General features: G+C 35.5%; 4 protein-coding genes and 2 pseudogenes across 7 annotated transcripts; 4 read left to right on the top strand and 2 right to left on the bottom strand.

Annotated features, from left to right (window-relative positions):
- Nucleotides 1–5,560: 5,560 nt before the first annotated feature.
- Nucleotides 5,561–6,415, top strand: LOC143547051 (protein P21 pseudogene; annotated as a pseudogene).
- A 2,917-nt stretch (nucleotides 6,416–9,332) lies between these two features.
- On the top strand, nucleotides 9,333–11,842 carry LOC143547064 (beta-xylosidase/alpha-L-arabinofuranosidase 1-like). The gene is made up of 4 exons (XM_077038575.1): nucleotides 9,333–9,857; nucleotides 9,954–10,572; nucleotides 10,652–11,062; nucleotides 11,136–11,842. The coding sequence occupies exons 1-4, from the start codon at nucleotides 9,594–9,596 to the stop codon at nucleotides 11,708–11,710; spliced, it is 1,869 nt and encodes a 622-aa protein (XP_076894690.1). The 5' UTR covers nucleotides 9,333–9,593; the 3' UTR covers nucleotides 11,711–11,842.
- Nucleotides 11,843–11,937: 95 nt separating this feature from the next.
- On the bottom strand, nucleotides 11,938–14,087 carry LOC143547052 (bZIP transcription factor 68-like). Of its 2 annotated transcripts, XM_077038568.1 has the most exons (11): nucleotides 13,979–14,087; nucleotides 13,795–13,851; nucleotides 13,600–13,674; nucleotides 13,409–13,495; nucleotides 13,262–13,324; nucleotides 13,002–13,168; nucleotides 12,860–12,914; nucleotides 12,571–12,783; nucleotides 12,385–12,462; nucleotides 12,129–12,254; nucleotides 11,938–12,049 (listed from the first exon to the last, which is right to left on the bottom strand). In XM_077038568.1, the coding sequence occupies exons 1-11, from the start codon at nucleotides 14,048–14,050 to the stop codon at nucleotides 11,951–11,953; spliced, it is 1,092 nt and encodes a 363-aa protein (XP_076894683.1). In that variant the 5' UTR covers nucleotides 14,051–14,087; the 3' UTR covers nucleotides 11,938–11,950. The 2 variants fall into 2 exon arrangements, with proteins under 2 accessions (XP_076894683.1, XP_076894682.1); XM_077038567.1 differs by having other exon boundaries at nucleotides 11,938–12,254.
- A 16,641-nt stretch (nucleotides 14,088–30,728) lies between these two features.
- LOC143547080 (protein IWS1 homolog 1-like) lies at nucleotides 30,729–33,059 on the top strand (annotated as a pseudogene). The gene is made up of 9 exons (XR_013137709.1): nucleotides 30,729–30,977; nucleotides 31,088–31,376; nucleotides 31,480–31,609; nucleotides 31,706–31,764; nucleotides 31,868–31,949; nucleotides 32,028–32,122; nucleotides 32,208–32,273; nucleotides 32,363–32,508; nucleotides 32,611–33,059. The product of XR_013137709.1 is annotated as a protein IWS1 homolog 1-like (transcript).
- A 1,020-nt stretch (nucleotides 33,060–34,079) lies between these two features.
- LOC143547065 (cyclin-T1-3-like) lies at nucleotides 34,080–39,547 on the top strand. 2 transcript variants are annotated; one of them, XM_077038576.1, is made up of 7 exons: nucleotides 34,080–34,164; nucleotides 35,578–35,912; nucleotides 37,161–37,242; nucleotides 37,372–37,506; nucleotides 37,635–37,810; nucleotides 37,888–38,039; nucleotides 38,591–39,547. In XM_077038576.1, the coding sequence occupies exons 2-7, from the start codon at nucleotides 35,683–35,685 to the stop codon at nucleotides 39,373–39,375; spliced, it is 1,560 nt and encodes a 519-aa protein (XP_076894691.1). In that variant the 5' UTR covers nucleotides 34,080–34,164; nucleotides 35,578–35,682; the 3' UTR covers nucleotides 39,376–39,547. The 2 variants fall into 2 exon arrangements, with proteins under 2 accessions (XP_076894691.1, XP_076894692.1); XM_077038577.1 differs by lacking the exon at nucleotides 34,080–34,164 and having other exon boundaries at nucleotides 35,479–35,912.
- A 150-nt stretch (nucleotides 39,548–39,697) lies between these two features.
- LOC143547053 (myb family transcription factor PHL11-like) lies at nucleotides 39,698–42,731 on the bottom strand. Its single transcript, XM_077038569.1, has 6 exons — nucleotides 41,704–42,731; nucleotides 41,093–41,169; nucleotides 40,755–40,818; nucleotides 40,582–40,660; nucleotides 40,392–40,461; nucleotides 39,698–40,309 (listed from the first exon to the last, which is right to left on the bottom strand). The coding sequence occupies exons 1-6, from the start codon at nucleotides 41,867–41,869 to the stop codon at nucleotides 40,010–40,012; spliced, it is 756 nt and encodes a 251-aa protein (XP_076894684.1). The 5' UTR covers nucleotides 41,870–42,731; the 3' UTR covers nucleotides 39,698–40,009.
- Nucleotides 42,732–72,089: the final 29,358 nt, after the last annotated feature.

A 72,089-nucleotide genomic window follows, 5' to 3' on the forward strand; every position in this document is an offset into this window, starting at 1 on the left:
ACACGGAAAGCAACGTGATCAGCTAGTCACAGCTGGCCACTGTTATTACCTGTTAGCCTTGCTATCCTTGTACTAAATAGTTCCTTGAGTGATGATGTTTGTGTTGTCCCTTTAAGAGTACTGATGGCTGGAGCTGGAGAAGTTGTGGGAACTGGGGGTCGCACCGGACGTCGTGGCAGGCCTCGTCTTGTCCGGCAACCCTCGGTAGAAGAAGCTTCCCACACCGAAGATGAAGGAAGCGCAGCTGGAGGAGACCAGAACAACAACGAGGAAGTTCAACTTAGCCCTGCAGTTCAAGCAGCCATTGTTCAGGCTGTAGTTGCTGCTGTGAAAAACCTGAATCCCGAAGAATCTGCTGGAAGCCGTGAACGAACTGCTGAAGGGGCGGGTGGTGATGGTAGGAAGGATGAGGAAGGTGAAAGAGGGGCCTCGAGTGGGGATAAGTCTGTGAAAGTCGATGATAGGAGAGGAGGACAAGGTGGGTGCAGCTATAAGTCCTTCAAAGGATGCGACCCGCCAAAGCTGACCGGGTTGGGAGACGCAATCGCTACTCTCCAATGGATAACCGCTATGGACAAGGTTATCCGCATTAGCGAATGCCGTCCCGACCAAGCAGTGGGTTATGCCACACAGTCATTTGAAGATGAGGCCATGTACTGGTGGGAAACTGTCGAACAAAGGAAGACCCGAGAGGAGATTAAAGCCATGAGGTGGGATGACCTTAAGGAATTAGTGATGAAAAGGTTCTGTGCTGACGCCGAGGTTGAAAGGGCGGAGATGAAGTTCCTAAACTTGAAAGCTGGGACCTTGACACATCGTGAGTATACTACTGAATTCAACCGCATGTCTATGTTGGTACCTGACATGGTGAACACTGAGGCTAAGAGAATCAAGTGTTACGTGAGGGGATTACCACAGAGAGTCCGCATGTTAGTCAGGACAAGCAAACCTGTCACCTTTGAATCTGCGGTCGAGTTGGCGGAGATGGTCTATGATGATCTAGCGGCGGATGATGTGGGAGTGGAAGATGAGGAAAAAGGGAAAGGAACTAAAAGAGCTGGGGATATCGTGGAGCATGCAGGGAGAAGGACACAGAAGATGGCAGGGAATGGAGCATGTAAGGTGTGTGGAAAGATGCACTTGGGGAAATGCAAGGCTGGTCCAAACCAGTGCTACCGATGTGGGAGGAAGGGGCACCTCTCCCGTGAATGCACCGAGGACCAGAAGTGTTACAGGTGTGGTAAGTCAGGTCACATAGCTAGGGAGTGTGGAGAAGCCGTAGCAGTGAGGGAAGGAAGAGGAAACGCGTGAAAGGATAGTCTATTAACTGCTAAGGAGGTAGCAGGAAAGTAAGTGGCATGTCACAGTTGTTTTATGTTTAGTAGTTAAAGAGTGTTTTATGTTACATTTGAACCAATGTTTGTTTAGCAAGCTTGAATGATTTCCTTTTATGTTATGAGGTACTTGTGACTTGTGCTTTTGTATGAACGATCTATGAATTTAACTTGAATGCATGTGGGTTATAATAAATAGTTGTGTGATGGTAAAGCGTCGCCTTAGGAGTTAGCGTTATTATATAAAACAAGGTTCCTCGGGAAGGCGATACAAGACTTGGTACATCGAGGGCTTCATGGACAAGCTACCGTAATAGCTAAAACACATGATCACCGCTCGATGACTACAAGTCAGGAGTAAGAGGGATAACTCAGAAAGCGAAGGCGATTCAATAAAGTGTGTAAATATAAGAAGTTTTCCTTTTATAGGGAATAAGTTAGGTTTCGGGGACGAAACCTCTTTAAGGAGGGAAGACTTGTAACATCCCGAAATTTCAAGATAATATTAATTATATTACTTAATAATAGAGGGAAAGTTTACTCGGGTTATCAGGAAATAAATAAAAGAATAGGAGTTGGTATGGGTCGGGCTAGTGTCGGGTAATGGATGCGGGTTGTGGACTTGGATTATTTGAGATGGGTTAAATGAGAATGGGATTTAAGGGATATAAATATCCCCTAAACCCAAAATATCTTCATTCTCACCCTACACCCTAAAACTCCTAACACACACATACACACACATCCTAACCGATCAAGATTCGGAGCCGAGACCCGAGGTTTTGTTGATAGATCTGCGTTGGTAAGGTAAGAACATATCCAATAAAGCTAATATTACTGTAAATGGTTAGGATTGGATGGGTTAACCGGACCCGAAACCCGAACTGCCCAAATCGGACCCCTAAAACGTCGATTTTAGGCCGATTTGATGGTTGGGATTTGTAGGCGCCGATCATACGATTCCGTGGGTACCAAAATCGAGTTATTTGGCTAAGAAACGAAGGATTTATGGGCAAACAGATCTGCAGCGCGATAACTTCGCCTGCAAGATTAAGTTCGCCTGATGAACTTCGCCTTCAAGCGTAACTTCGCCTTCAAGCGTAAGTTCGCCTAAGGATAACTTCGCCTGAAGCCAAGTTCGCCTAAGGTTTAACTTCGCCTGAAGCCAAGTTCGCCTAAGGATAACTTCGCCTGAAGCCAAGTTCGCCTAAGGTTTAACTTCGCCTGAAGCCAAGTTCGCCTAAGGTTTAACTTCGCCTGAAGCCAAGTTCGCCTAAGGATAACTTCGCCTGAAGCCAAGTTCGCCTAAGGTTTAACTTCGCCTGAAGCCAAGTTCGCCTAAGGTTTAACTTCGCCTGAAGTGAAGTTCGTTTAGAAAATAAATTATAAAGCGATGAGTTAAAGTAAGCTAATACTAGGCCACCAGATTAGATCAGACGAGTATTGATACGTGTAACTTGTACAGTCGGCCGAGCTCAGTTAAGGAAGGGATTTACAGCTATCAGAAAAAGAAGCAGAATTCAGGTGAGTTTCTAGCCCCATCTATGTGTTATGTTTTCGGGGCTGTGTGCATACTCAATATGTTTGTTAATACCCTTATCCTAAGAGATAAGTGTATGCCTTATGTGGATAATGTGAAATGTATGAATGATTGCTTGATGGTACGTGAACGATCTTCGGATATTGCACGTACTGTCAGGTTGTAACGCTAAGTTAAGGTAAGTATGATATGTATGCTTATGTATGAATGATTGCTTGATGGTACGTGAACGATCTTCGGATATTGCACGTACCGTCAGGTTGTAACGCTATGTATAAGGTAAGTATGTTATGTATGTTTATGTGTATGAACATGATAGAGATAGTAGAAGAAAGAAATGATAAGGTATGGTTGTATGGTTACGAAAGGGGTACCGAGCCCGAATAATACTCGAGGTATGATGTATGGTTGTATGGTTACGAAAAGGGTACCGAGCCCTAATAATACTCGATGTGAAGTGTGAATACACTTACTTTAAGTGGTAAGTGTATGCTATAGATGTTATATGAGGTATATATTTATAATGCTTGTCGGTACGTGAACGATCTTCGGATATTGCACGTATCGCCAAGGATAGTGATTGCCAAGTGGTTGATAGTGGGTATGAATGTTGTGATGTGACTTGTTCACTACGTAAATACTAAACTAATATGAGTGTGACCAAGGCAGGTTGAGGTAGAGTGTGTTAGAAGTAGCAGGAGTCTAGTAAGGGGTGTTAGTGGCATAGCGTGAGTGCGTGATAGGGAAAGCCTATACGTGCCTTCGTTATTAAGTGGCATAGCGTGAGTGCGTGATAGGGAAAGCCTATACGTGCCTTCGTTATTAAGTGGCATAGCGTGAGTGCGTGATAAGGAAAGCCTATGCGTGCCTTCGTTATTAAGTGGCATAGCGTGAGTGCGTGATAGGGAAAGCCTATGCGTGCCTTCGTTATTAAGTGGCATAGCGTGAGTGCGTGATAGGGAAAGCCTATGCGTGCCTTCGTTATTAAGTGGCATAGCGTGAGTGCGTGATAGGGAAAGCCTATGCGTGCCTTCGTTATTAAGTGGCATAGCGTGAGTGCGTGATAGGGAAAGCCTATGCGTGCCTTCGTTATTAAGTGGCATAGCGTGAGTGCGTGATAGGGAAAGCCTATGCGTGCCTTCGTTATTAAGTGGCATAGCGTGAGTGCGTGATAGGGAAAGCCTATACGTGCCTTCGTTATTAAGTGGCATAGCGTGAGTGCGTGATAGGGAAAGCCTATACGTGCCTTTGTAATTAAGTGGCTAAGCTGTAGGGGTAATTAAGTGGTTAAGCAGTGGCATGTTAGACAGTGGACTATGTGTCTTCGGATACGTATATATATATTGTATGAAGTGGTTGTATGATCAGCTGCTTGATTAACTAGAACTCACTCAGCGTAGCTGACTTTTAGTATGCACGCAGGTGAGCTGATTATAGAGTTAGCATGAGGATGACACACGGCATGGATTGAACGGCTGGCATCTGAAGAAATAAGTAAAGATGTTTTAAATCTAAAGTTTTGTGTTATGGTATCAAAGAAAAGATTTAATGTTTTGTAACAAATGATTGATGTTTTATATTCCGTGAAAAGTTTTAATAAACTCTGATTTGAAGAACTGTGTTTATGAGTAAATCCGACGCTAAAGTAGGGTCACCGGGTTAGGGACCTTACAGGACGTTTCGGGTCAAGTCAACGTGACCGACCCAAACGTGATCCGGATAGAGTTACATCGGGGGTAACGAGATAAAAGCCTACTTAAAGGTTAATTAGGCCTGACACATAAAATCTTTATATGGACAGAGTTATGGACTGGACTTGTTTGATTGGGCTCAAGCCCAAGATGATTAATTATTAAACCCTATATTAATTACCTATAAATACATGCTATTTATCGATTTATGAAAACCAAGTTAAAAACATCAAAGCCCTAGCAGCTAGGAGATATCCGGCGCCGAATTCCGGCCAAGCCGTTTTTCCGGCGAGCCTATTCCGGCCGTCGCATACACACCTTAGCCATCCCCGGTCCTCCTTCAACCATTATAGGCAATACCGCAGCTCCGTTCAAACCCCAGTGCTGTCAAAACCCACATCACCGGTTTTCCGGCGGACCTGCAACTCCGGCAGACCCATTTAACCGGTGACCTGAGGTTGCTGCAAGCTGCCGTCTTGGTTCTCTGCCGTCCGCCGTCCCTTGTAGCTGTTGGATCTGAGTTGTTCAGCCCCCTGCCGCCGTCCTTACACACTGCCGGAATCCGCCACCGCCGCCGCAGGCCGCCGCCGCTGCCGGATTTCCAGTTGGTTGTTGATTGTGTCCTTTCTAGCACTCTCGTTAATTCCTCGGTGTCGTCCCGGTTTCATACCGAGGTATATCGAATACCTTTTATCTATGGTTGTTTATTTGTACTCGTATTGTTGTAATCGGATCCGGGTTTTGGGTTTTCGGTTATGGTTCGTTTTATATCGTTTTACTTTCCGCTGCGGTTTTTATAACTTGTTCATATCCTTTGATTTATTAATATGGATTAATAAATATTGAAACGATATATTAACTTTCAAAGTTTTGTTTATAAGCTTGATTATTAATATAGATTAATAATTAAAGAAACGACATAAATAACTAAAACGGGTCTAAATGGTTTGTCCGTTTTCGTTCCGAACCACCGTTGAAACCTAACAGCTTTAACTGGGCCTATATAAACCAGGTTTAGTCTCACTTAGCTCTCACCCAAAACCACAATGACCACCTTTACCATATCCACTTTCCTTCTATTTCCTCTTCTTCTTCTTCCCTTCACCAATGCAGCCGTTTTCACTATCCGAAACAACTGTCCATATACCGTTTGGGCAGGTGCAGTGCCTGGTGGCGGGCGACGGCTTAGCCCAGGTCAAACCTGGAATTTACCCGTCGCAGCTGGCACAGCAGGAGCCCGTATATGGCCCCGAACCGGTTGCAACTTTGATGGTTCTGGACGAGGCAGGTGTCAGACCGGTGACTGCAACGGTCTCCTCCAATGTCAAAACTATGGTACACCACCCAACACATTGGCTGAGTATGCCTTGAATCAATACAACAATCTTGATTTCTTTGACATATCTCTTGTGGACGGATTCAATGTGCCGATGGTATTTAAGCCCAACTCGGGTGGGTGCAGCCGTGGTATCTCGTGTACTTCGGATATCAACGGCCAGTGCCCAAGCCAGCTGCGGACTTCTGGTGGGTGCAATAACCCGTGCACCGTGTACAAAAGTGATCAATATTGTTGTAACTCTGGAAATTGTGGACCAACTGATTTTTCAAGGTATTTCAAGACGAGGTGCCCTGATGCTTATAGTTATCCTAAGGATGATCAAACGAGCACATTCACGTGCCCTGGTGGAACCAACTACGATGTTATATTCTGCCCTTGAAGACACTTGATTATCGAATCAAATTAAAAGGGTGTTTGAAGTATATATAATAACCTAAATAAATGCAGTAATGGAATAAGTTAAGGTTTGTTACTGCAATACATGAACTTAGTATTGCACTAATGACCTTATTTGCCTTCTAATATAATGTAAAAGTGTCTATTTCTGATATAATGCAATGGTGTTGTTATAATGAAGCGTGTTTAAATAATATACTCAACAAGTATATAAGCTGCAACCTACGATAAAACCGACAAATATGTTATCCTGTTCGATTAGGGCCTTGCATTTCTAATACGCGACCGCAACCTATAATACATCTCTCATGACATGCAAGCCTTTCTCATATTTATCTGGTCTAAATTGGCATCCGTAAAGATTCTTCTATTATCACTATTAGAAAAATGAGTATCACTCACTACGCATCTTCGCTAATTACTGGCGCAGCAGATCAACGATGCATATAAAAAAAATTAATTGTCATGGTAACTAACAATAGCGTCTGTCAAAAATTTGTCGGTGATCCCTTGGTAGTAAATCCTACACCATGTATACCTACAGACTATCGATGGATCGCCGACATGGTGAAAGTTGTTTGTTTTGTGGTGTACTTTGGCTGTTTAAAGTGAGTTATTTTACATATTGTAATACGAACTCATTATCACAAACTTTCTAAGATCAAGAAGCTATTATTTATGCATGGGTGTAGAGCTGATCCAAGAGTTGGCACGTTCTTATTTAACCAATTGGATAAGGAGAAACATGGTAGAAAAGGTCCAAAGTTCAAACGATCGGCATAACTTGAGAGTTACAAAGCCCATAACCAAGAAAAGTCTTGACAAGCCGGATCATGTAGCAAACAATTAGCGACTTAAATGTTAAAACAATCTCGGTATTAGAGGATAAAGGTATTGATGTTTCCTTCTTTACAATGTCCTTAAGTTATGTTCATTTAAAGTGGAATCAAATTTGGGGAGTGTAGAATAGTGGATAGGTGGTTTTTGGTAGCTTAGATTTAACTTTCGGGTTCTATAAAGTCGAGTGATCTTAAAATTGGGTAGATTTCTTGCGGTTGAGGCCAACAACAAAAGGGGTACTTGAATTAAGCGATCATTTTGACTACGTGGTGGATTATCTGCCCCCAAAAAACATTCTTATATTTAGGGGTGATCATAAGCGGCATGAAACAATGTTCAATAGTATATTTAGTTACTCTTACTTACAATGGATTACTAATAGAAGTTCTCGTTTATTGGGAGTTGAGTCAAAAGTGGTTGAAAAACCGTATGTTATTAACTTGTTAGTTGTTCTCCTGTCTAGTTTAATGTTAGCCAAACTTTTTAATAAAATTTTTTAAGTAATTCAAAAATTATATGGATCGCAGTCTAGCACTAGTACGTTATGTATAACTAGTGGGATTCAAATGTGTGTTGCGGTCGGGAATTGGTGCACGAGGGATTTGGTAGATGTGAATAGTGTACTTTGCGTAGAGCTAGGGGTAGGGGTGATTATCGGATCAAATAATGTAATATTTGGTTTAATCGGTTCAGATTTTCAGAAACTGGAAACTTTAGAACTCTATCTGAAAGCCGATCTGAATCTATCTGAATTCAATCACAACAATTCCAACAACCTGAACACTCTCAAATGAAGAAGTTGGACACGACGTCGTTCTAAAACCCAACCGGAAGACGATGAATTTAAAATGTTGAATCATACAATCAAAGAAAAGAAAAAGACGAAAGTAGACACAAAAAAGAAGACGATAAATTGTCCATTCAAAGAAAAAAAACGAAAAAGTGGGCACAAAAAGAAGACGATGAATTGTCTAGTAAGAAGTCTTGTATACCGTGGAGGTTGGTAGAGAGGAGGCTTTAGTACACACTCAAGTGATATATTGGAAGATCCAAAGACATTTAAACTTTTTCCATAGCTTAATTTAAAACGTACGTTATTTGTTTTGGATCAATTTACAGTGATGTGTTCTTGTTTACTTTCCCTGGTAACCCGGTAAGAGAAACGAATATGGTGTTTTATAACTTATGATGTGCTGGTGTTTTAATAAAGGGTCAGTCATCAAATCAACCATATTATGTATTGGATAAAATAAAATCATAAATAATTTAAAAATGATATATGTATATATTAATTTCCAATAAATTATGAAACTACTTTATTTTTTTGTATGAATTATGAAAAAAAAAATATGGAGTTCGAAATAGCAATTATTAAGTGACATTTTACAAAGAAAAAGAAAATTTAAAAATTTGAAATCAAGTCCAACTAACTAGTTGAATTGTATACTGTTTGAAGGGACTCGAGTGCTCGAAGAGACTGGTTATATATATGGCCGATTCCGGCTCCGAGTGTACATGCGCCACTATGTAGTAATAGTTGTATCTTGTATTAGATTGTATAATTTCACTTTTGAGCAAGGATTTCCATAAGTTTATGTCAAGTAATATATGCTTTTAAAGTTAAATGGTTCCATAATTTATAAAATGATTATAAAAATGTGTTCATTTGATTGTTGTGACATGGTTGTTAGGAGTTTTTACTGGTTTCTGCCAATTTTACGTACACATGTTCTTGGTAAAGATCACAGATCATGTATTGTGTGTGTTTATAAATGAATTTAACTACTAAATTTTGGTATTTAGTTAGTATTAATTACACTTTAGTCTTCAAAGTTAACCATCCATCCCTTTTCATCCTCTTCAACTCATCATACCCATGGCAGCCATTGCTCTTCTTCTCTCCATTTTCTTGTCGTGTCAGACCGTCGTTTTCACCCAAAGCATAGCCCTTTTCGCTTGCAATACCGACAGCGATCCAAGCTTGAAGAACTACACATTTTGTGATTCTTCATTGGATGCCAAAACAAGGGTACTGTTAATTAAGTTTATTATCTATTCTATATAATTTTTATTTATCATTTATCTTTAAGCTTGTTTGTCAGTTATTATTCTATTTCTAGTATAAATATTAAAATAGTTATTCAGTTATTCAGCACATAGAAAATATTATTCGTCAACTATTTCAGGTAGACGATTTGATTAAGAGGCTAACATTAGAGGAAAAGGTAGGCAATTTAGTGAACGACGCTAGTGGCATCGACCGTCTAGGGATACCCGGATACAAGTGGTGGTCGGAAGCGTTACACGGTGTTTCTAGCGTGGGACCCGCAACTCATTTCTCTAATTTGGTCCCAGGGGCCACCAGCTTCCCACAAGTCATCCTAACCGCGGCCTCGTTCAATAAAACTTTGTTTAAAGACATTGGAAAAGCAGTGTCGACCGAAGCTAGAGCAATGTACAATGTGGGGCTAGCGGGATTAACATATTGGTCACCTAATGTAAATATTTTTCGTGACCCGAGGTGGGGCCGAGGGCAAGAAACCCCGGGAGAAGACCCGGTTTTAACGAGTAAATATGCTGTGAATTATGTTCAAGGTTTACAAGAAAGAGATGACGGAGATAAAGATAGGCTGAAAGTTGCGGCTGCTTGTAAACATTACACTGCTTATGATGTAGATAATTGGGAAGGCATCGATCGATTTCATTTCGATGCTAAGGTACTTTAATTCTTGCTTATGACATTTAATTATGTAAACCATAATTATTGTGTTATGATGACAATAATATAGGAATTTTGTTTTGGTATTGTTAAGGTAACAAAGCAAGATATGGAGGATACATATCAACCACCATTCAAGAGTTGTGTTTTGGATGGGAATGTTGCAAGTGTGATGTGTTCTTATAACGAGGTTAATGGCAAGCCGACATGTGGCGATCCGGATCTTTTGAAGCGGGTGGTTCGAGGGGAGTGGAAGTTAAACGGGTACATAAGCTCAGACTGTGATTCGTTAGACACCATGTTCAACTACCAGCACTGGGCCGAGACTCCAGAACAAGTGGCCACGGATGCTTTAAACGCTGGTTTGGACCTTAATTGTGGGAATTGGTTAAGAGACTACACAATGGGTGCGGTTCATGGTGGGCTAGTGGAAGAGTCGGTGGTTGATAGGGCGGTTTCAAACAACTTTGCAACACTTATGAGGCTCGGGTTCTTTGATGGTGACCCAAGTATGCAAATGTATGGGAAACTCGGTCCGGAAGACGTGTGCACCCCAGCTCACCAGGAGCTAGCCCGTGAAGCCGCTAGACAAGGAATCGTGTTGCTTAAAAACGTTTTACGCTCATTACCACTCTCGTCAACTGGAATCAAGTCTCTAGCGGTTATTGGGCCCAATGCTAATGCCACAACAACCATGATTGGAAATTACGCAGGTATAACGTGCATTTTAGAACCAATAATATGTTGAAAATGTGAGAATATTGACGAGATTAAAACATTGATTTTACTCAGGGATTCCATGCAAATATACAACTCCTTTACAGGGTCTATCGGACTCAGTTAAGACGGTTTATCACACGGGCTGTGTCGACACCAAGTGTACTGATGCACAGCTTCACGAAGCACGGGAAGTGGCAGCTGGTGCAGACGCGGTGGTTCTAGTAATGGGTACTGATCTATCCGTTGAAGCTGAGAGTCTAGATAGAACCAGTATAAGTCTTCCCGGTCAACAAAACCGCCTTATTTCAGAGATTGCATCCGTATCTAAAGGACCCGTGATTCTCGTTATTATGTCGGGAGGTGGAATGGATATTCAGTTTGCAAAGGAAAATCCTAAGATCAGTAGCATTTTGTGGGTCGGATTCCCAGGGGAAGCTGGTGGGGCTGCGTTAGCTGACGTTATTTTCGGACGATATAATCCGGGTAAGATATAAAACTTTCATCAAATATAATCCAGCTTTTCTTCTTAATAATGAGGTTTCTAACGTGTTTAAAGGTGGAAGACTACCTATGACATGGTATCCACAGTTCTTTGCAGAAGCAGTGAACATGACCAACATGAACATGAGACCGAACCTAGCTACGGGCCACCCTGGTTACACCTATCGGTTCTATAGAGGCACAACGGTTTACCCGTTTGGATACGGGCTAAGCTATTCCATGTTCGTTCAGTGGATGGTTAGAGCGCCAAAGTTGGTAAAACTTTCTCTAAACGAAGAACAAGTTTGCCATCCTCCTGACTGTGATTCGATTCAGGTAGGAGACGATATTTGTAAGAATATGGGGTTTGAAGTCGTGATCGGGGTGAGAAACATCGGGGATATTGGTGGGAGTTACAGTGTGTTGTTTTATTCGTATCCACCTCGATGGATCCCGGATGTGCCTCAAATGGAACTGATCGATTTTGAGAAGGTGGTTTTGGCTCCACAAGAGGTGACAATGGTTCGATTCCAAGTGGACGGTTGTAAACATTTGAGTGTTGTTGATGAAAATGGTAAGAGGAAGGTGGCTTTGGGGGAACATGTTCTTCAGTTTGGAGATGTTAGGCATTATTTATATCTTGAGACATGATATGATATGTTGTTTTGGTTCAGTAAATAAGAAACTGAACACAATCAATTCAGACAATGGACAGTTATAATTAATATAATCTGATTTAAATATCCTGCCACAAATAAGAATTTAAAGGAAAATATGGGAGGGTTGACATCAATGGCTATTCTACTCATACTACCATTACCGTTTACCAAAATTTGATTCGTTTCAGTTAGGTTAATCCCATGGGAAAATATGGGAAGAGTGAGACCGTCATTAACTACTCTGCATAAACTCGGTTTGCCCGTTTTGATGATTTTCATTTCCCGTTTCTTGCTTTGTTTCTGCCTGCCCAGAAACTTCCTCTAGCCTCTCCTGCAAAATACATCATCAGAGTTACCAAAATACCCCTGCAAAAATACATTATCAGAATTACCAGATTACCCCTGGATACCTTAAGGGCAGCATGTTCAGCAAGCAGCTGCTCATAATCGGCCTGAATACGACTCACTTCGGTTTTTAGAGACGCGTTTTCTTCGATCAAAGTCTCGGCTCGTTGAGCTAGCTCGTCACATTCTGCCTAACTCCCACGTAACATTAATAAAAGAAAAAATTGAGATTAATCCTAACTTTTTTTTTGAAAGACGATTAACACCAACTAAAGTCAACATTTTCCTTTGGCCAATTTTTTAAACTTTCTTAAATCTTACCTGTTTGCGCAATCTGGATCTGCGAGCAGATTCCCTATTGGCCTGCTTCCTTCTCTGCCTTTTTAACTCTCTTTCATCCTGAAATTAAATCATTAATCAATCGCATAGAACAGAGTATTTAAGAAGAAATTATTAATAGAGTCGTATATAAATCAAATTAATAAAACAAATCAAATGAATTTACACCTGTAGCCAGCGATGTGCCTGCAAGTTCTCCCGTGACACAACAGCAGCAACCATATGTAAGTTAGTAGTGGGACCCGCTGCTGACATTGGCACAATCATCATTGTTTGATTTACCAGTCCTCCATTCTGATAACCATTTACGGTTAGATTCCCATTTTGAGATGCTTCCCCTTCCATAGGATCTTGCCTGGATCCTGATTTCATTTGTGAGTTCTGATACAAAAAATAAACCAATAATATTATTGGTGGTTCAGGAAAATGGTATAAACGCGTTTACAAGAATACCTACATTTTCAGAATTTGCATCGCTTCCGTCACTGGAACCGTCACTTCCACTCTCACCACTGCAAATCCAACATCATTAAAGCTCATAAACTTTACATCGAGTGACAATTCTCCAAAATAACCATATCATATTTATTAATCTAGACCTTTTAGCATAAGATCCATTAGCAGATACACCTGCTTTGCCGGACTCATTGTTCTTGCCTGTAATCATATTCAAACTTCCAAGACTACCCTTTGACCTTTTAATAGGAAGCTTTTCCTTACCCTCAGGCGACTTACCATTTACTTCCATACTGCCAGGTGTATTAACCTGCACGCAACCAAATCCAAAACTCATTCGCAGCATAATAACATCTTTTCACAGAAAACATAAAAGCAAACTAGCTGAGTCAAGTGAACTCACAGAAGCAGCCTCGGTAACACCATTCGCAGAGGGCATTGCATATGGACTAAAAGGATATGATCCCTGATTACATTCGCATAATATTAACATCAATGTTTCTTTATAGAATTAAAAAACAAAAAAAATACAAAATAATATCAAAAATACCGGAGGCATAGATGGATGGGCATACAAGCCACCATGAGGATACATAACATATGGATGAGGCGCAGTACCATAAGGCGGCATAAGATGCTGCAAGTACAAATGCATATTAACATACGCAGAATGCTTACTCACGGTTCGCTTATATAAATTAACTGTACATAACAAAATCAGTTATTCAAGAAACCTAGTACCTGAACTCCCCACATGTACGGAGGCGGTTGAGGACTAGATGCTAAGTACCCATGTGGAGGCATAGAAGAATAAGCCTATTCAATATGTAAATAAAACACTTAACTAAATTCACTCAAGCACCACACATTGCACAATATCATATGCTGCAAATTGACTATAAGCTTAAAAGTGCTAATAGATATAAAATATGAAACCTGAAAACCGGCCCAATCTGGCGGGACCGCTCCTGTGGCGTCACCGGAGGGCTGCTCCTGATCAAAGTAAACATAATGTACAAATAAATATGGTAAGGAATGCAAGCAAGTATGTATAACAGAAACAGTTTAATAGCATTTATATTTATATATAAAAATATATAAATAGAACGAATAAATTCACCTCAGAATTCGAAACTTCCTTTACGGAGTCATTCGCCTCGGTGGCAGGTGTATCAATCTCCTCACTTTCCATTATTCAAACCAACCACGGTAACTTTAATTATATATCAAATACCTAAACAATAATAAGTATATATCAAATTATCAATACTACATTATACATGCATTACATTAATAAGTTAGGTAAGCATTTTATCTTGGATTCACGGCTTACCTTGAACCAGTGAGGTTAATTGAATAATAAAAAAGTTGCAATAATAATAATAATAATAATTAATGTTAAACTTGAAACCCTAAAGAGGGGTAATTTGGGGGGAAAAGAAAAGAATAATATAGGTGGAAAGTTGGAATTGGTGAGTGTATTGGTAACCCTGACCGGTGGAGCTTGGTTGGTGGTTGATGGTTGCCAAGGAAGACGAAGTGTGTAACTTTAGCTTGCGCTGACGTATGTATTGTGACGAAAAAAATTAAGTGTGTAGGATCCGATGTGGAACCAATGGGGCCTTGTTAGTCAACCCTAGAGGCCCAACTATGCTCAGATGGGGTTTTTCAAATACCTAGTTTCATATATGAAACCGGGTTTGGATATGATGAGCATTGGAAATCGTGTATTGACAATACTCAGGTCGGGTTGGGTCCATGTATTGTCTCTAAAAACCATACCTTATGTATCAGGTTCAGGTCGGGCATAGAACCGGGTATTTTAATACCTTATTCCCGGGTATTAAAAAACCCTATTTTCGGGGTTTTTCCGGATATAGATTGGATTTTTTTAATGGGTTGCACTTTTTATGAGTATTTTTCAGAGAGTTTTCAGGTATAGATCGGGTATTTGAAAAACCAAGTTTCAGGTATTGAAAAAACCAAGTTCCTGGTATGAACACCGGTTCCGGTTTTCGGGTATTACCGGGTACAAATTGGGTCTGGTTCGGATGCAGGTTTTGGTACTGAAATGCATATCCTATCTGTATCATACGGGTAGGGTTGGGCACGATTTCGGGTATAAAAAAACAGGTTCCAGTTTTTTTTTAGGTCTGGTTCCAAATTTGGATTTTTTGTGCACCTCTAGACAGGGGTGAGCAAGTTAGCCACCATAACCATTAACTGAACCATAACCGCCATAACCGAACCAATTTTAACAAATAACCGACATAACCGATGGGTCGATTTAATTAATTTCAAAAACCGTCAAACGCGGGTCGGTTTTAGGCAAAGATAAATCCAAACCCGCTATAACCGAACTGCCTTTTAAAGTTAAATTTTGCAAATGAACTTTTGTAAGGATTTATTTACCACTTATTGTAGTTATTATGGTTAATAGTTACATTGTCTAGTATTCTCATCAGTGATTGAAAAGAAGCATGTGATGATTATCTCTCTTTTAACACCTCAATTTTATTTGTTATAGTTTAAGTGTATTGTTTAAATAAATTATTAAATATATGATTATATGATCTCATTGATTACTCTAATTATTTTAGTATGCAACTGATTGTATATATATTGTTTGTAACATCACGTAAATTTCGGGTCAAAAATGTCAATTTCCAAAATCAAGGGACCAATTCTGCCAATTTTTAACCTACAAGGACTAAAAGTGTAAATTCTGATTTCCTGGCCTATCGCGGTACGCGATGGGCCAAAGGAGACACCCATCGCGTACCGCGATACGGTGGTCTGACACGCGTGACACGTGGCACACGGTGGCAACGCCTGCCGCCACGTGGCAACACGTCCGCCACGTGTCGCCACGTGGCTCGGCGCCTGCCACGTGTTGACACGTGGCAGGTCTAGGGGATGAGTTCGCAGGCCTACGTCGCGGTACGCGACGGGCTAGCCAGGGGACCCATCGCGTACCGCGATGGGGTCCGATTTCAGCCCTATAAATAGCAGCCTCCGGATCTTCATAATCTCACACCAATTTTCACACATATACTCTCTCTCTAGCTTTCTCTCACTACCTCGAAATACGTGCCATCGATCCGTCTCGATAAACGTGCTCCGAAACCTCGTTTTCCGTGCCCGTTACCTCGATTTCCGTGCCACTCCCCGACATTCCGAACAAGAAGGAAGTGTTGTCCAACGACCCGGTGATCTCTTCGAAGTGCGTGCCAAAGGTGTCTCAAGAAACGTTTAAAGTGTGGAAAGGAGTGTTGATCAAGTGAACGTTAAGAAGCGAGTAGCGTCGAAGTGCTGCCCGAGTGTGAAGGGTATTAATAAAGCCAAGCAAGGTAGGCATAATGCCCGACCAAAATAATAATAAAATATTATAACGGCTTAATGCCCTAAAGTTGGAATTATACTCGATGATTATAAAAGAGAGAAAATATAAAACAAAGAAAATAAAGAAAAGAAAGATGAAAATATATATGTGAATATATATATATATATATATATATATATATATGATTATTCTTTGTTGTAAAATATATTATTTAAGTGTAATGAGTATACTTAAATAATAAAGAAATTACGTTTCTTAAAGAAATAGAAACGTCGGGTTTTTAAATATAAACTAAAGGTTTATAAAGAATACTTTATAAGTAAAGGTTTTAAAGTAAAAGAAATAATGAACTAAAGGTTCATCGAGATGATAAGACTAAAGGTCTTAAGCCGGATCGTGTATCCGACTAATAAATGTTATACTCGTACTATATGTGCGAGATAGCAAAGGAAAGACTAACGGACGGTGTTGGAAGCCGATCCCATTGAAAAGGTGAATACGCCCCACTTTTACAAACTTGTTTTCAAACAAATAAACGTGTTATGTGTAAAACTTTACATGAGGCTACGTGTCTCTAAAAACATTATAAATAAGAGTATAAGCCAGCCCTCAGGCTATGGTATACGTTTGTCTGGATCCTCACATATGTGGAACGCGGTGGGCACATCGCACCACGCTTGGTCACGACCTCCAGCCACGATGGGCCGGACCTAAGTTACGTCCGAGTGGGGTATGGCCATGTGTATATTTATGGTACCTAAGTTATGTCATAAACGTTGTGGTGTTTCGCTGAGGTGACCTAGTGCAGAGACTCAAGTTTATGATGATTGTTTTAACTTGATTATTCCTAAGCCAAGATGGGCCGAGACTTACGTGGTCTCGAGGGGTAATTAAGTAAAGAAAATATTTTAGCGTCAGCATATTCACCAGCATTCGTTGCTGACGTATTTTATTTAACATTTTGCAGGTAATCAGGAATAGAGCTTGCAAGACGAAGAAGCTCAAGAATCCGATGGCTCGGATAATTTTGTGTAAATATAAAGTATGGTGGTTTTGTAAAACATATAAACAAGTAAACTTAAAACGAGACTTTCGTCTCGTCTTTTGTATTGTAAATATTTATAATATCGATCCTTTGTTTTTATAAAATCTTCCGCTAAAACCCGTAACTCTGATTTATTTACAAATATGGTACCAACTATGGATCATACCCTAGGCCTAGAATGGAGGTGTGACATTGTTATTTTATTGTAATATAACTATCGTAAATGTATGTTGATCGTTTGGTTTCTATCTAATCTTGTTGGATTATGTCATGTTGTTTTAATATTTATTATTATATTTTTTTGGTCACGGTTAACCGACCGATAACCGATCCGTCATGACCTTTATAACCAATTAACCGAAACCACCACAACGGATCGGTAATGGTCATGGTTATCTATTAACCGACATAACGGTTATGGTTATGGGTTTGACCCAAAACCGCTCCAAACCGATCCATGCACACCCCTACATTTAAATACATATCAATAGATCATGTAAAAAAGTTGATTGTGTATTTTATAATTATGATCACTAGTTCGCTACAATGTTGTCAATAAAATCAATGTGTTTACATCTGTATGATCAACAAGGGTGTGATTATGTATGTATTTATGTATGCATGTTTTTATGCATATAAATATATCAATAAAGTCTATATGATTAATGAGGATGTGTATGCTTGTATGTATGCTTGTTTTTTATTGTCAAACTGTGTGCATATGTATGATTGTATGTATGCATAATTAGTATGTATAGTTGGATGTATGTAAAATTAGATGCATTTGTTTGACTTTGAATAACAACAGTAAACTAACTAGTCAAGTGCTTGTGGTCAAGTGCTTGTAATGTGTGTATGTATTTATGCAGAGGCAGTCTTTTTACATGTGTAATATTGTGCGTGTATTTGTGTATGTATGACTTTGTGGTATGTTTATATATGTATGTATTATTGTGTTTGTATGTATATATGTATTATTGTGTTTGTATGTATATGCGTATTAATTTGTGTGTATGTATCTACGTATGTATTACCATGTGTGTATGTATATATGATTGTCAAAATGTGTATGTATGTATGTATGATTGTCAATTTGGATAATCATATACAAACAAAACAATTTAGTTTGGTTAATCTTATACAAAACAATTTATATAATCGAGATTAGGATTGTTTATGTTAAGTAGATTTTAATAAGCAGTTTACAATAAAAGTCAACGAGTCATAGATGGTCAACCAAAGAAAGTTAACATTCCGTTGGCTTAAAATTGTTTCAGGGAAATTTTTAACAAAACGAGGATCCAAATTTCATACCGCAAGGTTGTATAATGTAAATGTATAATAGTCTTTTTACATAAAATCTAACTTTGGGACTAGTGGTTGGACCCAATTGTAAAAAAAAGACCGTATAACTGGACAAAAAAAATAATAAAAAATAAAAACGGGGTTGAAAGCTATGTTTTGGGTCTCACCATAGAAACCAAAATTGTAATTAAGTCTTATTTTTTACTACATTTGAATGTTTTATGCGAAAAAGTGTGTGTATATATATACTAGCTTTTAGCCCCCGTGTTACGGGGGTTTATTTAGGTTTTTGTTTTAATCATTTTACTCTTTTGTTTTTTGTAATTATTTGTTTATATATATATAGAAAAGAGTTCAAATAAAATATATAGAAAAAAGTTCAAATAAAAATAAATAGTTTCCTAAAAATGATAAGAACCAATAGATTTTTGACAAGTGGCATTACAACATATGGTGAAAGAACAATTTTAAGAAATTTTGTCGGTTATAGTGGTGAAAGAATAATTCTAGGAAACTATGACGGTTTTTGGTAATTAAATCTCAACCATTGATTGACATGATCCAATGGCTATGATTTATTCCTAGTCTTCCTAGGAAACTACTTCCTTTTAGTATAACCCTCCCCTCTATATATATATATATATATATATATATAACTATCTATATAATTGTCTACCATAAAATCTTAGGTGTCGCTCTCATGTTGTTCTCCCATTCTCTAAAGCCACCAGATTGCTTGATTGCTAAATGGATGTTTCTCATGCATTTGACCCGAATTCGCGGGTATGGGTCTCACGAAACCCGGAAAATCTTTAAATGGGTTATAACATCTCATTTATTTGTGAAACTCTTTCATAATCAAACAATAATTTCTGCGGGTCAACCCGGATAACCCTTAAACGGGTTATAACATCTCATTTATTTGTGAAATAACCCTTTAATAATCAAAGAATCCACAGGTTATGGGTCTTACCAAACCCTAATAGCCCTCAAATGAGTTATAAGATCTCATATATTGATAAACGATTTCATCATCAAACCCTAATTTAATGTTATTTGCTTTACATGTTCTCCGTTGCTGGTCTATTATCTCCATCGCCGGTTAACTTCTGATACTACTCACTATCGTCAATTACATCAACGTCCCCTCTTTCATTAGATAAATATTTGTGTTCATGTTTGTTTATTTAAAGAAAATCAACATGCTCGTGTTCGTTCATGTTTGTTCGTTAAAAATCTAAAAAACCTACACATCTTAATTGAAAAAACCCAAACGTTAAAAAGTATAATAACAAATTAATATATATGTATTAAATTATAACAAAACTATGTTTAAAAAATAAAATAAATCATCATAAAATAGCAAGACGATTAAAAACAAAACTTTAAATAAACTCTCGTAACACGGGAGGATCAAACTAGTGTGTGTATATATATATATATACTAGGTTATATGCCCGTGTGACACACGGGCTAAAATACAATTTACAAAAAATGAACATGTTTTTATAACATAACATATTTTCAATTTCATTAAATAGAATCCATTATTATGATAATATATTTAAGTTATTTCTTTATGTAAAAGTTAACCTGGATTTCGAAGAGAATAACTTTAATTTTGTATGTTTATTTAGCAACCAATGTACGTTGATATTTCTTTCTCCTTTTAAAATCATCAATACACAATGTTTTAATGTCATGGCGTGAAAACTATTTTTCTTTACGTATGACCAAAATAAGATATCTTAAGACAAAAACACAAAACTTATTTAACTTATGAGAAATTATATTCATGGAACTATCTAGGTAAATGCATTGCCAAAAACTATATATCAAACTTTGTAAAGTCAATTAAACCACACTCATGATAAATTTACCTAAAACCATTTAATTAGATAACTTTTTCTTGAATGATGAATTTATGTTATTTGTGAGACTTAACCCAAGAACTTCAAGGTTGTGTTTAAAGATTTTTGTGTTTGCCAACGGGCCATCAACCGCATTGGTAATTGGCCAACATATTAAGCCTGGAGTTAAAATTACATCTGGATTCTAAAAATAAATGGTATCTTGTCTACTTTGACTAAAAGTACAATATAATTGACTCTCTAAAGTCAAGTCAGAATAATATAGCATTAAAGTTAAGGCTGTATATGTCCATTTGTTAAAATAATGCTCATCTATTATGAGTGCACAATTGCACAATTTACAATCTACATTGTGTATTCTTTCTGATTTTATCTGTGTGGACTCCTGGAAGCCAAGTGATGAATAAAGTCCAAGCTGGAATTGTGTAAAGAACTAAAGATGCATAAAATTATTAGATTGTCATTTAATATTATAAGCATCAGCAAAACGTAAGGATTACCAGGTGGTATGAATTGGATAGTAAATAATCCTCTTCTTGACCGACTCTCCGTCTCTTTCGCTGCAATTAACAATATCACAATATACATTATCAGATATGTTCACATCATCAGCTGCATACATATGTATACATATGGCACACTTAATAAAAGTACATGTTTATATATTCACTTATATACAAATATATACATACACACACGTACATAGGTATACAAGCACTCACAAATATATGTTCAATTGCTTGAAAATAGAGAAGATATGCTACCTGTTATTACCATTCGAAGTTGTTTGAACAACCATATATATACTCCTTTAACTCTAATGTGAACACGACGACCTTCTCGTTCATTATCAAACATATCATGGAAATAATTACACACTGTCATATTAAGAACCAAATGTTATGTTACAAATTTAGAACTATTTACAGTAAAAAGGAAAAGAAAGCATCTTTTGACCAGAAACTTTAACTTTTCATTCTTCTAGCAACATATGTAACAAAAAAGGTGAAAGAATTATTTGAAGCTACCAATCTTGAAATATAACAATATAATCATAACTAAGCCTTACCTGAACATAATGCACACCATTTATTTTAGTTGGTCTAGTGATCAATTCAAAAACAGAACTCCCACTTGATTTCTTAAAAATCTGGAAACCTGCTAGACGATCGGAACATATAAGACCGGAGAAACCTCCAAGCTCCTGATATTACAAGCCAATAAAGCACATCAGCTAAAAAAATATCCCGTAAAATGATTATGCTGCCTAACATAAAAAAGAAATATAGTCGGTCTTATAAAACAGCTTACTTTTTTCTGTTGATACAGTTTGTATGACTCCAAAGCAGGTGTCCCTATACCATGAGACATGAATCCCTTCATCAAATTAGCCCTTACAACCCTTTATCAAATTAACCCTTTTCAAGAAGAATTATTCTTAATTATTAACTATGCATAACCAGATCTTTTCAATTAGTTTTCAATTAAAGCTCTGCTAGAACAGGCCAATAATGTATTACACGGGTTCTCATAAGCATTTTATCAAACACTTGGTTGGCAGTTTGGTTTTGAGGCAAATTCATGTTTTTTTTCTAGCCAAATAACTGAGGTTCCATGGATCAAACATAGATTAACAGTAAATATTCAGAATTTAATTGCATAAAGGTAAAGAAACTGACAGTAAAGACTTGAATTTTAACAGATAAAATTTCAAATTAAAGAGCAAAAAACTCACTTGAACAGTTGAACCATTCATTAATGGCAACTTCAGATGGAGTCAGCATACTTTTAGCAAACGTTCAGTGATCAATTCTTTATATTCGTTTATCTAATAAACAAACAAACATGAACAATATTTTTTGTCATTAAGTTAAACAAACAAATATTAACATAAACTGAAATGAAAAGATGTTGAATTAGAAAATGGTGAACCTCCATTTCTTCTTCCTTAAAAATCCGTATTAAACTTGTCCAAAATAATGATAAGGGTTTTTAACCAAATTTACAACGTTGTAAGTGAACATCCCAAAACCAGTTTGACCATTTTCAGAAGTCAACTCCATCATAAGGTAAATATGAAGTTTCTAGATGATAAACATAGACAGAGAATTCGAACATAAATTAATGGGTGCCTTCATATGCTGCAAGTACAGATAAGTTCTATACAATAATAACAAACATGGAAAATGGTCTCAACTACTCTTGTGTAAGTTGAGGTATTTGTTAGCATGCATCGAGGCTGATCAACTATTAGAAATTAATAATCGACGTGCATCTTCAAACGCTTAAGAGATGCTTCAACAATGCTTTAGTTTTAGAGGCTTATTTTAAATTATAATGAATCTGGTTATTTTCTTTTATCAAAAGTCAAAACTATACCATGATAGATTTGTATTAGCCTGACGAAACTAAAGTAATGATAGATGGATTCAACAAACTAAAAATAATGTTTGAATGATCTGAGCAGAACAGAAAATGTCTAAATATAATACGCATTCAACCAAAATCAACATATAGAAAAGACTCATAATACACACGAATTGAAAAACACTCATAATCTAACAGAGAAAAATAAGTTAAAAAAGGATATATAACATTACATATGGAAAATTAGATCAAGGCTTCTAAGGGCGGCTGAGACTTAAAGTTCCAAAAACACCATATGGTGCCTTAGAATTAGTCAATAGTTTTAGTTTTACAGGGGTATAATTGTCCAACATGTGTTTTAATATAATGCAACCGTCAAAATATCTTGTTAAATAAAACAGGCAGTAGCAATCATCATGCCTATTTTTTAGGTGATTTGAATTTATGGAAACACTAACCAATTCCCTCAATAATTAATCATTAATATCATAAGAAATTTATCAAAATCGTCGACAATGTTGTTTATTAACTCCGATTAATAACACAATATATATAATATCATATGTAATGAAATAATTGAGACTTTAGTATTTTACTTTCAGACAACCAGACATGGGTGTTTCAGTTTCTGGTGATATTAGGTTTCAGACTTGGGTGTCCAAAAAGTGGTCATAATGTGTAAGTTCTAAGCATAATAGTTTAAAACCGATGTTACTTTGAATCAAAATTTTAAATTTTATGTTATTTTCATGGTATATATAGTAGTAAAAGATGATATTATGTGGTATAATGCCATGTCATAGTGTCGAGTTTATTAGTATTATAAAATTAAAAGAACATAAAATTACTTATTTGACATTACCAAATTAATGAAATTTGTTATAGTTTTGGAAGATTGTTAATATGTTAATACTTGAAAATGAAAAGTAGTGATGAAGTTGGTTTTTTCGAAACAATTATCACGATGATCAGTTAACAATTATACCTTAATTATAGGAATAAATATTAATTATTAATTTTACTAAAATTAAATGCAAAACATTGAAATTACCATCATGTCCTTGCCCTTAAAATTGGTTTAATGCCACGTGTCAAGCAATGATTGGTTCTTATCATTCTCAGAAAACTATTTATTCTTATTTAAACCTTTTTCTATATATATATATAGGGGTGGATTAACGTACAATAAGGGCTTATCGTACATTAGGTACGCGACATTCCAGAACGTTTGATTAAAAAACGCGCGGTGGCAATTTCGTAAATAACCCAACAGTAGTTCGCGATCAAAATTCGTTGATTACAAATCAACTCTGATCCAAATTCAGAACTTGTCGCTCAATCTAATCCAATTTCTAAACTCTAATCACAGCTTACAATATGAAATCTCAAAAGTCAAAACCCAAAATTGAAAAGAACGTCACTGAACATTAAAAATCTTCAAATTGATGATTTAATCAATCGAATTGATGTGTAAGAGGTTTAGAATCATCAATCGATTATGAAATTATAGATTAACACACTTAATTGAGCTCTGATTAGGGTTCATGTTTAAACGTTATGCTCAAAGTTTAAACGTTCTGACCAAAATAAACACCAAAATGATGATTTAATCAATCGAATTGATGTGTAGAAGCATTTAGATTCATCAATCAATTATGGAATTGCAGAAATAACGCACTCAATCGAGCTTTGATTAGGGTTCAAAATATTTTGTTTAAACGTTTTGAAACATAACTGAATACCTTTAAACGTTCTGACCAAAAAAGAACATATTTAAACGTTCTAATACATTCAACGAAGCACTGGGTGTTCAAAAACAAATAAACATCTTTAAACATTCTAATACGTTCTAAGAAGTTCAGGTTGTTTAGTTTAGAAGTTCTGGGTGTTCAAAAAAATTTAGAAGTTCTGATAAAAAGTTTAGAAGTTCTAAGAAGTTCTGGCTGTTTAGAAGTTCTAAGAAGTTCTGGCTGTTCAGAAAGTTCTGGCTGTTTAGAAGTTCTAAGAAGTTCTGCCTGTTCAGAACTTTTAAAACTAACAAAAAAAAAAGAAATTAAACACATGTAAACATGAAATTGAACACTGAAATCACTTCATATAATCTCATAATCGTCAAACAATCATCAATCGACTGTTAATTTAATCATTGATTCGACCATATGAACAAAATATGGAACGTCTGCAACTGGGTTTCTTCAAAAACTCAAAATTGATTTATTGAAACTTCAAATTGATGATTAATTGGACCAATTTCAAAGTTTAATTGATCAATTAGTTCAATAATTTCAATTTCAATTGGGCAATTTAATCAACTGACATGTTAGCAACGATCGATGGTTGTGTCGGAAGAAGATGGTGGTCGCGAAGGTGGATGGTGGACGGAATCGTTGAACGGCGATGGTGAAGGTGGACGGAATCGACGGGAGAAGAGGTTGAAAGAGGCCGGCTTGCGTAATTTGGTTATTGAAGATGGAAGCTCCAGACACTCGCGTACCTATTGTACGATAATCGATTTTCGTATTCCATCCTTTACCTATATATATATAGGGAAGGGTTATCCTAAAAATAAATAGTTTCCTAGGAAGACTAAGAATAAATCATAGTCATTGAATCATGTTAATCAATGGTTGAGATTTAAAATTACCAATAACCGACATAGTTTCCTAGAATTACTCTTTTATCATTATAACCGACATAGTTTCCTAAAATTGTTCTTTCACCATCATTTGTAATGTCAAATGTCAATTTTTTGTTGGTTCTTACAATTCTTAGGAAACTCATTATTTTTATTTAAACCTTTTTCTATATATATATATAGTTATACAGTGGCTTTACATAAATTATTAGTTATTAGGTTCTATGTATTTTTGTTTTTCCTTTCCTGTTTCAATATTTTTTTTTATTTATTAATGGTTTTATTCGATAAAAATATAAACACACACATTAACCACCCACCTCTGAGTCTCTTGTAACACCCCGGCCCCTTGCACCACCAATATTGTCCGCTCTGCCCACGAAAAGCTCACGAATTTGTTTTTGGTTGCCCAAAACGCGTTGGTGATGTTTAGAGGCAGGACATTACTTATGAACCAAGGATCTTTCTTGTCCACGGCCGATATGGGATAGCCTAACAGTGGAACGATGTTGTGTTTGCCAAGGGTGGTACATCTCTAACCTCACTAGTCACATGTTAAAAATTCCCTTTTTTTTACCTTTAAACTTTTATAATCTAACTTTTAACTATAAATATTTTAAGAAATCTTTTGGAAACAATAAATATGATTAAGATATATAACTTTAAAAGTGACTTGCTAAATGCATGGTTTAAGTTTAATCAATGCTTAGAGAAATATACAAAACCAATAATTTAGGGAAATATTTCAGAACTAAAAATATTAATTCATGTTTTAAAGAAATGTTAAAATACAAATGGAGACAAAAATGAGAAGTATGAGAAGAATTTTTGGCAAAAAAACCCCTTAAAACTTCAAAAAATTAATAAAAATATCATAAATCAAAATATAAATAAAAAACATAAAAAATATAAAAAAACAAAAATGTTTCCCTCGTCATTCCCGTTTCAAAAAAAGAAAAAGAAAAAAACGCCAAAAAGACACGATACCGAGACAAAAGACACTATGACGAAAATAAACAAAAAACACAATTATAAATAGAAAAGACACAATAGATCGCAAAATATAACATAATATCGAATAAAATATAATACAGTACCGAACAAAATATAACACAATGTTGAATATTATAACACGATATCAAAAAAAGAAAAGACATAATGCCAAGAAAAAAAACACAATCAATGACGAAAATAAACACAAAACACAAATGATTAACAAAAGAAAACACAAATGATTAAAAAAACACAATGATCTTTTTCCCTCAATATTGTGTCTTTTTTTTAAAACGAGAAAGACGGTGAAAACATTTTTTTGTTTTTACTTTTTTCGTGTTTTTATAAAACTTTAAGTTATAATTTTTTTATTAATTTTTTTAGGAGTTTTTTTTGTGTGACTACAAATTCTTTTCAACATTTTCATTTTTATAGAATAACTTCAGCTTATACTTTAATCCTAAAATTATTTTATGAAAACTAAACAAATGGTATATGATATTGCAAATTTGTAGATGATGTCAAACATAAATAAAGGTAGTTGGTTTTAGGGATGAGCAAAATCGGGATCGGTACCGATTGGTATCGGTACCGGTACCGATTTGGTACCGTCGGTACCGAATCGGTACCAAAGTTTTAAGTTTCGGGATCGGTACGGTACCGGTATCGGTATTTCCCGATTTTTTACCTCCGGTACCGGTATAATCCCGGTACCGAACCAAATATTTCGGTACCGGTACTGGTACCAAGAATTAGGGATTTTCGGAATCGGGACAGGTCGGTACCGGTCCGGTACCATGCTCATCCCTAGTTGGTTTGTTTCTAATTAACACGGTATTAAATGACAATGGCATTTGTAGTGATCTTATAATCCGCCCTAATTAAATGACACCAAATGCAACTAGTATTTTTTTTAAAAAAAGCCAACTTTAAATAAAAATGGGGAATACTCATGTAACAAGGGCCCCAAAGTACATCAAAAGAAAGGAAATACAAAAATTACAAGGGGGTGTTTGGTACAGAGAATGGAATTGTAGAAAAATGGAATAGAGAAATGGAATTGCAGAGAAAGGGAATTGGTCTGGAGAATGAGAATTGACTGTTCTGTTTGGTAGTACAGAGATTTCAGTAGAGAAATATAGCTGAGAATCATTTCTCTTGTTTGGTACATAGAAAATAAACAGAGAATTATATCAACTTTATCATTAGCACAAGTATTTTTTTCATAACAAATATTTATTAAAAAATAAAAAACATATAAAAAGATGCATAAATTCCAACCAAAATATGCATTGATCAAACCAATTCACATACAAAACATAGTTTTTAAGCAAAAAACATCAACCATAGTTAAAACCAATTCACATACAAAACATACTTCAACCATACACAACTATCCCATTTTTAATGGTTTCCTCCTAGATAGAGGTGCCTTTACACTGTTTTAATATGAGTATGCTAGTATACAAAATAAAGAAGAGTACAAACAAAAAATAAATCAACACTTGCAGCTACACAAATACTTACCACAAACAAGATTTATGCTTCAAAAAAATAATATCTGTTCTCTTAACAACTGGAAATGCTACTAAAAAATTCTTTGATTCAATACCCTTCTTCAAAGATAAAGGTCTTGGAGCAGAATATGAACCCTTCAAAACCAATAAAATATCAAAGTCATGGATATGTTCTTATTTTCAGCAGCATATGAACCCTTCAAAACCAATAAAATATCAAAGTCATGGATTCATTCATACATTAACTCCTGAGCGTAATAAATGCAAGCAATTACCTGAATCTGGTGGGTTACTAATGCCATCATCCCTTTGTAAAGCACCCTACCATTTATTATGCAGCATCATACATAGCACCTGCAAATGCAGCATCTGACTAACATCAGTTAATCAAATCCACAACTAACCATCTTTCAGATGCTACTCAATAAAACACAATATTCAACCATAATCACCTATCCAATCAAACAAAATTCCACTTTCCCCAAATTCAAATTCACCAAAAATCCAAACAAATACACAAAACTTGTAGCCTTAAGATTATCATGCAGTTATTATTATGTACAAAAGTCTACTTGCCCTAAACTAAACTTTATCTAAATTCCAAACAAATATGCAAAAATTGTAGCCTTAAGATTATCATACCATTATCATGTACATAATTCTACTTGCCCCAAACTCAAATTCACCCAAAATCCAAACAAATACACAAAACTTGTAGCCTTGAGTTGAGCTCATCATACCATTATTATGTACAAAATTCTACGTGCCTTAAATTCAACTTTATCCAAGTTCCATAAATATACAAAACTTGTAACCTTAAGACCATACTATTATTATGTATGAAAGTTAATCCAAATTCCAAACTAATACACAAAGCTTGTAACCTAAGATTATCATACCATTTTACTATTATGTACAAAAGTTTACTTGCCCTAAACTAAACTTTATCTAAATTCCAAACAAATACACAAAACTTGTAGCGTTAGGATTCTCATACCATTTTATTATTATGTACAAAATTCTACTTGCCTTAAACTCAAATTCATTCAAAATTCCATACTAATACACAAAACTTGTAGCCTTAATATTATCATAGTGTTATTATTATGTACATTATTCTACTTTCTCAAAACTCAAACTTATCCAAATTCCAAACAAATACACAAAACGTATAGCCTTAAGACTACCACACCACTATTATTATGTACCAAATTCTACTTGCCCCAAATTCAAGTTTCATCAAAACTCCAAATAAATACACAAATTTTGTAGCCTTGAAATTACCATACCATTATTATTATTACGTGCCCTAAATTCAAATTTTATCCTAATTTCACACCAAATTTAACTTGTGTATGTGGGCTCATCATAACATTATTAATTTATTATTATTATGCACATAATTACAGCAATAAGGCAATGAAAATTTACTCTTGTTCCATCTTAAGCATAGCAACTCATGAATAAAATTGATCATACAGAAGCAATCACAGAGTCATAACTTGACAAATTACGAATCTATGTATACCTATAAAACCTAAAATCTAAGATAAAAAAGTGATACCTGTGTTTGTGTGTAATGCGATGGAACCACCTGGTGAATTAGGGCAATAATAATCAATAGAATAGAATGTAAGGAGGATTAATTAATAAATAATAAAACATACAATAGGGAGGCAGTGGGTTAACTTCTGGAAGCAATCGGCTTCACCGGGAAACGAGTAGCCGTCGACGGGCAATGGCTTGACGGAGAAGGAGTCCGGCGAGGAAATCTCGAGGCGGACGATGAATTTGTGAGTGGGTTTTTGGCACTTGGTTAGGTTCCAGGGTTCTTCGTGGTGTCCTGGTGACTTGCGCTTAAGAGGACGTGAGGCTGAGAAATGAAATCAGAGAAATCCAATTCTCCGCTTTTTGTAGAGAAACAAAATCAGAGAAATGGAAATGGTTTATTTCCATTTCTCACCTCTTTCTTTCATAAACAAACAAGAGAATTCTTTCCAATTCCATTTCTCACCCCTCAATTCCCTCTACCAAACACCCCCAAGGGTTTTAAACTATTTCTGCAACTTATTACAATATTACGCCACCGTTTTCTCAATATTAAGCCTCACCTACTCTCTTGATCCATCTTCAAACGTTGAAAGAGTTTTATAAAATTATTACATTTTATGTCTTCTATATTATTTACAAAGTAATCGACAATACCATTTGGATCAACTCCTCCTTTCTTTTTGTGAACCCCTACTTCTTCGGAATATCCAGAAGCACCACCACCAAAGAAATATCTAATGGGCTCAGAATTTTAACTCATTGCAACACCATGGCATTAGATTATGGTGTGATTAGAAATTAGTCTAAGATACATTTTGAAAAACCCTAAATCCAATAATAAATTTTGTTCCAAATATAAGAGTAAATGAAGGGTCGTGTCAATTTTTCAATATATAAATTAGGAAAGAAGATCAATAAATATTCATGACTATTAACGGAACCACAAAATACCGTTATATAATTTGGATTTTAAAATTTAAAAAATTGATTTGGTATTCACCGCCACCTTAACGCAACCATTACCCAAACCCCTTCCTTCATATATATATATATATATATATATATATATATATATATATATACACACACACCAGTACCACCTATTAGCTTTAGTTTAATCATTCATTCGTCTACAATATTCTACATACAATTCTCTCTTTGTATTAATCTCAAGATCGACTCTTGTGCTAGCTATGGGTTACGACAACGACCTGTAAGTCATGTTCAAGAACCCTTTACGCCGATGGTTTTTAACGAATCCGATTCCAAAGCCAAGACTGGTAGTTATAAAATTAAGTTGATCAAGAAGAGTACCGGTTCAGATAGTGGCGGTGGAAAAAGGAAGAGGCTTTCTGGTGGTGACGGTCCTAAGAAGAGGCCGGGGAAGAAGTTAACCGCCCGGTCCAAGAGGAATAATAATAATAATAAACGGAGCGGCGATACTGCAGAAGTAAAGGAGATGTGGGATGCTGTTGTTGGAGGCAATTTAATGGTATATATATAACATTACATTGATCACATTTATATTGTTTTTATTTCAAATAATTATTAACCATGTAGGTTGTTATTTTATGATGATAACATTGTAAGTTTTTGATGCAGGATGGCAAGGAAGGTACCACCGAAACGGCGGATGATGATAACTTCATAGATGATAGTGGTGTCGATCCAGTAGACCGTTATGTTGAAGAAGAAAAAGATAATGAAATCAATGATCTTTTCAACATGTGCAAGAAAAAGAAGAAAGTGGTATGGAGATTGCACTGCTTATTGAAAAGGTGATGGCTGAACTTGAACTTGTAGCAGAAGAAGATGCAAATCTAAATAGGCAGTCAAAGCCAGCAATTAATAAACTCATCAAGCTTCCTTTTCTAGTTCAAGTACTATCCAAGTAAGTTATATATGTTTTATTTGCATATATAAGTCTTACATGTTTCACTATAATATGCTTATTTAATTTGCTATATATGTATCTCAATTGTTAATTAATACAGGAAACCACTTCAACTTGAGTTCTTGGATCATGGAATTCTAACACTTTTGAGAAAATGGCTTGAAGTCCTTCCTGATGGAAGCTTGCCCAATATTAACATTCGTTCGGCAATATTAAAGATCTTAACCGAGGTATGAAAATATACATAATTTATCTAATTAACGGTTCTTTATCATACGTTTATTTGTTCATGTAATCGAATACTTTTTTTTTATTTTGTCATGCAGTTCCCAATTGATTTAGAGCAGTATGATAGAAGAGATCAGTTGAAGAACAGTGGAATAGGACTAGGTTAGTCTTATTATTATTATTATTATTTATTTATTTTTTTTTCCTTTTTGATACTCATTATCTTTTTTCCTTTACTTAAATATTATTATTGTCTTTAATCAGGCTGTTATGTTCTTGTCAAAATTTGATGAAGAGACTCCAGCCAATAGAAAACTTGCTAGAGAGTTGATTTACAAATGGGTAAGTATACTGTATAAGTACAAAATTTTTCTTATAATGTATTTGATTAACACTAACATTTACATGTAATTAATAAAGAGTCGACCTTTATTTAATATAAGCACAAAATATGAAGACATGAAGAACCTCGAGGATGACAGAATCCCCATTCACCCGCGACCATCAATGAAAAAGTATGCATAAAAATATTGTTCACTAAATCAAATTAATTTATGTTCATTGTTCAAGTTTCCTGATCTGTTTTTTAATACTCACCAGGCCTATGAATAAAGCTATAGGGATGCAGTTTACAGAGTTTGACTTGGATTTGGCTGAATATTCTCAGTAAGTTATTTTATTTCTAATACATATTATAGTTGCTACACATGGCTTGCACTTGTTCCCTGTTTCTGATGATTTGGATGTAACTGCAGAAAAGCAAAGGCTGGAAATTCATATTATGCACCGAGGCTTGAAGCCGTGCCACTAGATTTTATGGTGCACCCGCAATCAAAGATTGATCCGGATGAAGTTAGAGCCAAGGCTACAGGCTGCGCACAATCAGCAGCATCGACTCAAGGTTTATTCTTTATACTGATTCAATAAATTACATCATTAGTAATGACTGTAATATATATTATTATGTGCATAGTGTAATAATATCTTTTGTCTGTGATGACAGCTGAACAAGAAGCTGCAACAGTTAAAAACACAAAAAAGGAAGCAACTTCAAGCTACTAAGCTTAGTGTGGAGGGTCGCGGAATGGTCAAATACCTGTAAACCGAAATCAAGGAGCATGAGTTTCTAGTGTTGGTGCCAAACTGAAGGTTTGTTGCTGCAGACAAGAAGAGAAGACCTATGCGTATTATCAGTCAATTTATGTTGATATTCAATTGTGTATTATGATGAATTGCATTATTTTTTAGTTTTTTTTGAAGTTACAGTGAAGATTTTTTTGTAACATGCATATTGGCACCATATATGAAGCATATATTAATTCTTCCACTATCTTTATTAAAACAAAAGAATGTTGTGCATTTTATTATTAACTTATTTATGTTTTGTGCTGTGGTCACTTAAAGATCCTAGTATAAGTAAGGTGTCAATATCTGAATCTTGAATTGTTTTTTGCTATTTAAATAATGTCTTTCCATATCACTTATAGGTTTCTATGGTTAAGGTTTCTAGTCTTATAATACATGAAATTTAGATCTAGCTAGGAATAGGATTGGTGGATGTATGTGTTAGCCAATTAAAAAAGTGCATGAGAAGAAATGAAGTTGGATCATTAATGCATAACAAAGAACTTATGATATATGATAGTTACATACACTCATTGATAAAAAGTTGTTTTTGGTGTTAGTTAATCATCTTTTCACATAAAGTAAAAATTGTTGAGAAGAAATTAAGTCGGGGACACCATGGCTCTTAGCCCAATCACCTCGGTAGGCTTGAAATATTTAAAAAATGTTTATATCCAATTATCTTTTAAGTATGCGTTTGTTTAACAAAAAAATACAAAGTTTGTTTAACAAAAAAATAAAAAAAATTTGCACAATCCAAATCATAACCCAATAAGCCTATTTAAAAATTTTATTGTTGAAATCTAATAGCAAAAAACCTTTTCACTTAAGGCCCAAATTTTTTCTTGCATTTGGCCCAAAATTTTCAATGATTCTCGGGAACATGTTTGACTTTTACACTTTAAGCTAACTTTCATAATTTTTTTTTTAATAATTTAAACTTCTAAAACACATCAAATTATTTCCGACTACTATTTTGAAAGATTAGTTGTTGATACGTCAATTTAACGTCTTTTATTTGATCCGACAAGCCTAATCTTAAAGTCGGTCAGTTAACATACAAGCAAGTAACATTGTCTTATCGTTTTCCTAATACACATAAACCAAATGACTACTTTAGGCAGCGTCTAAAGGTGTCACACGGGCTATATGAAAAAAAAAGAAAGAAAAACGATTATATGAATCATATGATAGACGAAAATATATATTCATACGAGATACATCCCGTGTAATGTACATGGCTAACAAAGAAATAACGAATTTTGTTTTGTGTGAAAATAAAAATAAAAATAAAAATAAAAATAAAAATAAAAAAGATTGAAAACAAACACTAGCCTTTGCAGACAACCAATCTTAAGGATTAAGGAACACAAAACAGAAGCCGCAGCCTGAAACCAACGACGGGAAGACTGCAATAATACAGTAATCGCCGGTATGTAATTGTATCTTACTTAGTATTATTATCATTATCACTCACTTTGCGTTTTATTTGCCTCTAATTTGCCCTAATATCTTTCCTATAGATAATAGAAACCGTTTCTTTAATTAGGTCACGAACAGAAAATTAATAAACTTTATGTGATTCCAAATTCAATGTTACGGCGTTTAATTTGACAGAAATCACATTATTATCTTCAATTATAAGAACTAGGGTTTTTTTCTTCAATTATTTAAATTTAAATAAATAGTAGTAATTGTAGATGTATTGTTTGTAAATTGATTGGTCGATTGTAAATTGGTAGCATAATTATCATCCTTTTCTTAATGGCCGAGTCTCTTTAACTTTTTATCAGTTGCAGATTAGAAGCACAGTTAGTTGCATTATAGCTGATTACAGTTATATCAGGTTATTAAAATAGAGTTTTGTTTGAAAACTGTTAAGGACATTCCATCCGTCTTTCTTGAAAACGGCTTTGGAGTAGAATATAGGTAATCGTGATTCTTGATTGTGGATGCTTAAGTGCAGTTATATTTACTGGCACCCGTAGTTATCAAAAGCCCTCGCTTCTTGCGCCTAGGCCCATTTTTCAGGCAAGGCTCAATAAATGCGCTTCTAGTTCCTAGGCGAGCGCTTCAGCGTTGTCTATGTTAAGAACATAAGATAAAAGCTGTGCAAAAGAAACGCTTCAGGAGTGCTATTGAAACTTAGATCTAGGAGAGGCCAAAGGCATTATATTGATACATTTTGTTATTCAAGTTTTGGAATTACATTTGAATCTTTACTTTATTAAAACTTTTGGTACTGGTTAGATGGTATTAAATGTTATATAATAGTTTTTGTTTATTTTATTTGAAGAATAGTATGGTTTTTCATATACATAATATATTTTTAATTATTTATATAAGTGTGGTTTTTTTCCTCTGGCACTCGCTTTTTTTGCTCCTTGCGCCTAGGCCCCAAGAAAGGCCTATTCGCCTTGAGTGCACCTAGCGCATTTGATAACTGTGACTGCACTCTGTGCTTGCTCTAAATCTAGTGCATTGGTTAGGCTTTGTCTTCAAACCTGTTTCATTTCTGCATTTTCCAAATATTGATCTTCAATGTGTGTGTATTGCATATCATATCTGGTTTGTTGGAGCTTGTAGGAAGTTACAGATGTCTATTTTGGAGCTTTGATGCTATATGGGCTTAGAATATATTTTTAAGTTAATAAATACTGAAACTTTGAAAGATTCTTAACTTCTTGTAACCATTCTGTTTTGCTTTTACTTTCCTCGTTCTTGTTAAGACACTCATGTTATGCTCGTCTAAACTAGGGAGAATTATGTACATTTGAGAAATTGTTTGTTATATCCTTTCTTGCTTACTGAAATTTGCTAGTAACTTGGTGCACATACAATGTAGATATCGGATCTGTTTAACGTGTCCTGTGAACTAGCCAATTAGGGGAGCATTAGTGGAACTCGGCATTTTAAAAAAAAAAGTTAATAGAGAGAGCAGAAGCTAGCAATGACTGCTTTGTTGTCAAGTGATCCAATGCATTTTGGAATGTACGATGGTGGGCCATATAGACATTCTGATGAAAAGTTGGATGAACATGGTGGCCGGTGGTACTTTTCACGAAAAGAAATTGAAGAAAACTCACCATCTAGACCAGATGGCATCGATTTGAAGAAGGAAACGTATCTACGCAAATCATATTGCACGTTCTTGCAAGACTTGGGTATGAGGCTTAAAGTGTAAGCTTCTTTATTTTTGTTTTTTTCTTTGAAGTTATTATTCTTGTTCATGTGCTTTTCTTTATTTGTTGGGATAATGCAATTTAGTGCTATTGGGTTTATTATATGTATAAAATATACAAAAACAGATCGACAAATGAATCATACAAAAACACAGTTGAATTTCATACCCAAGTAATCATGAACACCAACCATATTCTATTTCTTTTTCATGCTAAAGTTTATAATTATAAATAATCATAGAAATCTGAATTTTAAAACTGCATTTGTAAGTCCAAAAGGTAAATTGTTGGGTTGACTCGATTACTCTCCCACCCACCTTGCTACCTCGGGAATTTATACACTATGATTGAAGTTCTTGATGTGAAACAACACGAGTTGGATCATGAATATTTGGTGATTGCATTTGATTGTTAAGAGTTGGCTAAAATATGTAAATTGAAGGCAAGCAGACGTCAGCTTCATTATATTTTTGGTTACGGGTTTTATCTGTTATTCTGTTTATACCATCCACCTAAGTTTTTTTTCTTGTATCACGGTGGTTGTTTGTTTACTATTACCTTATCTGTCTCTGTTAATAGGATGAGATCCATATGTGTGTTGAAGCTTATGTATACAGTATCTTTATATCAGCCATAATTAGGAGTTTGGTCGGTTTTAGGAGTTTGCAGCTGTTAAGTATTGTTGGTTCATCATATTGACGGATGTAGTTCTGCTTTCTCATATTCTTACCTTCATACTTGTTATCATGATCTTGCAATAACTTTGGACTCTTCATTATTCATTACACAGTATTTTGATACGAGTTTGACGTCTTAGTGTCTCAAAATGCCATTTCAGTCAACTGAAATTAGCAGCTTAGATGTTCTTGCTTGTAATTTTTGTGCGATGCAATGACATATATTACTATCATTTAGTTTACCATGGGCAAATGCTTGGAAATTACAACTAAACTCCAATGTTAATGTTTTACTTCCTTGAGACGAAAAAGTTTCTGTTGAATGAGGATATTGAGAACCATGAAATTTACACTTTATTATCTAATGTCTATATTCTTTCTGAAATCCAAAGAATAGTACTTTTTATAAAGACTCTGTAAATACAAGCTTCAACTGATAATTGCTATGTTTGCCGTCTATGAGGTTTCGATGTTAATATAGTATATACTGCTTTTAATATATACGCCTGTTTTCCTTTATATTGAAAAATAATAGTAATACACAGATTGTGTCGGATATTTTGATGCAGGCCTCAGGTAACCATTGCTACAGCTATAATCTTTTGTCACCGTTTCTTTCTTCGTCAATCACATGCAAAGAATGACAGGAGGGTGAGTTGTACTTGTGCTTCATCTCATATTTTGCTTATGTTATGGAATTTGATAATATATTTGGGATTCTATATGAGGACAATAATAGAATACAATAACCGATTATTTAGTAACATTTTTGGATTGCAGACAATTGCAACTGTCTGCATGTTTCTTGCAGGCAAGGTTGAAGAAACTCCCCGTCCATTGAAAGATGTAATCCTTGTTTCATATGAAATCAATAACAAAAAGGATCCTGAGGCTATACAAAGAATCAAACAGAAGGTATCATTAACTCTACTAAAGTACCTCACTTATTAGCTCTTCAAGGTTCTTTATATGTGCATGCAAACTCACACACAAACACATACTGCTATTTTTCTGTTGGGTCTTATTATATTTTTGTGAAGCAGGAGGTGTATGAACAGCAAAAGGAACTGATATTAATCGGGGAGCGAGTCGTTCTTGCAACTCTTGGTTTCGATTTTAACGTGCACCATCCATATAAACCACTAGTAGAAGCGATAAAGAAGTTCAAAGTTGCCGAAAATGCCCTTGCTCAAGTTGCTTGGAATTTTGTCAATGATGGGTATGCATGCTGATGTAATTTCTTAATTTGTGGTTTCTCTCTCTCTGCCTATTTTGACATGCAAAAGAGGCATGCAGGCTTCGGACATCTCTCTGCTTGCAATTTAAACCCCACCACATTGCCGCCGGTGCCATTTTTCTTGCAGCCAAGTTCCTCAAAGTTAAACTCCCTTCCGATGGTGAAAAAGTTTGGTGGCAGGAGTTTGATGTCACTCCCCGCCAATTAGAGGGTCCGTGTTTCTTTTTTCCTTTTTAAAAAATAATTATCACGTATATTTAGAATTTCTTTTAGAACTGTCATATATATATATAATTATATATTTTTTGAGTTCTGAAGAGGCCCATACCCACATATATATATATATATGTGTGTGTGTGTGTAATATATATATATATATATATATATATATATATATATATATATATATATATACAATCAGGATCATTTCAGAATTTTCAAATAGTTTAAGCACTTTATGAACCGAGCATTTTAGTTATTTATATTATATATTTAATATTATTCGAGGGTACTTATGCCATTTGTTATATGAAATTTTATAAGTACACAAATGTAAACTTGTGATAACATATACGTAATCATAAATTTACATATAATAAATGATAAAGTTACACTCCAATAATATTAAATATATAAAATAAATACAAATGATTTGTTGTTAAGAGTTCTTAAATTATTTGGAAGTTTTTGAATGAACCTGATTCTATATCCATTATCTTTTTAGATGGTTTTCTTTTCTGAAATTATTGTTATTTTTTGCAGAGGTCAGTAACCAAATGTTGGAACTGTACGAACAAAACCGAGTGGCACCTTCTCAAACCAGTGAAGTTGTTGACGGGAGTACAGGTGGCGGGGTTACACAAAAGGGCCCAACCCGATCACTTCCGGCTAGCGAAGATGGCCCAAGCAACAGCAATTCCAGGCCCGGCACCTCATCAAGGCCGACTCCTGACCCACCGAGCCAGAACACAAGCAGAGACATTGAAGTCAATGAAAGTCAACAAGAGCATTACATGGCAGAAGATGGTAACAGGCCGGACGGACCCGAGGAACCTCGAGAAAGAAGGGAATCAGTGGAACCATCAAAGGAGAAATACCCGGGAAGGAATCTGGATTACAAAGGGCAGTCACCTCAAGATGCTATTAAAAGACTTGATAAAGATAAAGTTAAAGCAGCTCTTGAGAAAAGAAGAAAGTCCCGTGTCGGTGACATGGCCCGGAAAACTGATTTCATGGATGAAGATGATTTAATCGAGAGAGCATTAGAAGACGGTATAGAGTTGGCTGCTGAGTCCGAGAAAAGCAAACAAGACAGGAAACATAACTGGTCAAAATCTGTGAATCAGGTGGATGATGATGTAGAAGATGGTCAATATCATTCTTCAGTCAAGGGACAGTCATCAAGAAGTCAAGATTTTGACCCGGTGGAAGAAGGGGAAGTTGGGATGATGGATGATGAATACAGGTCAAGGTCACCTAAGTCTGGCAACAGGAAAAGGAAAGGCGGTGGGCCCGGGACCCCACCGGCTAAAAGGAGGAGAAACTGAAACCAGTCAGCAGATCTTTATTATTTATTGAATCTTGGGTGGATATCATCTATATAATGGTTCTTGTTTTTAAGAGAACATGTGCTTAAAACTAAATTTTGGTTTCTTTGTGTTTTTTGGTCTTTAAAATCAGACCATTTTACCAACATTAATATGAGCTTTTCATTCCTATTCACCAACTACCTTTCTATCCTGTTATTTACAATTGTTGTATACTTGTCCATCTCATAAACATAGTACAAAGTTGTAACAAGGTAATGTTATGATAATAATATATATTCACTCAATATGTAACATAATAAAATAAGTTTAAAGTGTACTTTTATTGAAACAAATTTGAGAGAAGACAGCCATCATCTGAAAATACATGTTAATGTTATGAATCTACAATTTAACTCAAAAGTGACAGAAAGATCTCTACCATGAAAATATTACTCAAACTAACTAAATCACATTAATTGGCATCATCAAAATTTAGATGGATTATTGCACAAAATATGAATCATGCTATTAATATTATTATGATTATTATCGCCTCTAGTTTTGTCTGGCAAACCCGAGTGCAAGTAAATCTTGATTCGTGCCTATGAAGTCGTAGTTACCTCCCGTGTTCAAATCAAAACTGATGGTCCCACTACCACCGCCACCCGCTGCCACCACCACCCTTGGTTTTGATCTTCATTTCTTCTTTTACTGTAACCGGTCCGTTCTTACCAAGGTTAATATTGGTAATGTTTTCTTCCCTGTTTTGTTCTCCATTAAGATTCTGCATGAGATCCGAGAGGGCTAAGTTGAAGTTGGTTAACTCGGCTCGTGTTGCTTCAAGATTGCCAGATGAATTCATGTCAAGTGACAGGCTTTTTTGAGCATTTTCTAATATTCCTTGCAAGTATTTCCCTTGAGTCTCTATTCTCATTTGGAGTTTCTTTTGTACCTGGATGCACATATTGTGAAATGACTAAAATACCCTCCACGAAGGCGGTCCTGATGGGACAAAGGGAGTAAAAGTTATATACCTCAAACTTTTCTTGTAACCTCTTTTGTGCTTCAATTTGGCATATTAGAGCATCTGCAATGGGGATATCTCTGTATGCAAAAAATAAATATAAGTAATATAATAAAACAAAATAAAATACGGGTTACTTCACATTGAGATTATATTAAGATTGTATTATATGTAACCGAACAAATGAGATCAATGTGTACCCGGCTGGTTCATGGTTAGTTCTTAAGGAATTAGAGCTCGTGCCCGTTGAATGCATATTGAACGGTTCGTACGAATCACCTAAATTATATTGAATAATAATAAGAAATTCAGTAAAAGAAGTTGTGAAAATGCAGTGAAATTGATGACGATCAAAATATGGTGTAATTCTCACCACTGTTTTCATTATTCAGATCGCCATTGTTTTGCTTCTTCGCCTGCTGCCCGAGTCTATATTTCTATATACATCAAGAACAAAACATGAAAGATTAGTAAAGACTTTGACTTCCAAAATTAAACAAGGTAAGTTTGACTTTTGAGTTCAAAACTTTTTCACTTCAAAATCGACAAGATTCGGTTAGTTTCGTGTAGGAAAGATGATAAACTACATTTCATTATGTAAAAAATAATGTTGGAATTAAATCATTAAGTTCCAACAGAAGGAATTCATGTCAAATTTGAATTTGTAAAGTCATAGAATTGACTTTGAAAAGTCAAAGTTAAAACTCTTACCTGCAAATGGCTCTTCAAATGGTACAATGTCAACCCCTTCAAGCCCATTAATCTCAACACTGATTTTGGTTTTGCTTCTGAAAAAACCACACCCATATTAGCTTGAATCACATGAAAATAACAAGTAGTAGTCAAACCAAAAGTCAACAACCCATATTAGTAGTTTATATTTATAGGTCTTTCTTTTTGCAGATCACTTTTTACATGTCTTAATTGGTAGATTAGCACTTATAAAGCCACTTTAACATCAAACATCTTGTTGGTTTTAAGGTTTATTATGCAATTTAAATAAGACTTTTACATATAAAGATTCTTGATCACATGCATCAAGATTCTTTAACAAAGAAATCAAGATTCATCAAGATCAAAACTTTAACAAAGAAATCAAGATTTTTATCAAGATCAAAACTTTATATTGTTTCTTTGTTAACAAAGAAACAATCTTGGATTGTGAGCATTGGGAAACTTGTGATCAAGATCAAGAATCTCATCAAAGTTATCAAATTCAAGGTTTTGACCATTTGTCACTTTTTGGCTCAGAAAACATGAAGAAACACATTAATAGTTATGACCAATGATGAATAAAAGAAAAGCAAAGCAAAGAAACTAACTGTCAGGGCCACCAAGTTTAGTAACAGCATCAACAAATCTATCATGAAGATCAGCAGTCCATCTGAGTCTTGGTTTAGGGTCTCTAGTCATGACCACACCACCAGTCTCAAACTCGTAACAACCGGCACCGCCACCCATGCCACCACCAGCATACCTCCCATCCATTTTTGAATACAACAACTATGACTATACCACAACTTTGTGTTCACCAGTGCCCACTAGATTATGCTCTATGCTCTTTTCCCAAAAATTCAACTTCTCCCACTAACTATTTTCTTTATTTGTTTTCTCCTTTTTTTCCTTGTCCTCTTTGGGAGTTTTGTTTATTTATGGATGGGTTCTTTCTTTTGTACAACAAAGCTAGACACAGAGAAAGAAGCAACCATAGAATGAATTCCTCACACTCAAAAGCCAAAAGTGCTAAAGCCTTCAAACACATATATATATATGTGTGTAATCTATCTATCTATATAAATTCTTTGAGAACCAATTCAAGTTAAGTTGAGTTTTGTTAAATACAAATGAGAATCTTAGAAAACAATGGTTTTGAAATAAATAAACTAAGAAGTTGTTACATTACATGTGCCATGTGCAATTAATGTAAGTCAAGGTTTGTTAACTTCATAATCATCCATTAGTTTTAATGAGTTTGCTAAAAGTACCCTTAACTTCTAAAAAGAATATAGGCAGCCCCTACTTTTGCCACCTTGAAGTCACACACTCACACCCTCCACTGAATGTTGTGTGATTGACAAATGACCCTTATACCCTTTTTGGTCTTGGCTAGGTGGATCAAAGGCATCAAACTAATATCTTACTTTGTTGGTGTTGATTTTGGTCATTTGAAATGCCACATGTTGTGGTTTTTTCATCTATATTTTTGTATTATTCACTAGAACCTACCTAAATCTACATTAAATAGATAATTGACTAATAATGATAATAAAACACTCAAATGTTTATTGGCGTTTATGTGTCGTTTCAAAATATGGTATCGCTTTAAAGTTTGATTGTAAAGTGACCAAGTGAGTACTTGAAGAATCAAGGGATATGAAACGTTATATTAGCAGGTAGGTGAGTGACACTGATTCTGTTTTCGAATAATGACACAAGTAAAAATATAAGAGATTTTCATAAACGTAAATGATCAACATTTACACTATTATGATACAACCTATTCTTGTTTTGGGTGTTCACACGAATTTGGATGGTACAATTTTTTCCCACGACGATTTAGGGTATTACTTTATTAAGTTTAGTTAGAATGGCAAGTCAGTCGTTTTCAATTTTAGAAAGGCCTACGCGAGGCAATGTCTAAAATGGGTTTTCGATTTTGATTCACAGAAGTTAGGGGTGATTTATGTTAACATGATAAACTTGTGGGTCGTTACTGTATTTTACATAACTCAGGGAACAAGGCATGTCACGGTTGGTTTATTAAAATTAGAAATAGGTTATATTCTATTCACTTGGTAAACTTTCAATTTTAAGTCATAGAAACCTATCATTTTCATCTAAATAACTTATATGTTAACAACTTATTTCACTCCAAAAAAAGTAAAAACTTAGATTTCTTTTTCATAAAAACTTACTATTTTACTTTTCAAACACACAAAAATAAATTTATTCTAATAATTATTCCCAAAACACTCTAAATTGACTGAGACATTAAAATAAGACAATTATAACATATATAATAATATCGAATCTTAAACTATGGGTCTAAGTGGAAATTTTTTGCCAAATATAATCACCTTGGATGGTCCCTATACTTTGGTGTGATTCACTTTTTCCCCATATTTCAAAAGTACGGTATATCAACAATAGACATCTAAGTGTCATCCTAAGTGAACCAATCCGATTGTGACTCCATTGCAAAAGTCACTAGAACTTGATTCTCTTGGAACATTATCTTTCTTTTCTTTCTAGTTTAATTCGAGCTAGCCTCTTATCATTTCACTCACTATCACATTATATGAATTTTAGACATTTAGAATTGGATTGAGTTACTTGACCGGTAATTGTCATCATTATATACGAAGGGTAAAATTAAAATACAAAGGAAACTAAAAATGAAAAGTGTGAGAAGGATTTGTGACCACACAAAAAAACCCCCAACGAATATTTAAAAAAAAATAATTAAAAAAATCATAACTCAAAATATAAATAAAAAAACAAAAAAAATTAAAAAAACCAAAATGTTTCCCCTGTAATTCCCGTTACACAAAAAAAAAAACAACGAAAAGACACAATGCCGGAAATAAACAAACAACATAATGATAAATCAAAAAAGACACAATATGTTGCAAAATTTAACACAATGCCGAACAAAATATAACACAATGTTGAGTACTATAACACAATCTCAAGAAAAAAACACAATGTCAACGAAAAAAGACACAATCAATGATGAAAACAAACATAAAACACAATGATAAATAAAAGACACAATGATGTTTTTTTCTCAACATTGTGTCTTTTTCAAGGTTTTTTTTAAATGAGGGAGACGGTGGAAACATTTTTGCATTTTTACATTTTTCATTTTTTATTATATTTTGAGTTATGATTTTTTTATTATTTTTTAAGAGTTTTTTTTTCTAGAAATCATTCTAATCATTCTCATTTTTGTCTTTCTTTATAGAATAACTTGACCATTTATAGTCAGTAATAATACATTTTATGTTACAATTTCTTTATTATTACTTATTATGGTTGTTATTTTGTATTCCATTCTAGTTCCTTAATGGCATCGTCTTTACTTTTCAACAAAGAAATAACTTATAAGACCATTTATTTTAATAAAGATATCATATTTAATCTTAATCACACGAAAAGAATCTTAGCAAACTGAAAGAATCAGATGATGGAATTGATTCTCTTTTAACACTTTCGTTTAAAAGACAAAGTTGTTTTTACTGAATTTTCATCTTATCATAACACAATCTTAAACAAAAATATATAAAAGTTGTTTATATTTGCAAAAAGAAAAACTATGAAAACTATAAATATTAAATGGGGTAAAACGAAAATCCCAATACACAACCTTGAAAGCATTTGCATTAAAAAAATATGTTTTAAAATACATCAATTTGATTACCACTTTTTATAGGGTGCGATACATGTAAAAAAAAAAGGAATGTAAGTTTCCTTTCCCTTTTGTTAAAAGCGTAACTTCCCTCTCACTTTAATAAATGAATAACTCCTGGGAAACTTTTGAAGGAGTATCAACTATCAGGTGCAAATTCGATAATTACTTATAAAAAGTGATTTTTGTTGAATACGAATTTTATTTTATTCATCATCATCATCATCATCGTACTCAGTATATCCCACAAATAGCAAAGCTATGGTAGGGTCTGAGGAGGGTAAGATGTAGGCAGCCTTACCTCTACCCCATAGGGATAGAGAGGCTGCTTCCGGTGAGACCCCCGGCTCGATAGTAGTTTTGCATCAAGCCTTAGACATAAGGCACATATCACTCAATCATCGGGACACCGGCTGATCGGTGCATGTACCCTTATCTTTCAGCTATCAACGCCACTACATGATGCCTGATTAACCGTCCGTCACTTTTAACGTTATTTTCACAAGATTAGTAAAATAACGTCAAAATTAGTGCAATTTCACGAATTTTATTTTATTACATGATAAAATAAATTCTTATAACGTGAGTAAGTTAAAAGATAAGTTCATCGTTCAAGCACTAAACATGCGCTAACCGGTGCATGAATGACATAAATGTTCTAACCGACACAAATGATACACACGGGCTGACACAACATTCATACTTGGATTCAAGATTCCTAGCTCACTACACCCAATGAAAATACTCGTTTAAATCCCGTTAAATCCCGGTCTAGACTTGTTTTTCTTCAAAGACTTTAAAACTACAGTTTTACAAACAAAACTACAAATGTACACAAAACAATTATGAAATAATCCTATGTAGATGTTTATTTATTTTAAATTTTAGCGTATTATGCCCGGTTAATTTAATTTGTGACATTAAACACATGTAAAATATAAAATTAAATCAGTTAAACGGGTCAATTCCCACAAACCGGGCGGGTTAATACAAATAGGCCCAGGTTAGCAAGGATGTTTTGGCCATTTTAAGATGTGTAGGCCAGTTTGAGAGAAGACAAGTATGATGTAGACGAGGAACATCGGGAGGAAATGCCGGTGAGGAATCTAAAACATATATATATGTTATACATTTGAAATTTTGAATTTCAATGAAAATGAAAAATAATAATAATAATATAAAGTGTCCAAAGTTTGGAATAAAGGGAGAGGACACGTGGCAATGACGCCGGAAAAGACGGATAGCAGCAGAATATTCCACCATCTGACCCCACTTTCGACGACAAAATGGGAGGACCAGAGATATTCACGCCATCTTAACATATTAATCATTAAACTTCCTTAGCTGTTTCTATCTATAGTTCTACTATACATACAAACACAACACATAATAATAATAATTTTAATGTTCCTTCGAGACGTGTTAAGGTAAGGTGCCATGCCTTGTGCAATTAATGCAACATATGGTCTGTTAATTACATTGTAAGATGTTCTTTGATTAAGTTTTTTTATTTGATGTTTTTAAACCAACATCCTTTGGTAAATAATTCTTAATTGAAAAAAAATATATTCGACATTTCATTCTCTACATCAACCATTTTCCTGTAAGTTAGAAAATAAATATTTAAGGTTATAAACTTGTAATAACATTGACATTACATCTCATTCCATTAAAAAGTATCAACTTTATTAACTCACTTCTCTCATTCCCCATGTTTGGAGGCTCCCCATCATATCTATTCTTCATATTCTTTGTGTGAACTAATAAAAGTAATTTTAACTGAACAAAGGTAGGTATGTGAAATGTTAAGTATGTTTTTTATTCTAAAAGATACGCTTGTGACTTTGCTAAAAGTCAAGTCACTTTGTGAAGACTCGAGGGATTTATTTTTTGTTTTAGGTGGTTTAAAGAAAAAAATGGTTTTTATATTTCTGACATGACATACTTTGGAAATTAGGTTTCCAGCTAGCTGATCTCAATTCCAACTCATCAATTTATCCAAGTGGCATACTATGTAAGCAATAAGAGTGTGCGGATGTGGACTTATTTAGAGTGCAAGGAACGTTATAACTTTCTGCATTAAAACAACCTTGAAGGCAAGATTAATGGGGGAGTTTAAGACGTGATCATTCTTATTCTTATGAATAAAAAACCAAGCAAACTTTCTAAAACTTGGTAAAGAAGAAATGATGTGCTTTTAATTTTGTATTCCCATTTATTTCTAACTTGTACTAGGTTTCTTTAACTCTAGAAAAGAATATAGGCAACCCCTACTAGTGCTACCTTGAGGTCACACCCTCCACTGACTTTTGTGTGATTCACAAATGACCACTATACCCTTTGGTCTTAGCCAGTTAGATCAAACTAATATTCTACCTTGTTGTTGGTGTTCATTTGGTCACTTGAAAAGGCACATGTTGTGGTTTCTCCAACACCTCGTACCACTCTCTCTCACACACACGTATTTTGTTGAACATTTTAAAGGCCATTTCCACATTTTATGTTTATACCATTGATTCTATATCTTTAGACATAGCTAAAATATAAACCTAATCATCTTGATTCAATCATGAATAATAAATTAGATATCAAGCTTAAAAAGTTTGTGACAAACGTTCTCTTTGATGAGAAGGATGATACCATGATTGATTCCCATTACGGTACCTTAGTCTGATGGATGATTAAATAGAAATTGTCAATGGTGCTCGGGAGGAGTTTTCTACTCTTATGAATATGATCAATGATGATCCGTTATGAAAACTCGCTATTCTATAATAAAGGTGCATGAAGGGGAATCTTAATTGCCCCCTTAAAGTAATTAATATTTACAATTACAACCATCAATGCAAGTAATTGTCGGTGACTAGTTATGTCATATTGGTAAAGCTAGCCAAATGATCCGTAAGTCCATATTAAAAGGTTATTTCTAGCATATACATCTTTAAACGTTGTGTGTTTATTTTTAATCAAATGAATAAGACTTTATAGAGAAACACACTTGATCTCTTGTGAAGCATTATCTTTTTGGCTTATATATGTAGGTTAAAGTGCTATCAATTTTCGTAATTAACATCATAATATACATAACCGACATATTCAGAGATTTGGCAAGCAACCCACATAAAAACAACTCAAAATATGAACAATATCATGTAGAGTATTAGAGTTAATTATTTTAGAGGTTGTGATCTGATTTACATTAGATTAATTTTGTAATTATCGTTATTAGATCTTATAAGTTGTTAATCAATAATACATTATCTGGTACCAGCTTTTGTATTAATCAATAACATGTTAAGGTTATTTTTGTTTTGTTCTCTTCTGGCTTCTCACTAATATCGTAGTGTTTTGGTGTAATGCCTTTACTTTTTAACAAATAAAACAAAATAAATTGTGATTATACTAATGGAGATGCCATACATAATTTTAATCATAGGAAAAAAATCTTAGCAAACCGAAAGAATCAAATGATGGAATTGATTCTCTTTTACATGATTTATTTGTTTTATTGTCTTTGTAATCATAAAACTGTTTCAATGAGAATTTTCATCTTACTACTAGACAGAAATATAAAAATATATAAAAGAAATATAAAAAAAACTTTATATTTCAAAAACATAAATGGAACTATAAATATTCGATGAGGTGAAAATAAAATCCATTGAAAAACATTGACACATAATATTAAAAATGATTTAAAATACATTGAAAAAAAAATACCTTTTAAAGGGTGCAATATGTGTGTATAGTTAAAATATAAAGGGATACAAAAATAATAAGTGTGAGAAGGATTTGTAATCACATCAAAAAACTCTTTAAAAATGAATTTAAAAATGATAATAAAAATCATAACTCAAACATAAATTAAAAAAAAGCAAAAAAATTAAAAAAAAATCTAAAATGTTTCCGTCATCATTCCCGTTAAAAAAAATAAAAGAAAAATAAAAAAATTGACGAAAAGACACAATGGCGAGATCAAAGACACAATGATGAAAATGAACGAAAGACACAATTATAACTAAAAAAGACACAATAGATCGCAAAATATAACACAATGTTGAACAAAATATAGCAAAATGTTAAGTAATATAGCACAATACAAAGAAAAAAACACAATGTCAAGGAAAAAAGACACAATCAATGACGAAAAAAACACAAAACACAATGATAAACAAAACATAATGATATTTTTCACTCACCATGTGTCTTTTTTTTAGAGAACGAGAAAGCTGGTGGAAACATTTTGTGTTTTTACTTTTTTTTGTTTTTTTAATAAATTTTGAGTTATGATTTTTTTTACTAATTTTTTTTTTATTTTTTAAGGGTTTTTTTTGTGTGTGGCTATAAATCATTCTCATTCTTCACATTTTTGTTCCCCTTTATAAAATAACTTAATCCGTATATGTTGGACTTAATCGGGCTTGTTCATGTGTGAAAAGTGAAACAAACGTTTGGGTCGCCGGTACAAAAGAAATTTGTAGCTTGCTGGTTCGGATTATGTGGAATTTGAGTTTGTTTAAGTTTAGTTATTTAATTAATTATTTGGGTTATGCTTGTCTAATTTGGGTCATATAAATATGGTATTTGTCATATAATTTAATTTTCCTAGTTGATTAGGCCACCGTAGTGGGTCGCTATGAATGTGCAAAAAGCCTTCATAGCGCCGGGGACACCGCCCCCGAAACGCTATGGGGCGTTTTGAGCTTCAAAATTTATCCCATCACTTTCTACAAAATGTCTAAAATTTTGTTGGTGGGGCTATTATTCATGAGAACCAATGAAATTAAATGAGGAGACGCTTCCCTCTTCATCCGAAATGTTTGGTAATAGAAGAGGGTAAAGTGTTAATTAAAATAGGTGTCATGATCATGGTTATTTTTACGTCAATATAAATTTTAATGATTAAAATAGGTGTCAATGTGTAAGTTTTAATTTACTTAATTGTTGATAGAGAAGACAAATAACATGACTTTAATGGGTATACATGAAACTGGAAGCATCCGGGACAGGTATACCCGAAGCTTGGCCTGATTACTCGAGAAAACATATCTGTTTACCCGAACTATATAACTATATACTAAATTATAAACCTGAAAATTTTTAATTATTAGTTTTATATTTTCTTAGCGAGTAATACTTCATTTTTGTATGTCCACTATACAGAGAGAAAAAAGCTTGTGTTTAAGATATGTATTTAAAAAATAAATTTTATATTTTTTATGTTATCAAGTTTATAAATAAAGTTATATAAAAACTAAGGTAATATTATTTATTTGTGATAACGTTTAAATATACGTAACGAGTCATATTTTAAATTGTAAAAGCTCTTTTATAAATAAAAATATATAGTTATAAACGATAATTATAATGGTAAGAAAATATACTTAGAAATTCTAAAGGGATTTCTTTTAACAAACTAGCATGTGTACCCAACACCTCATGGGCGACGGGTAATGGCCGGGTATGAGTATAGGATTAGCAATACCCAGCCCAAGCCCGATCCATTGTCTTCCCTAATCTATGAAGGTCCCGTTTAAGGTTTTTTTTTTTTGCTTTTGTTTTATTTGAAGGCTCTTGTAAATTCTTTTCCCTTGGCAATTAGAGGGATTAGTGTGGAGTTGGTTTACTATTGTTTTGTTTGAGGGAGCACATGATTGTTTTTGGTGGCTTCTTTTGAAGCACTGTTTTTGCATTCACATGTTTCTTGTTTTATAATTTTTCAGCTTCTAGTTGCTGTTTCATTGAAAATTGTTGTTCAAAACAAATTTATCTAATAGGTGAATAGAAGTATACTCTAGATCGGAATATGAGAATCGAAATATGAGAAGTACTTCTTAATCATTGTTACTAATTTAAAGCCCCTAATTCTTTTTTATACAAAGAAATACACTTACATAATCTTTATTACGGTTTTGGGTCATATACATGTATATATTTTTTACGTCAAACTTAATCCTAAGTAATCACATATATTTAAACATTACATGATTTAAACCATCAAACTCTCTAAAATAAAAAAGACATCTTAGTGGGACTCCAATACCATGAACTATTTCCATTTACTTTTATTAAATTTTTTTTTCTCTTTTCCTTTTAACAAATGAGTAGTTCTTCATAGAAAACTAATAGTTTAAGAAGAACTAAATGTAAATTTAATAAATGTGTACATTTAAATAAGTAACTCTTCATAGAAAACTAATAGTTTAAGAACTATATGCAAATTTAATAATTGCATATATTTAAATAAGTGATTGTTGTTTAATAACCGTTTATTTTTAACTGAATAATGTTTATAGTATTGACACATAAAAGTTGAAATAATTTCATCACTTTGCTCAACATATATCGATTGGTGTATGAGTGATGAGTCCTTGCTTTATGTCGTAGTTTATCTCAACCATAACAATGTAGACTGACCTAAAAAAAGCCAAAGTCTCAAACTAAACTTTTAGTAGCCAAAGACTACTTTTGGTTTTATCAAAACAAAGAATAAAAGTTTAATAATCTCTCATAGATCATTAAAGAATTAAAAATATTAATTACGATGCTACGCTTTAAGACTAACAGTTGTAGAGCAAGGAGAGAGCCATCCTCCTACAGTAGGTGGGCGCCAAACACCACCATCTTCAACCCGGCCGCCACCTCCTAACTCGCCAAAGCATTGGCGTCCCTCAAGAGGAGGAAGTGTTGGTCAATCATTTCTTAACGAATAAAATTGATTTTCATACTTTTATATATAAAAGTAAATGTTAAATAGTTGAGGTGCTTGTTAGTTAAAGCTCATCCACAATACAAGTTGATATATTATTGTTAATTAATATCTCACTCTATAAGTGACAATGATGTGGTTTTTGACTAGTTAAAGCTCATCCGTAAGTACCACAAAAGAGAAGATAGAATCATGGTAAAGATATTCTCAATGTTTGAAAAGTCTAAATGTTGATATTATCGATATCTAAAGTCAAGATTTGAATATTTAGATTTTAGACATGCATTTAGACTCCATCATTGATAAGCCATGTTGGGTGTGCGTCAACTATATCCAACAAATTTATATACTAAAATCATGACGCTAGAAGCGACTATCAAATCACTGATTTGTCAAATAGATACATGGAACTCGCATATAAGGTATATATGTGTGAACCCTTGGGTGGGCAAAAGTAAAATTGCACTAATTTTGACGATATTTTATTAATCTCGTGAAAATAACGTTAAAAGTGATGGAAGGTTAATCAGGCATCATGTGGTGGCGTTGATAGCCGAAAGACCCTATGCACCAATCAGCCAACGTCCTGATGATTGAGTGCTATGTGCCTTATGTCCAAGGCTTGATACAAAACTAGTATAGAGCCGGGGGTCTCACCGGAAGCAGCCTCTCTATCCCCATGGGATAGAGGTAAGGCTGTCTACATCTTATCCTCCTCAGACCCTACCATAGCTTTGCTATTAGTGGGATATACTGAGTACGATGATGATGATGCATGGAACTCGCGTGTAAAAGCTAATTATAATTCCCATTGACATCAATGTGACTTTACCCTCATGTGATCCAATATATCATGGGTAACTTCTTTGCGAATTTTAGATTATGAAATTTATGTGATTACTATTGAATTAAAAATTCATCCCTCTCCATATGAACTTAGTTCATGAAAAAAAAAAATTTCAACGACAAAGATTTATAAATTCGTGGAGCCGTTTAGAAAAGGCTAACTAATCAATCAAAAAACAAAATTACATGAAAAATAAGAGGCTTTTTTGATTCACTTGGTCCAACTTAGGTTTTTATCCACGTGGTCCAACTTGTTTGTGCCTTTTTGTGTTTTGGACAAAAATCTGCTAAGGATCAAGTATCCAAATTTGTTAAGTGAGGTAAGGTGCTAACTCGGTAACAACTAAGGTATGAATGAAATCTTGTTGAACTCAGTGAGGTGATTACGAGGGAAAAAGCCCTTAACCAAGATAGTATTACTTCGGTCAAAACTTATCAATGTAATCTTTGATAAAATGACTTCGGTCAAGGATTAATAAGATAATCTTTGGTCGAATCACTTCAGTCAAGGATCAACAAGGTAACCTTTGGTCGATGAGTATGTGATTATCGTGATCTCTGGCACAAAAAACCCCCGGACGGTGAAAACTATCACCGTCGTTTATATTAAATAAAAAGAGTGCTACAATTGTTGTGGAGTAAATGATCGAGATTACAAAGTAAGCTAGTGAATAGAGAGAGTGCTTGTTTTCTGCTCTTAGTGTGTGTGATTATACATGTGTTCCCTATATGATCATATCTCTATTAAATAAGATAATATCGCTAACAATATTTCCTAACTATCCGGAAGTCTTCCACCAGCCGCTCCACGACCTTTGACCACATGCCAATAGCCGTCCAGTAGCGAGATAAGCGGAAGAACTAGTCTTGTAGCCGTTGTTGATATTTAAACATCCATCTTCACATGAGTTCATCCACTAACAGCCATATCGAATTAGGATCCTGAATCCATGCTCCAGCTGTAGAGTGCTCTGTGAGGATAATTGATGCAAGTACGTCTTAAAATTGCCACACCTGTCTAACACATCACCATACTAAATGCAATCATTAGTAAACAAGTAATACCGAGAATCGTCGATCCTTCATATCCTGATACATATTTCAAGAATAAACTATCCATGAGATATTCAAGGATAAAGGATCCTCAGTATAAAAATCATGGCCTAACAATTGCCCCCAAAATGGCGGGTGATTGTGCGAAACAGCTGTTATTTTGAATTTCAAATCCCTACAAAAAAGAAGGTGATTAGACGTGTGTCAGGCGGTTTAATATCTACAAACCATAATTACACGCCGCCTATATATGCGATAGTTATAATCCTCTTATAATCATAGATCCAGGCGTCTTTCAGGTATCCTTTTTTTTTCTCTGTTTATTTTCTTTTAACATGCCGACCACTCCTGTACCTTCTTCGTCTTCTTCTTTCAATCATATCGACCCGGATGATCTTTATCCACAAGGTATGCTCCAAGCCCCCTCATCCGAAATCTGTAAATTTACAGACCCGGAAATTGACGAAATCCGATCACACTTCCCAGCCGATATAATTTTCCGACCCTTTGATTCTACAGCCCATAGCGATATTATCTCGAAAAACTGGGTTTGCTTCCTGGCCCATTCGTTTCTGATAGGTTACAAGTATCCTTTTCTCGATTTCACAAAGGTTCTTCACCCTTACGGGAATCAGTTATATACAGACCATGTCAATGTTATGGAGAACCCTTCATACCATAGAGAGGGTAACCGAAGAGGAAGGAGTCGAGTTCGGCATAGCAGAACTAGCATATCTGTACAATCTTGTTACCCATGGTTCCAAACGCTTCGTCTTCAAATCGAAACCTCACCAGGAAATTCCCATTTTCAAAGTCACCCTTAACGGTACCCTCTGGAAAAACCAATTTTTCTTTGTAAGGCGAGATTCCATTCCAGGTGGAACTAACCTTCCCAAAAAGTGGATACCAAAGGGTAGGATCCGGGATCCTTAGTTTCTTGATCTTCAGAAAGAACATAGAAAATCTGCTGCAAATAATTCGTAATACTAACTGGGATCAAACCCATTAAGCTGGGGACAAGCCCAATAAATATACTGGGGACAAGCCCGTGCAACTGGGGACAAGCCCGTGTAATCTGGGGACAAGCCTGTGCAACTGGGGACAAGCCCAAAACTGGGGACAAGCCCAAATACGGATGTTAACTGGGGACTCGCCCAAACCGGGATTTAGCCCAAACGTGAGATAACGTGAAAACGTTATAAACCGGTGGTATGGTACGTCTACCATAAATCGTAGGATACTCCATATAGCCGGAGACAATGAAATTGTCAGCCACTAAGCGTGTACTGGTCCCGCTGCCCCGAACTATACATCGGATAGCGTGCGCAACTGGCGATCGTGAGAAAGGTGAAAACATTTAAACCGTAGGGGATATGACCATCGGGGGTCATATTCAAACGTGGGCTAGGCCAAGAGAAATAAGATAATACCTCAAATGCAAAGGAGAGGTGGCCAACCTCTTGAACATCAAATGAATCATTATAATCCTGCATGGTTATTCAAAACTTGGAAAAATTAAAGTGTTAAGAATATATTATCCTTAAATTAACAGTAATAATTCAAAAAGAATAATTGTTCAGAAAGATGTTACCGATTTAAGGATCCCAGATCCTTTTTTGGATAATATATCCTCTCAGGATAGTGGATCCTGATCAGAAAAAATATTTTTTTGAGGTGGATGGCATTCCATGTTCTCGGTAACCTGTTGCCTTCCATAGTGAGCAAATGATATGACCCCTTTCCTGCTTCCGACTCAATTTGATAAGGTCCTTCCCATTTGGGCGCTAGTTTCCCATCAGCTGGATTCGTTGTGTTTTGGAAGGCTTTCCTTAATACTAGATCTCCTTCTTGAAATCTTTTGATTCTGATATTTTTATTATATACCCCAGCTACCCTTTGTTGATAAGCTGTCTCTAAGTTCTTATATAGTATCCAAGTCTTCAAGAAGGATTTCTTAATTGGCTTCAGGATCATGGATGCTCATTCTGGCAGTAGGAACCACCATTTCTGTAGGGATCACAGATTCTGATCCAAACACCAAAGAGAAGGGTGTCTGGCCTGTTGCATTTTTGGGTGTCGTCTTGTCTGCCCAAAGAACATAAGGAAGTTCTTCAGCCCATTTTCCCTTCTTGGATCTTAGCTTCTTCTTTAGATTGTTGATGATGATCTTGTTGCTAGACTCTGCTTGACTATTGGCTTGAGGGTGAACCGGAGTGGAAGTAATCATTTTGATGCCCCAACTGTCACAAAAGTTAGTGGTTCTATTCCCGATAAACTGGGAACCATTGTCACAAACAATTTCAGCGGGAATACCAAATCTAGTTATAATATTTCGTTTAATAAAAGATATTACTTCCCTTGCTAGGACTTGTACAAATGCTTCTGCCTCAATCCATTTGGAGAAGTAGTCAGTCATAGAAAGCATAAAGACCTTTTCACCTGGTGCTTTTGGTAGCTTGACTACAATATCCATACCCCATTTCATGAAAGGCCATGAGGAGGATATAGGATATAGAGGCTCCGCTGGTTGATGAAGGATATTCGCGTGTCTTTGACAAGCATCACATTTCGTTGAATAATCTACTGGATCCTTTTTTATTGTTGGCCAGAAGTATCCAGTTCTAAGTATCTTGGAAAATAATGCTCTTCCACCTGTGTGATTGCCGCAATCTCCTTCATGAAAATCCTTGAGTACTTCTTGGATCTCAGGATCCTCAATGCATCTTAAATATGGACCTGCAAGAGATTTTCTATATACCATATCATTTAACAAAATATATTGGGATACCTTGAGTTTGAAGGACTTGGATTTTCTGTGGCTGGAATTTCTCCAGTCTGAATATAGTTCTTGAGAGGATGGATCCATGATCCTTTATTATTTGAGGATAAAGGATCCCAGAGCACGATTTCTTTATCATTCGTTATCTCCTCAACTTCATGTTCTCCTATTGCTGGCGAGAGAATGTGGATTATTGGGATCTTCAAATCCTCAGGAATCTTCAAAGATGAGGCTAAGTTACCCAAGGCGTCTGCCCCAGCATTTTCTTCCCTCGGTACCTGTGTAATACTAAATATTTCGAAGGATTTCGATAACTCCTTCACAACATCTAACTATTTCATTAGTTTCTCACCTTTAACAGCATACGAGCCATTAAAGTTGTTAGTTATCAATAAAGAATCTACATAAACTTGAAGATACCTGATCCTCATGCTTTTGGCTAGTTGCAAACCAGCGATTAAAGCCTCGTACTCTGCTTCATTTTTTGTTGCTTGGAATTCACAAGCTATGGACTGGGGTAATATGTCCCCCTGTGGCGATTTCAGTAGGATCCCCAATCCTGTTCCTCTCACGTTGGATGCTCCATCTGTGAAAAGGATCCAAGAATCCTTGGTCTTTTCCAGTTGTTGGACTTCCAAGTCAGCTTCTTTTTGTAGATCACTAGTGAAATCAGTCACAAAGTCCGCTAGTGCTTGAGACTTGATTGCTGTTCTCGGCTCGTATTGGATATCATATGCACTTAATTTTACAGCCCACTTAGCCATTCTACCTGATAACTCTGGTTTTCTAAGAACATTCTTTACAGGATGGTTAGTTCTCAAAATAATAGGATGAGTTTCAAAATAATGTCTCAGTTTAGTAGAGGCCATAATAAGTGCAAGAATCAACTTTCTAAATGAGAATACCTGGACTCCGCATCTAGAAGACTTTTACTTACATAGTATATAGGATGCTGTTCACCTTCATGGTCCTTTACCAAGACGGCACTCACTTCATTTCCTGAGATGGCAAGATATAGATACAAGAATTCTCCATCCACGGGCTTCATCAGAGCCGGAGCTGAGGATAAGTAATCCTTCAAGGCTGTAAGCGCAGATTCATGCTTCTCCGTCCACTCAAACTTCTTATTCTTCCTAAGGATGTCATAGAAGTCTTTGCACTTCTCGGAGGATCACGAGATGAACCTATTGAGGGCGGTTATCCTTCCTGTGAGCCTTTGGACATCTTTGGTGTTTGCAGGAGACTTGAAATTAAGGATGGCTTCGATTTGTTCGGGGCTTGCTTCAATTCCTCGTTTGGTTACCATATATCCCAGAAATTTTCTGTGTGACTTGATCTCTCTCCAAGATTTGCTTCATCATCTCCTCTAGACGTCCCATGCTCCCATTAGAATCCTGCACATTATTTTGAACATTAGTACCATTGTTATTATTATTATTGTACTGACCTTGTCCTTGATTGTAAGAATTTTGATAGCCGGGTGGTGCGCCTGACGGACGCCAGTTGGAATTATTCTTATTCGGGTTCTTGTAGGCATTCCAATTTTGATTGTTGTTGAAGTTGTTGTTTGGAAACCTATTCTGACCACCAACATAATCGACTTACTGATTCATCACCGGGCACTCCAAAGTGCCATGTCCACCTCTACAAAACTCGCACTTTTCCACCTTAGTCTTAAGTTCCTTCACCTCTCGGGTTAGTGATTCCAAAGCAGAAGCCACAGGTAATATCCAGATTAACCTGGTGTACACCTCGAGAAGATGAGGATGTACTGCTAACGGGAATGGAATTCCCGCGTCGTGGCCCTTTGGCGAGGTCCAATTGAGCGAAGCTTTCGAACATCTCGTTACATTCGGCGACATTCTTCCTAGCCAGTAGACTTCCTCCCACGGTCGTGTCGAACCGAACTTGGGTTTCGTAGTTCAACCCATTGTAGAATTTCTCCACGAGAGCCCATGGTGTGAGATCATTCTGTGAGCATCGAGACAACAAGCTCTGAAAACGCTCCCAAGCATGACAATATTGTTTATCCGGCTCCATGTGAAACGAGTGAATCTGATCGCGAAGAACAGCCGCTTTAGCCGGTGGGAAGTATCTCTTGATAAATGCAGAACGTAGTACTTCCCAAGTAGTGAACGTGCCAGGTGGCTGCGTGTCAAGCCAAATAGCTGCTTTACCTGTAAGTGAAAAAGGGAAAAAGATGTAAGAAAATTGCATCTTTAGTAGCACCTTGCAATTTAAAAGTTTTCAAAACGCGGTAAAGTCGTTTAATATGAGCTGGCGCATCCTCGTCATCGTTCCCATGAAACTGATTAGTTTGAACGATGTTGTTCATGACGTATGACGGAATCTGCCACGAGTTGGGGTTGTCGATCGCGGGGACAACGATGCATGACTGGTTTCCGGTTAAGCCATCGAAGGCTTGAGCAGCAATTGTCCTATCGTCGGCCATTTTAACGTTTGGTTGAATTCTCGTACTTTCTGGTGGTGAACTGTGCGGTGACGATTTTGGTGTAGAAGTAGCTTCTGACGGTTGCTTTTCTACTGACGAGCTAGCCTCGGTCTTCAACGGAGAAAATTCCAGGTTTTCCAACGGCGGTCCTTGAGAACGAAGACGTGGCATAAACCTGAAAAACGCAACAGACCAAATGGGTAGACTCTAATAAAAGACTCGAAAATAAAATAATATATACTAAAACTTAAAAATTAGACTCCTACGACTTAAACGGAAATAAAACAAATAGCACGTATGAAGCAAATAAGTCCAAGTAAAGCTAATAACGCAATCGCTAATGTCCCCGGCAACGGCGCCAAAAACTTGATGTGCTAAAAGTAGTCAAATAATTATTAACTAAAATTATACTAATCTAGACACTAAGTAATACTCTAGACCCTTAAACTACTAACCGGCAAGTGAACCGATGACTCTAGTACAGCTAAGTAAGTCCGGATATCGAACCCACGAGACTCTTTAAATTACGAACTAGCAAATTAGACTCAACTACAAGACACGACTATTTATTAATAATATTTGAGGGGGAATTTAAACTAATAATTAAACTTAATAATAATAATTAACTAATAATTACTTTAATTAAACTAATTAATAAAATATAAAACCCTAACAGTAAATATTATAATAATAATAAAGCATAATCATTACCACTTAATTAATTAATTTAATATAAAAACTTAACCTAATTAATTTAACTAAAGAAAACAATTAAGAAAACTTGGATTGATTCAGATGATAAGGATAACTACCCAGGCCAGAATCCCCAAAGTTACGGTTTTTAAATAAATGGAAAACTCGAGTTATGGAACTGGGATCATAAAATAGACCCTTGACAGAAACCCGAACAGGACCCTTGAACTTCAAGAAGACGCCTATGGATTTCTAACAAGTTTTAAAACTCACCAGTTTTATATATTAAACTTCCTTACGGTTATTTAATAGCTTATGTCTAAGTATCTTTTATGACGAAAACCTACCTTACAGCGTGGAATTCAAAAGATAGCATAACAGACTCAATTAATTTAATAGACTAAGCTGACAATCAAATCTAGACGGACTTCTTACGAAGAACTAAATCTAGCAATCCCGACAAGCAAAGATCTATTAACAACCTATCACCTTACAGCTTTCTAGGCTGGCAGTTCACTTTTATTTATTTAATTAGTTTTATTGTTTCTATGATCTTAATCGATATCAATCATAAACTAGTCAAGAACACACAGTAAATGACCTAACAAAACCCTATGCTATGAAACAATCAGCAAGGGCAATGTGAAACAATAAACCCAAGTAAACAAAACTAAGCAATCATACGCATTAATTAAATCAAACTCAACAATTTACTTAACACATAAAATCCATAACGAAAAGAAATCCCAAATAAAATCAAACCAAACAATGGTTCATCACGATCTAGGTAGTATAAAAAGTTTAGCCTAACATCTTAAAATCAAAGAAACCAAAGTAATTAAGTTCAACAACCAAGCTCATAATTAAAATAATAAATTCAAACCGAATATTGATGATGCTTGGTTGAGCAGGTGTTGAACCCAAACAATCTTGGCTCGAACCAACGCTTTCGTCCTTCCAAAACACCTTCTTTGCAAATGTTCAAATATGTCGAACAAGGGAAGTGGTTTTTTTATTGGGTTCTCACCTCTGCCTCCTCTTTCTTTATTAATTGATTCCATAAATATATATTTTCTTAAAATTTCACCAACCCTATTCTTGTTAATAGGCCCAAAACGCTGGCCCACCTTTTACTTCACAATCACGAAATCTTGGCAAATAATTCATACCATTCCTTTTAGGGGGTGTTTGGTGCAGAGAATGGAATTGTAGAGAAATGGAATAGAGAAATGGAATTGCAGAGAAAGGGAATTGGTCTGGAGAATGAGAATTGACTGTTCTGTTTGGTAGTACAGAGATTTCAGTAGAGAAATATAGCTGAGAATCATTTCTCTTGTTTGGTACATAGGAAATAAACAGAGAATTATATCAACATGTGTACCACTTATCAATTCATTCCCTCAAAAACATTATGCATATAAAGAAAAGAATCAAAGATAATTACATAAGCATTTGACTGTAACATAAAAGGAGTTGGCACACCACTAACCTGGATAACAACATCTGAAGAGTCGATGACTTTGTAAAGCTCACCCATATACGTTTACTTTGACCCTTTTCAAACATTGTGTGGCGAACTAGATCCCTAAATCCATCCACATCTTCATATGTCGGATCAACACCACCACATTTTTCTTCAAATGCATCTACAAAGTTGGCACACATATTAATACAAGATTTAAACAATTAGCGATTCAGTGATTCACTAGAGACAGTTATAGCAAAAACAACAATTGAACTCTCAAAACTAGACAAAACTAAATTACCATGAAAACCATCAGCCCTCTTTACTAATGATTCATAATCAGACACCATTAGTTTTAGACGTTTCCTCTTCCCTTTTGGCCCAAATGCATCAGCAAATGACTCAGTGTCAAGAAGGTGAACTCTTGCTTGCTTCAAATTATTTAAAAAAACATCAAAATTGCACTAAATATATGATCACATCCTAAAGCATCTCAAATCTGACTTACCTTCTGATGATCATTCAAAAGTGACATAGGAAACTTTCTCTCTTTTATAATCACATTATAATTATTTGATAGCCGAGTTTGCAACTCTTCTCGAAAGAACTCAAGCTCTTTCTGATTTACAACCCTAGTGTTACCTACAGTGTTAACCAGAAGAATATTTAATAAGACAATGTAAGATCAGCTTCATCTCATGTTTCAATAACTCATCCATCAGTCTTAATTAACACCGTCTACAGTCTAACAGAAAATACCCAGTCTAAAATAACTAACAGAAAATATTAGGGGTGAGCAATAACCGAACTGTTAACCGAAACCAAAAACTGGTTACAGATTTTTTTGTACCCTCGGTTAGCTGAAATTAACTGAAACAAACCATTCATATATTTCTAGCTTTTATATCTCTATTTCATGTATTTATGCCTGAAGTTCATGTATTTATGTCTCAATTTCATGTATTTATGCCTCAATTTCATGTATTAATGCCTCAATTTCATGTATTTATACCTCCACTTCATGTACTTTGATCAACCAAAATTAACGAAACCGAAAACCAAAAAACTAGCCAAATTAACCCAATCGATTGGTTAATATAACCGAAGGAAAATATACAGTATAACATAATGAACTCATCCATCAGTCTTAACTAACTATAAACCTAACCAACACAATAATCTACAATCTAACATAAATTAAAACATCACGTACCAAACCTGCGGCGATCAGGCTGAATACGAGTAGACGGCAGCTCCTTTGACTGCAAATCATATTTTAGAATGTTTCCTTTGGCGTCACGTTTCGGCTTTGTATTGTACATCTTAAGACGCCGCACGGTGGCGGAAGTACGGCCGCTTTTGTTTTTGTTTCCGGCGGCATTCCGGTTGACGTCTAGAGAATGCTTCGGCTTACCTGACACGTTTACAGACTTCTCTTTCGTCTTCTTCACCATTTTTACGAAGCCTGCAGTTCGGTAAGCAGCAGCTGATGGTTGAAAGGAAAAGGAGGAAAATGGGAGAAATGAAATCAGAGAAATGGAATTCTCCGCTTTTTTTAGAGAAACAAAATCAGAGAAATGGAAATGGTTTATTTCCATTTCTCACCTCTTTCTTTCATAAACAAACAAGAGAATTCTTTCCAATTCCATTTCTCACCCCTCAATTCCCTCTACCAAACACCCCCTTAGTCTTTTAGATGCCACTTACTGTATCACATATAAAAAACGTTTCTTTAAGATATGAATTTGAATAACAAACAAAACAAATAACTATATTCATGTTTAACCATATTGCTTTAATTTATATTAGAGTGCACCCTTTAGTAATAATACAAATATAAGTAAAATATACTCAAATGTCCACTCGTTGGTCTCAAATTTAATATGCATACTCAATTTTAGCTCGTTGTCTCAAGTTGAGTAAAAGTAAACAATTTTAGCTCATTACATCTTAGAACCTAAAAAAAACACATATGAAGCAACTAAGAATAATATTCATTAAAATTCTAGTTTCAAAGTACTTAAAAGTGTAGGAAATATTTATATAATAATATGTATATTTTAGACCACATCAAATATCCCCACACTTATTCTTTTTTTCGTCCCTAAAAAAGTTTGATGCAGTTGGATCAGAATTGGAAGATTTCAGTCTATCAAACATATAGGTTAATTTTTTATTTTTTTTAAAGCTCAGAATAACGCAAAACCGCGATCACCGATATTGTTTTCCACTTAAACCCATGCCTTAATCTTTACCGAGACAAATATGATCTGACAATAATAGTACTCAGTGGTTTACACAATTAAGACCCTCTTATGATGGACGGGTTTAACGGATAAATCAAGGCCGAGTTTATGAGTGATTACCTCTTTTGAAATACTTGTCATGTCCGAGTGCTTGAAGGCAAAAGTAGATCTTCTTCGCCCTAAGAAGAATATCATATCCTCCTCAATCTTACTGGGGATATCGGATCCTAGGAACACCTTTACTTCTGGATCCTCGGGGTCCAATGATACTTCTTTAAGGTCTTTCTCCCGAGCTTCCAGCATGTCCCTAGGATGTTGCTGTAGTTGCTATGCTATAGTTTGTTTTGATGTTGGCTTCATTGACGATGAATAATAGTTCCTAGCCTCCGCTTGGTCACCCACTATCTTTACAACTCCCCAGGGAGTAGGTAGCTTTATGCATTGGTGATAAGTTGAGGCTACAGCCTTCATTCCATAGTGCCAAGGTCTACCTAAAATAACATTGCAATAGGAAAGGTTATCTATAACACAAAATTTTTGGTATGAATTTAACCCTTCGATATAAATTGGGAGGTTAATGTCCCCCAATGTCTTCTTAGTTTCGCCACTGAAACCGACCAGCACCGATGTTCTAGGAATGATTTCTGAATCCGGGATGTTCATCTTATTGAGGACATCATGTTGGATAATGTTGACTGAGCTGCCACCGTCCACTAGGATCCTGCGTACATAATGGTTAGAGATAAATAAAGTAATAATCAAACTGTCATGATGAGGATCCTGATTGTTCAGCTTGTCTTCCTCATCGAATAAGATTCTCTTGTCTGTTGTTAATGTGGTTGATACTATTGGATGATCCCCGTTATCCATCTTGATCTCTTTGGCGAGTCTTTTTGCTACAGAGAAAGAAGTTCCACATATGTCTGAACCTCCAGAGATGAAATTGACCGCTTGCACGTCCAGCTTGTCCTGATGAGGATCCTGGATCCTTGAATTGAAAAAGATTCTCTGATCAGTCACTTGAGTAGTGGGGATGAGCGGTCTTATCTCATTATCCAACTCGAATTCTTCTACGGGACTTTCTTCTATGGCACAAGAATCTTTAAATAATTCGTAGTCTCTGGAGACAAAGTTGATCACATGAGCATCTGGCGGTGGTGGTGTTTCTTTTTGTGGAAGATCTTCAGGATCCTGGATCTTGGATTTCTTCCTTCCCAAGAGTTATTTAAAGTGACCCTTGCTCAGGAGGTATCTAATTTCCCTCCTTAAGCCGATGCACTCGTCTGTCGCGTGGCCAAAATCTTCGTGGAAGGCGCACCACTTAGACTTGTCCTTGAAGCCGACAACCTTCTCATTCTTTCGGGGCCACCTTGCTTTTTCTCCCAGATCCTTCATGGCACAGATCAAGCCATGAGTATCCACAGAGAAACAATAGTCGGAGATGCAAGGATAGTCTTCATCGTCATCTCCTTCTTCAACTGCCCGTACGTTCTGATTGTTGAACTTGGCGTACGGCTTCGAAATGTTGTTCCTATTCCAGGATCCTTTATTCTTTTCGGGAGTTTCTTGTTTCGTTTCTCCCCATAGACGATCCTGGATCCTCTTATCTTCTTCTAATCGGATGTATCTTAATGCCCTGTTTCTGACTTCATCTAATGTCCTGCATGGAGTAATCACTAAATCATCATAAAAAGGGGAGCTCTTTGGAATTCTCATCTTGAATGCTTCAACAGCAGTAGTCATATCAAGGTTTGGGATTTCTAGAGCTTCCTTGCCGAACCTGGTAACGAAATCCCTAAGGGATTCATCACTAGGCTGGATAACACGATATAAATCACTGGTTAACCTCTCAAATTTTCGACAACAAGAAAATTGAGTGTTAAATAAATTAATTAAATGAGAGAAAGATGTAACCGAGAAAGGGGGGAGACTTAGCAGCCATTTCAGTGCAGCTCCCGTTAGTGTGGCTCCAAATTCTTTGCAAAGGCAAGCCTCCTTGAGTCTTTCAGGAACAGGATTAATTTCCATCATTTCCCTATATTGGGCAACGTGTTCCTCAGGATCAGTGCTCCCGTCATAAGTCTTCATGTTGGGAGTTTGTGTCACACCCCGTCTAAAGGCGGAACATGCCGGGGTGCAACGTGATTGGACAAATACACAAGACACTATTTAAAGTGACAATATTTATTCAACTCATTTTATTTCAACAAATCATTAATCAACACATCTCGTTCACACGAACAAATTGAATACAAGTAACAATCATATTATTCGTTTTACTAATACCCTAATAGTCTTAGTAACATTTTCATCAAGTCTTCTAGTCAACAAAAGTCAAACCTGTAATATTTCATAAAATAAAGTTTATCAACCCAAAGGTTGGTGAGCAATTCATAAGTTTGAGCATATAAGTATATAGTAATAAAGAGCCACAAAACTTGTATACAAAACAATAAATAAAAGCTATAAATTTGGATAAAATAGTTATCGCTAACAAGTTAGCGACACACAACTATAATGGGTTGCCAAATAGTTTAGGATTTTATAGACAGTTGCTAAACACATTAGCACCACCTAGCTACAAGGGGTTGCCGAGTAGTCTAGGATTTAATAGTTATCGTTAATTGCATTACGTTAACGATACCTTGCCATAAGGGGTTGCTAGATGGTATAGGATTTATAGTTCCACCATCCAAAAGCGATAAACATATAAGCATATAAGCATGTAAGCATAGAACACCAAATCGAGCAATTATTCAAGTAAGTATACGATCACGTTTGTGGGTTTAAGATTCAAGTATATAAATCATTTAGTTTGATAAATATGAAATGTCACCCAAAACGAAAGATGGAAAAAGGGGTATGAAAGTACTCACCTCGATTGACGAATCGGGAAATAATAAATGACCGACAAATAGAAAGCTTGTAAACGAAACGAACGAGTCCGACTTGAAAGCTAATTAAAACGAATAATTAAAATATATTAATGAACTTGAACTTTAGTTGAAATTACATTGAAACATTGAATGGAACGGTTCGGTTGTAAATCGGATTATCGGTTAATTTGTTAATGGTTAGGGACTCGTACTTAAATGACAATTAAAATACAATAATATTATTTTATTGGGATTTTAAATAACTAAACCAATATTAATTATAAGCAAGACGGGTTTAAAACGAGGGTTCGGTTTTTATAAGAATGAATTGATAATAAAGCTTATAATAATATTATTAAAGATAAAGATAGTAAGGATATAATGACATTAAAAATATGTTATATATATATATATATATACATATATTGATATATAAGATAATAATAATAACAATAATTATTTTTAATAATTACTAATATAGTATAATAGTTATAACCATAATTATTATTAATAATACTAATAATAATAGTTATAGAATAGAAATCTTGGTATTAATTATAATGATGTTGATAAAAAATGATAATAATAATAGATAGTATTGATAGTAATAATTGATATCATACCCGATGTTGGCTCGATTTTTAAACGAGTTCAAAACAATAACTATAATAATATTATTGTTAATAAATTAATGATAAAAATATGATTTTACTAAATAATAATAATATGATTTTTTATTAATAATAATAACGATTTTAGTATTTATAATATTAATGATAAAAATAATAATATTATTAATGGATACATATAATAGTAAGTTAACCATAATAATACTAATAATAATTCTTATGTAGTAATATTAGTACTAATATAACCCTTATTTGTTAAGTATAAAATTAATACCAAACCGGTCTAGGATGACCCGAACCGAGACCTCTAATTTAATAAACGTACCAACCAAACCGAACCAAAATAATTTAAACCCAAGAACTTATTATATCCATTTCCCGGGTGTTCATCTTTTACCCAATTCATACCAACATGCAAACCCGATTCGTTTCAAAGTATTTAACCAAAATATAACCGATAATACCAAAAAAAGTATTAACAATTTAAATTCGACAATCGATATATGACAATTTATAACACCAAAACCCAAATTGATTTACCTATTAGACGTGTATATACTCGTGGCTCTACACCGGGAAGAACCCGAGCTAAACCCGCCGGAGACGAGGGCAGCGGCAAGGGAGAAAGAGAGAAACGGAGGGAGAGAAAGAGAGAGAGAGGGAGAGAGAGAAAGAGAACACGGAGAGAGAGAGCGGCGGAGAGAGGGTTGCGGTGCCGGAAAAACGTGCGGAGAAGAGAGGGAGTTGAGGTAGAGACGGCGGCCGGAGGTGGTGGGGTGTTTCGGAGCTGCTGCCGGAGTTCGGCTCGCCGGAAAGAAGAAAAAAGAAGTTGTGGGTGGTGTTTGGTGAACAGGGGAAAGAGGGTAGTGGTGTATGAGTTACAGGGATGGGAGATGGTGGCCGGAAATGGCGCCGGCAGGGATAGCGGCGGCGGCCGGAAATCAAAAAGGAAGGAGGGGCGGCTGGTTAATGTTATTATGAATTAGGGTTAGGTTTTTTTGTATATATATATATTTATTACATATTTACAAAAACACCCCCTTAAGTTTAAATCAAGTTAAAACACGAGTCTAAAGGTTTGTAAAACTCATAACGACTTTTCGATAATCATTTTGAATTCCTTATGTTTTTCTTAGCGTCATTATAATATGGTAAACATCGGTTTATTGATGATCGAGATATATAATAATATTATATAATAAATAGATAAGGAAAACAAAATTGTTGAGTCGGTTTTATAAAAATACAAGTTTACAAAACGAATATATACTCGAGACTCAAATTTGACGAATGTCACAGTTTGGAACCGCTTCGGGATTTCTTAATCACAGATTGGTGGAGCGAATCTGGATAACTTGTGACTTCCTTCCGGTATCTCAGGAATCGGACGTATCACCCCGGGAACACTGGATATCATATCCTTGAGCTTCTGTAGCTCCTTAGCCAATGCTTGGTTAATACCTGCATCCTGCATGGAACCACGGTTAGCGTCTAAGGATAAAGGATCATACAAATTACCTCTTTGCTGGGCGAAGGTTGGCATCTCAGATAAGTATCTGGGATAAGAAGAGTCTGCAATAGGAGTAGGACCACCCGACGCGATAGTCTGCATGGGAATGAAATCTCCTTCATGGACTTCGGAGGATCTCAGATGTTGCATTCCTGAGGATCCTTGATTCTGAAAGAAGGATCCTTGAGGTTGGGAATTATAGGACCCTTGAATATATAACCCAGAGGATCCTGGTGGAAAGACGGATGATCCCTGCTGGAATAGCGAGGATCCTTGAGTCTGTTGACCCACGGACCCTTGTTGAAGGATGGGTGATCCTGACTGAAATAGTGAGGATCCTTGAGCTTGCTGACCCGTGGACCCCTGTTGAAGGATGGATGATCCTGGATGAAACAGTGAGGATCCTTGAGCCTGCTGACCCATGGACCCCCTGTTGAAGGATTGATGATCCTTGTGAAAGCTGAGCCATGGATCCTGGAGAGGTGAAATCCAGCATCCTGGGCATCAGGGGAGTGAGATCCTCTGCTGGCCTCTTAGTCTTCTTGAGATCTTCTATCTCACGAAGGATCCTCTGGTTAGTCTTGTTCTGCTGCTCCATATATGCTTTAACCTGCGAAAACATAGATGAAACATCACTGTTAGTATTAATCACCGGGGCAGTAGCAGCGGTTTTCGAGCTCTGGATGACTGGTAGTTGCGCCTTGCATCCAGCAGCAGCAGTTCGTTGTGCTCCCGTGATTGGTGGAGGCATCGGTGGCAAAGTCCTTGATGAGAGAGAAACCGATGACGGCATGGTTGATGAAGAAGAGGTTGATTGAGAGACCATTGATAGTGATATGGGTATGAAAAAATCTAAAATTGATAGGAGTAGAATGGAGTATAGCACCAATTGCCCTACGGTGGGCGCCAAATTGTTTTGGACAAAAATCTGCTAAGGATCAAGTATCCAAATCTGTTAAGTGAGGTAAGGTGCTAACTCGGTAACAACTAAGGTATGAATGAAATCTTGTTGAACTCAGTGATGTGATTACGAGGGAAAAAGCCCTTAACCAAGATAGTCTTACTTCGGTCAAAACTTATCAAGATAATCTTTGATAAAATGACTTCGGTCAAGGATTAATAAGATAATATTTGGTCGAATCACTTCAGTCAAGGATCAACAAGGTAACCTTTGGTCGATGAGTATGTGATTATCGTGATATCCGGCACAAAAAACCCCAGGACGGTGAAAACTATCACCGTCGTTTATATTAAATAAAAAGGGTGTTACAATTGTTGTGGAGTAAATGATCGAGATTACAAAGTAAGCTAGTGAATAGAGAGAGTGCTTGTTTTCTGCTCTTAGTGTGTGTGATTATACATGTGTTCCCTATACGATCATATCTCTATTAAATAAGATAATATCGCTAACAATATTTCCTAACTATCCGGAAGTCTTCCACCAGCCGCTCCACGACCTTTGACCACATGCCAATAGCCGTCCAGTAGCGAGATAAGCGGAAGAACTAGTCTTGTAGCCGTTGTTGATATTTAAACATCCATCTTCACATGAGTTCGTCAACTAACAGCCATATCGAATTAGGATCCTGAATCAATGCTCCAGCTGTAGAGTGCTCTGTGAGGATAATTGATGCAAGTACGTCTTAAAATTGCCACACCTGTCTAACACATCACCATACTAATGCAATCATTAGTAAACAAGTAATACCGAGAATCGTCGATCCTTCATATCCTGATACATATTTCAAGGATAAACTATCCATAAGATATTCAAGGATAAAGGATCCTTAGTATAAAAATCATGGCGTAACATTTTGTTCCTAGTTGCAATCCAAAGAAATGAAATTGTAAAATACACTCGAAAATAAGCTTCGTTTTCAAGTTGTTTGCTTAATAAAACATCTTTGTTTCCAGTCTTATAAGTAACCCACCACATAATAAAACAATTTTTTTCTGTAAGATCATGGAAAATATCGAGCCAAAAATGTCAATTTCCAAAATCAAAGGACCAATTCTGCCAAATTTCAAACTCAAAGGGGCTAAAATGAAAATTCTAAAATTCCTAACCCATCGCGTTACGCGATGGATCAGAAGAGAGCCCCATCGCGTACCGCGATGGGGTATCTAACACGCGGTGACACGTGTGCCACGTGGCACACGGTGGCATCGTCTGCCGCCACGTGTCCCCACGTGGCAACACGTCCGCCACGTGTCACCACGTGGCAACACGTCCGCCATATGTCACCACGTGGCGCGACGCCCGCCACGTGTCGCCACGTGGCAGGTCTAGGCATTGACTCAGCAAGCCTACATCGCGGTACGCGATGGGCTTGCCAAGGGACCCATCGCGTACCGCGATTGGGTCCAAAATTTGGCTATAAATAGAGGGCCACGGGTTCAGTTGTTCCCACACCAAAAACACACACATTACTCTCTCACTACTCTCTCTCTAAACCTCGAAGTTCGGGCCATCGATCGTCTTCGTTTTTCGTACCCGATTTCTCGTAGTTAGTGCTATACCTCGATAATCGTGCTACCTCCCGATAATGTTAAGCAAGAAGATGGTATTGGAGTGACGTCCCGACAAGATACCTCGTTAAGTGTGCCGACGTAGAAGAGTGTCTCGATTTGCGTGCCGAAGTGAAGTATTGATCGAGTAAGAGTGGAAAAGATCAAGCAGCGTTGAAGTGCTGCCCAAGTATCGAGGGTATTTCTAAGCCAAGCAAGGTAGGCTTAATGCCCGACCAAAATAATAATAAAATATTATAAAGGCATAATACCAAAGTTGAAATTATACACAATACCTCGAAAATAAAAGAAATACATATAACAAAGAAAAGATAGAAATATATAATATATAAGTATTCTTTGTTATAAATATTATTTAAGTGTAATGAGTATACTTAAATAATGAAGAAAGAAATACGTTTCTTAAAGAAGAAGAAACGTATGAATTTATAAATAAACTAAAGGTTTATAAGTTACTATTAAAACTAAAGGTTTTAAAGTAAAAGAGATTTACGAACTAAAGGTTCGTCGAGGTAGAGTTTATAAGACTAAAGGTCTTAAGCCGGATCGTGTATCCGACTAACAAAGGTTATACTCGTACTATAGGTGCGAGATAGCAAGGAGAGACTTACGGACGGTGTTGGAAACCGATCCCATTAAAAAGGTGCATACGCCCCACTTTTACAAACTTGTTTTCAAACAAACAAACGTGTTATGTGTAAAACTTTACATGAGACTAAGTGTCTCTAAAAACATTATAATAAGAGTACGAGCCTAGCCCTCAGGTTGTGGTATACGTATGTCTGGATCCTTACATATGTGGAACGCGGTGGGAACATCGCACCACGCCTGGTCACGACCTCCAGCCACGATGGGCTAAACCAAAGTATGTTCGAGTAAGAATGACCTTGTGTATATTTATGGTACCTAAGTACGTCGAAACGCTGCGGTGTTTTGCTGAGGTGATCTAGTGTAGAGACTCAAGTTTATAATGATTGTTTAACTTGATTATTCCTAAGCCAAGATGGGCCGAGACTTACGTGGTCTCAAGGGGTGATTAAGTAAAGAAAATATTTTTAGCGTCAGCATATTCACCAGCATTCGTTGCTGGCGTATTTTATAACATTTTGCAGGTAATCAAGATTAGAGCTTGTGATGACGAAGAAGCTCAAGAATCCGATGGCTCGGATAATTTTGTTTGAATATTAAAATATAATCTTTTTGTAAAACATATAAACAAGTAAATACTAAACGAGACCTTCGTCTCGTCTTTTGTAATGTAAATATTTATAATATCGATCCTTAAGTTTTATAAAGTTTTCCGCATTAGACCGTAACTCTGATATATTTACAATTGTGGTACCAACTATTGATCATACTCCTAGGCCTAGAATGGGGGTGTGACACTTTCCACCAACAATTTCTTTTTATTTGATACAGTAAATGAATTTGATCCAACCAAGAATAAATAATCTTAGGTTTTATAGTGTTCACCAACAAAGTGAACCCAAGAAAGCCCTAACTGGCAATCTTT

The sequence above is a fragment of the Bidens hawaiensis genome, unplaced genomic scaffold (assembly GCF_021521415.1).
Source record: "Bidens hawaiensis isolate Kalapana, Puna unplaced genomic scaffold, B.hawaiensis_p1.1 tig00014593_1, whole genome shotgun sequence".
NCBI lineage: Eukaryota > Viridiplantae > Streptophyta > Magnoliopsida > Asterales > Asteraceae > Bidens > Bidens hawaiensis.

Excerpts from the sequence above, each read along its gene's own strand:
- LOC143547064 (XM_077038575.1), top strand. The coding sequence starts at position 9,594 with ATGTACAATGTGGGGCTAGCGGGATTAACATATTGGTCACCTAATGTA. Across the intron at positions 9,858-9,953 it reads GATTTCATTTCGATGCTAAG|GTAACAAAGCAAGATATGGA; the intron begins GTACTTTAATTC and ends GGTATTGTTAAG. Across the intron at positions 11,063-11,135 it reads TTTCGGACGATATAATCCGG|GTGGAAGACTACCTATGACA; the intron begins GTAAGATATAAA and ends ACGTGTTTAAAG.
- LOC143547065 (XM_077038576.1), top strand. The coding sequence starts at position 35,683 with ATGACTGCTTTGTTGTCAAGTGATCCAATGCATTTTGGAATGTACGAT. Across the intron at positions 37,507-37,634 it reads TACAAAGAATCAAACAGAAG|GAGGTGTATGAACAGCAAAA; the intron begins GTATCATTAACT and ends TTTGTGAAGCAG. Across the intron at positions 38,040-38,590 it reads CACTCCCCGCCAATTAGAGG|AGGTCAGTAACCAAATGTTG; the intron begins GTCCGTGTTTCT and ends TATTTTTTGCAG.
- LOC143547053 (XM_077038569.1), bottom strand. The coding sequence starts at position 41,869 with ATGGATGGGAGGTATGCTGGTGGTGGCATGGGTGGCGGTGCCGGTTGT. Across the intron at positions 40,661-40,754 it reads TCTGAATAATGAAAACAGTG|GTGATTCGTACGAACCGTTC; the intron begins GTGAGAATTACA and ends AATATAATTTAG. Across the intron at positions 40,310-40,391 it reads GGTTACAAGAAAAGTTTGAG|GTACAAAAGAAACTCCAAAT; the intron begins GTATATAACTTT and ends ATGTGCATCCAG.
- LOC143547052 (XM_077038567.1), bottom strand. The coding sequence starts at position 14,050 with ATGGAAAGTGAGGAGATTGATACACCTGCCACCGAGGCGAATGACTCC. Across the intron at positions 13,675-13,794 it reads CAGATTGGGCCGGTTTTCAG|GCTTATTCTTCTATGCCTCC; the intron begins GTTTCATATTTT and ends CATATTGAATAG. Across the intron at positions 13,496-13,599 it reads CGTACATGTGGGGAGTTCAG|CATCTTATGCCGCCTTATGG; the intron begins GTACTAGGTTTC and ends TTGTACTTGCAG.